The following is a 69,848-nucleotide window of genomic DNA, read 5'->3' as shown; positions in this document are numbered from 1 at the left end:
CAATTTTGCGTTTTCCGACATTCCGAAAAGCAACGCATCCCCAGTGCCAGTTCGGTTATGGTGAATGATATCACTGAGATAGGCATTGTTTTAATTATGAAACCACATCTTTTAATTATGAGCCCACCCCATGTCCCTGGGGGGTGGTGTGGGGTGGGGTGGGCGGGCTTTCTTATTTTATGTGTGGGGGGGTTGTTTGCGTTTGGGGGTTTCATTTTTTATTTATTTTTGCCTGTTTTACAATTTATTATGTTGAATTGTATGTCTCCTGAAATGGTGAAGAACACAAATCGTATGTCCTTCTTAGTTGTGAAAATGAAGGGGAATGAAGCGCCTCTCTCTCTCTCCCCCGTCCCCCCCTGCAGACCTTGTTCCACCTGTGCCACTACGCTACCAGCCACGACGACGCCCAGTTCCCGGAACCCGAGCGCTTTCTCCCAGACCGCTGGCTGCGGGGGAGCCCCGCCCGGTCCCAGCATCACCCCTTCAGCTCCATCCCTTTTGGGGTCGGGGTCCGGGCCTGTGTGGGCAAGAGGGTGGCCGAGCTGGAAATGCACTTCGCCCTGACCCGAGTGAGTGTGAGGGGCATTGTAATTGAATATCATTGGGGCATTTTGTTTTCAGAGTTGTACAATGGGTTGGATACCCTTGATCTGAATGCCTTCTTGGATGTGGCCTCCAAGTAGAATGCATGATCAATATTGTGAATTGTCCACATGCTTAACCCCCTGTTCCCTCTCTGTGTGTGACCCCCCCCCCCCCCCCCCAGCTGATACGGCAGTACCAGTTCCTGCCTGAGGACAATGCTGTTCCCATAGAACCCAAGACTCGAACCCTGATGATCCCCTCCAAGCCAGTCAACCTCCGCTGTCTCCCACGTGCCTGAGGGCTCAGTGCCTCTGAAATTTTAGCTTTTTGGATCTCTCTGGTGTCTCAAACAAAAAGTTAACTTTTATATGGATCATTCCATGAAAAAAGGGGTACCTGTTCACTTTTGAAAAGTTACATTATTATCATCTTTTTGGCCAGTTCTGCTAGTCTTTGGAAAAAAGATCACTTGAAGTGATAGGAAAGTGTCAGCTGCCAACTGTCTAAACCTTCTCTTTTATTCGTAATTTTCTTCAACATGTTATGCACATATGCATTAATATTTGAATGCAGTCTCTGTGCTGATTTCATTTTTAGATTCTTAATGTTTTATTCATGTTTATCTTTTTTGTAATTCTTTAGGACAATTATGCAAGGTTAACTGATTTATAACTGACACATCATGTATTTATAGAAAAACTGAAAAAGAGGATGCTTCCCAGCTTAGAATGGCTCATTATAGCCCTTTCCCACTGTAGAGCTGAACCAGGCTGGCTCATTATAGCCCTTTCCCACTGTAGAGCTGAACCAGGCTGGCTCATTATAGCCCTTTCCCACTGTAGAGCTGAACCAGGCTGGCTCATTATAGCCCTTTCCCAATGTAGAGCTGAACCAGGCTGGCTCATTATACCCCTTCCTTTCCCACTGTAGAGCTGAACCAGGCTGGCTCATTATACCCCATTCCCACTGTAGAGCTGAACCAGGCTGGCTCATTAAACCCCTTTCCCACTGTAGAGCTGAACCAGGCTTACCCACTCTCGAGCTGTGATCTGGAACGAGCCGAAACTGGATGACTTGCTACAACATAAACTATTGCTATTGCATTATTGCGTGATGCTAAACTGGTGAGGACAAGGGAGGCTTGAGTGAGGACGGGGATGACTTCAGCTGCCAGCCAAAGGAGCACACTGCAAAAAAAGTATGTTTTACCAAGTGTTTTACTCTTGTAATTAGACTTCAAATCTTTTTTATTATCAAGTTGAAAATATTGGCTTGTTTTGCTTGATAAAATAAATTGTCAATTTGGCGAACCTTGAGATGAGTCAAACTGCCTCACCTCTTTGGCAATCTCTTTGTCCTGTTTCTTCCTGCAAAAAAGTAAATAACATTTTTAAGTTTTAATATAAACACTAAGACTCTTAGCTGTTCCAATTTACAGCATTATTTTGATAAGCAGAGCCATTCCATGGGGTCCCATACACACGCGGACACGTATATTCCCACATCTCTGACATAGCTTGGTATCTGAATATATTGCAGAAAGCACAGGTTTCAAGGAGTCTTACTGTTTATAACTGGCGTGTCATCGTTCTCCTGGCCAACACGTGCCGCCTTTGCGCCCGATTCATCCTTCAGTCCCTCGCTCTCCCGCAGAATGGTACACTCCAAACCATGTGAGGCAATTCACATCATCACTGGGAGCTACTGGACTGAGACGCGTACGCTGACGTCCATGGATGCTGGCAGCAGGTTTAGGTTACATGCATGCTGGCAGAAGGTTGTGTAGGGGAAAATTCACAGAACGAAAGATCTCCCTCCTAAAAGCATGATAACCAATCACAAGTCAAAATCAGACTCCACCTTAGTGAGCAGGCTGGTTCCTCCAAAACTCTTGACGATGTGTGCTAAAAGTTTATCAATATATCTGTATTAAAGTATGATATGTACCCTGTATAGTTCCAAACTGATTAACTGCTAAATTGTGCTAGGATTACACAGTGAGCCCAGCCAGCTGGCAGGGGGGGGGGGGGCGTCTTGAACTGTGTAGACCAAACTGTCAAGGACACGGGCAGAGCAAGATATGACTGTACAGCTGATTTCTCCGGGACTCTCAATGTTTTATGCCAGAAGTGTATCTATTTGACCTTGAACATTAATTATAGCTGAGCTTATGAAAACGCAAGAAACCACAGTGAAAACTGTGAGCGCAAATGAGAGCAAAGAATAATTAATCAAATGTTTAGTATGTCTGTATATTTTCAATGATTACTGCTGCTTAGTTCGTCTTATAAAAGCGAAAGATACAGAGTGACGTGTATGGATGACGTGTTAGAGGGAGGGCATCTAGAACTTTATGAGGTCTGGTAGTTTGCCAAGAGCAGGTGCGGGGTGAAGTGAGGACACGTAGTTGGCAGAATGCCCTGAACTTTGTACAGAGTTGGCAGAGCATAAGGACCGTTGGCAATTTGCCACAATGACGTTGTGGGAGGAGCGTTGGGAGGAGTTACGATAAGAAGAGTGTGGGTGATTTGCCAGAATGAGGTTTGAGGAGGAGTTGTAGGTGGAGTAACTGTGTATAAAATGGGTGTACAAATGCCAGTCGGGGTTCAGTTCTGGAGAGCTGATCCGGCTTTATGCACGTGTGCTAATAAAGTCTGATTTTCCTGAAGATCTTGCTGCCTGGTGTCGTCTTTTCCCTCGCGAAGATGTTTTTCGACAAATTGAAGATTTGGACTCTGTCGTTTCCTAGACACGACATTTGGGGGCTCGTCCGGGATACGAAAGAGAAAGAGCTCCTGGCGACTGGAGACCAGGGCGGAGAGTACTTTTTGATAGGCTGCAGCTTATCAGGGAATGAAAGTATTCAAGGACTCTGATCTCCTCTCCCGGACGCCGGAGGGAACATTCTCTCGTATAACTAACCCGGCAACTAAATTAAGGGGAAAAACGTAGCAAACTTTTCAGGAAACGTGCGCGCGGCGAACTGTGAGTAAACGGTGTGGGAATTTATTAATTGTGTTGGAAAATGTTTTCTTAGCAGAACTTGTATTGGGTCTAAAAAGTATATTGATACTGCGGACTGAAGTTATATTGTTGCTAACGGTTTTAAGTTGTTATGTGATAAGAGGTGCCAGAGACTTGGAAGGAAAGAAACCCAAGAAGGGGATCCTGCAAGATATATCTAGGTAGTTACCTCAAGGTGTGATGTAAGAGAAAAATAGCTGATAAGAGAAAATACTGTTACGCTGTGCTGATGCTTCGAAGGCTTGTGCGAATATAATGTTGTATTGAGGCAACAAAGGTAAAAATAACGCTGTGCTGAGGCTTAGAATGCTTATGCGTGTGCGAATATAACGTTGTATTGAGACAACGGAGGTAAAAATCGTTATTTATGTATGTGTAAGATAAGAAACGCAAAGGGTGAATAAAAGTATTAACGGGAGAAAATACAGAAAAATAAAGATAAAATATATAATAATATAGATAATAATAGGGAAAATAAAGGTTAAAGACATAATAATATAGATAATAATAGGTGGAAAAAAATATAAATAAATAGATAATAATATAAAAGTATTATGGGCAGTGTATGAAAATGAAAAAGGGAAAGAAAATGGCGATTGAGATAATAGCGGGGGTGTATCTTAAATGTATACAGGAGATAGAAACTATCGCCGATAAGTGGAAACAAAAAAAGAACTAAGAAAATGGTGGCAAAATGGCCGTTTGATAAGAAAAATATGCGGAGGAGAAGGAGAGCATAATGGCGGCGGGTAGAAACTGAAGCGAAGAGGCGACTCCGCCTCCGTATGATGTGTGGCCTTGGGAAGGAGGAGTGTGGAGAAGGGGGGTCAAAACAGGTGCAGAGGGACTTAGCTGGGTGATACAGAACTATAATTTTTTAAAAATACAACAAGAACAACACAGAAACCCATACGGTTTCGCGATAAGGAGGAGCTCCCCAAAATAGTAGGGCCATTATTAATTAGGGCTGCTGTACCTCGATACATTCCCTGGTCCACTCAAGACATGCAACATATAATAACAAATCTCCCTGAGTTACAGAATGGAGTGAGCCACTGGTTCAAGATGCTGGAGGAGGAGATGACGGGCCGAATCTTGGCTGTGGGGGGCCTGAAGGCTCTCCTGGGGAAGGTTGTGGGGATGGGAACAATGCTGGACATATTCGAGCAGGCTGGCGTTTTCAGAGCCCAGATGCAAACCTACAGCAGTGGACAGTGGGCCATTTGACAATGTACGTGCTGCGCAGGTGGAGGCTGATAACCGAAAGGGACGCACAAACCAATCCCATAATGCCATAAAGCTATACGGGAGGGGATGTCACCAGGAGTGGGGTGCCGCCTCGATGAGGTGGTGGGACTGAACACCATGACACACAGGGAGTTTGTGGATCATGTGGCGCACGCTGTAGAGTCAGCGAGAAGAGGAAAAAAAGCTGGAAGATCAAGCTAAAGACATTCAAAGAAAACTACTGTGCAGCTGAAGGAGCTGGAAGCCAAAGAACAAAAGCACCCCCCACACCTGAACCATGGAGCAGCCCAATGGCGCCCCGCCCAGCGGTGGTCTACAACTTCTCCGGCATCCCTCACCCAGTGGCCATGCAAGGTAATATACAAGGGGGGGAACTACAAATGGGTGGGAACCAAATGAAGGGAGGGCCAGGGAATGGTGGGCAAACCAATCAGTGGAAAGGGCAGCAGAGTCAGCGCAATTTTGATGATGCTGGTAGGGGTAGTATTTATGATAGCTGGTATTTATCTGATTCTAATTGGAGTAGATAATCAAAGTAAAAATAAAAGTAAACTTGGTGAACTTAGACAGAGTAGTAACACATAGAGCCAGACGCCTTCCTAAAGGTTCTTTGTCTCTTTTTATTTTCTTGCTCGGGTGAGGGACGTTGTCCCCGGTATTTGTATTTTGGTTTGTGTTTTTTCCTGAGCTGCGTCTCATGGTTCTTTATTTCCGTGCCTAGTGTTTTTTCTGGGTTGTATGTTGTTATTTTGGTTGGGGTGTTCGCCCTGTTTTTTAGGGTCACTTTATTCCAGCTTACAGCTGGGAGTGCCAGAAGCACCAACAGTGCCCCAGCGGACCCAGTACGAGAATTGCAAGCCGGCTCACCAGTGGAGGGACGTGCAGACCACATCCACTGGTTGGAAGATCAAGCCAGCTCACCAGTGGAGGGACGTGCAGACCACATCCACTGGTTGGATCCAGGAGCCCACCTGTTACATGGACTATGGCAATTCCTCGTGCTACGAATCAACATGTTAACAAAATTAAAAGAAGTGTGTGATAATTTTAATAGTTGAGTCACTTAGGATAATACATACAGCTGTGATACGGCTATGGCCAGTCAAATTACGCGGGATGCACTTGTGCAGAGAGTGTTGGAGGAACCATGGAAACGCTGTTATATTGAGTCTGAGGCAATTGGATGCTGCTATAGCAGCAGGGGATGCGCAGGAACCCAACTTAGTATGGTGCATTGGCCAAGGGAGATATTCGGGGCCCTAGGTTTTGACCCCGAAAGGGGGGAATGTAGGGGAAAATTCACAGAACGAAAGATCTCCCTCCTAAAAGCATGATAACCAATCACAAGTCAAAATCTCCACCTTAGTGAGCAGGCTGGTTCCTCCGAAACTCTCGACGATGTGTGCTAAAAGTTTATCAATATATCTGTATTAAAGTATGATATGTACCCTGTATAGTTCCAAACTGATTAACTGCTAAATTGTGCTAGGATTACACAGTGAGCCCAGCCAGCTGGCAGGGGGGGGGGGCCGTCTTGAACTGTGTAGACCAAACTGTCAAGGACACGGGCAGAGCAAGATATGACTGTACAGCTGATTTCTCCGGGACTCTCAATGTTTTATGCCAGAAGTGTATCTATTTGACCTTGAACATTAATTATAGCTGAGCTTATGAAAACGCAAGAAACCACAGTGAAAACTGTTGAAATGAGAGCAAAGAATAATTAATCAAATGTTTAGTATGTCTGTATATTAGAAAAGTATATTAGAAGTGAATATTAATGAAATGTTTAGTTTGTCTGTATATTTTCAATGATTACTGCTGCTTAGTTCGTCTTATAAAAGCGAAAGATAGAGTGACGTGTATGGATGACGTGTTAGAGGGAGGGCATCCAGAACTTTATGAGGTCTGGTAGTTTGCCAAGAGCAGGTGCGGGGTGAAGTGAGACACGTAGTTGGCAGAATGCCCTGAACTTTGTACAGAGTTGGCAGAGCATAAGGACCGTTGGCAATTTGCCACAATGACGTTGTCGGAGGAGCGTTGGGAGGAGTTACGATAAGAAGAGTGTGGGTGATTTGCCAGAATGAGGTTTGAGGAGGAGTTGTAGGTGGAGTAACTGTGTATAAAATGGGTGTACAAATGCCAGTCGGGGTTCAGTTCTGGAGAGCTGATCCGGCTTTATGCACGTGTCCTAATAAAGTCTGATTTTCCTGAAGATCTTGCTGCCTGGTGTCGTCTTTTCCCTCGCGAAGATGTTTTTCGACAAATTGAAGATTTGGACTCTGTCGTTTCCTAGACACGACAGTAGGCTATAAGTAGTCAACATAATTAGTCTATTAATTTATATTTCGAAGCAAATTATTAAATTTGCCCGTGTTTGCAGTGCACCGTCTAATGGCTAGTTATGGCTCAGTAGTTCGAGGACAGTCACCCCGTGCGGGAGCGTCAGTAGACTACAATAATAATAGTCAGGGTCGTTTTTATGCTTTGCGCTGGGGAAAGCGCACCGTACGGAGCCAATGACGGCTCTGTAGGATGGGGAGCGGGCCTTGGGTAGAGCGACGATATCTGATCCAGCTGGCAGGCGTGGAGGATCTCTCGGATGCTGAGTCGTAGCGTGGGTGAGTAGCCGAGCTGTGCGAATCTGTTCGGAGGCTCCTACTTCACTGGAAACATACGATGTAGAATTTAGGGAATGGAATTGAGTTAATCGACTACTGACCGTTGTCCGCGTAACGGTAATTGACTTCACATAGGTGCCCATACAATAACCAGGCAATGACAGTAAACAAAACAATGTAATAGAACGGCTGGTCTTATAAATACACCAGTGACTAGGCTATCAGCTATTTAAATTATTTGAGATAGTGACGTATAGCTACATCAAGAAGCTAGTTAGTCGCACAGCGCTTCCCTAGATAAATCGATTTTATAATATAATGTACGCCCCCATTATCCAGTGTCACTTTGATGGAGACGTTTTCGGCAAAATAGCCGAGCCCCATGCACTGTATGTGTACCCTCTATAACCTAGGCCTGTTTGTTCGTTACAAGTTCCATAGCTTAGGTTTGAGGACATTTTTCCACTATCTGGTATTTTTATTTTTTTGTGATTAAATATTTATTGTCATTTACTTAAAAATAACATTTTATTATATCGTAGGATATTTTGACTTTTTTATCTGACTGTTTCCATGTGCGTGTTAGCTATATGACAGTGTGTTACTGTCAGGGCATAACGCAGTGTACAGGTCAGGCATTTTGAGCGAAACTAGAGGCGGCGTTTATTCCCCCATCATCTCTTGTCTCTCCAATCAGGGTTCGAATTTGGGGGGAGCCATGCAGAGCTTAGACCCCCAAAACAGACCTGAGCACCCCCCCCCCACCCAAAAAAGAAAAAACGAAATGCACCTGTGCAGAATTACAAACCTCCTCAACTACACCCCACCCCCACCTGGAGGTCAGCAACCTGACAGATCCCAAAAGCCAGAATGTAATTTGACCACTGCACTTTTTTGGGGAGAGGGGTATATCTTCCTTGCCATTTATTTCTGAACTTCAATAAACTGTTCTGCCGGAATTGAATGAAAACATTGTAACAAACAAAACAAGCTCTGCTTGCCAGCTGACAGAAGGCACAAACACAAATAGTTTCAGTCTGGAAATATCGCTGTTTCATGCGCACAGCCTCCTCAACATATTGAACATCTTGTCTTCACGAATGCATGACGTCACAATCCCACCAACCATCAGTTTACAATATTTATCCTAACAACAAGTACTGGCCTGCATTGTCTGTCGGTCTATCAGACAAGAGGGTCTCTGTGCGCTTGTGCGTTTCTCTGTTGGAGTGCACTCTGGTTAAACACTGCACGGTGTGAGGGTTAGGGGCTGAAATCTGTGATGGAACCGGGAAAGGAGAATTGGCGTTGCGGGGTTCTGAGAATAGGGGTTGTACTCTAGAGCGCTAACCTTCCTGTTATTTTAGGAAGGAAGTCTGCCCAGCCGCATTGGCTTGGCGCCTTTTTTTATTTACCTCTGGGGCAGATAAAAAAGGCCCTGGTCCTTATCTTTGTTGTAACAGTTGAAATTGTACTTCCCTCTAGGGTCTTTCAGCGCACCTATCCCTGGTTATGGGTATGCACTTTGTTGTACGTCGCTCTGGATAAGAGCGTCTGCCAAATGCCATTAATGTAATGTCATGTAATAAGTCACTTACGTAATTTACACAATGTGTGTGTTGCACACCGTGTGTCTGGGTTTGGGTCACAAGCACAGGCATGTCTGCCTGGGTTTATCCTGGGTCACAGGCACAGTCATGTCTGACTGGGTTTATCCTGGGTCACAGGCACAGGACAGGTGCCAGATAAGATCTAAGAGCCGACGGCATGCACTCACTTTATTAGGTATTTATTAGACTTCTTTTTGAGACTTGTACTGCTGTAACCTATCCTCTTAGACTTATGATGTGTTCTGTGTTCAGATGCTCTTCTGCTTACCACTCTTGTAATGTGTGGTTATTTGCATTACTGTCACCTTCCTGTCAGCTTTGACCAGTCTGGCCATTCTCCTCTGATGTCCCTCATTAACAAGATGTTTCTGTCTGTCTGTCATTCTTTGCAAACTCTGGAGACTAGTGTGCGTGAAAATCCCAGGAACTCAGAAGTTTGTGAGATACTCGAACCACCCTGTCTGCCACCAACAATCATTCCATGGTCAAAGTCACTTAGATAAAATTTTTTCCACATTTTGGTGGTTGATGTGAAGCCTCCTGACCTGTCTAGATGATTGTATGCATTGCACTGCTACCACACAGTTGGCTGATTAGATAATCACATGAATAAGTAGGTCTAATAAAGTAAAAATGTTCCTAATAAAGTGCTCGATGAGTGTATGTCACACTGAATGTTTTTGTATCTTTAGACAAAATGTAATATGATAGAGGGAGCACATTTCACTTATTTAATGAAAAATGTTTTCAGACACCCATATCACCCCCGTGTGTCCCCTTAACTGGCTGCACCACCTTTAACAGGAATACCTACAATTGAACACTTCCTATGATTTGATATCAAGCTTTCACATCACATCATTTTAGCCCACTTTTCCTGGCAGAACTGCTTTAATTCAGACAAACACAAGTTTGGGGTGCCATGAACAAAATAAGTTTTTTCGACACCACATCGACACCAACCCCACCCTCTCCGTCATGGACATCAGCCCGCCCAGCCGCTGTGTGTGTGTGTGAGTGTGTGCAAGAGTGTGTGTGTGTGTGTGTTTGTGTGCGAGAGTGAGTGTGTGTGTGTGTGTGACTGTGTGTGTGTGTGTGCAAGAGTGTGTGAGTGTGTGTGAGTGTGTGTGTGTGTGCAAGAGTGTGTGTGTGTGCGTGTCTGCGCATGAAGCACGCACGCGTGTGTGTGTGTGTGTGTGTGTGTGCGCATGAAGCACACACGGTGTGTGTGTGTGTGTGTGCGCAAGTGTGTGTGTGTGTGTGTTTGTGTGCGAGAGTGTGTGTGTGTGTGACTGTGTGTGTGTGTGCAAGAGTGTGTGTGTGTGTGCGCATGAAGCACGCACACGTGTGTGTCTTGTGTGTGCAAGAGTGTGTGCGAGAGTGTGCGAGTGTGTGTGAGTGTATGTGTGTGTGCAAGAGTGTGTGTGTGTGTGTGCGTGTGTGCGCATGAAGCACGCACGCACGCATGTGTGTGTGTGTGTGAGTGTGCGAGAGTGTGTGTGTGTGTGTATGCGCATGTAGCACGCACGTGTGTGCGTGTGTGCGTGTGTGCGTGAGTGTGAGTGAGTGTGAGTGTGAGTGAGTGAGTGTGAGTGTCAGTGAGTGTCAGTGAGTGTCAGTGAGTGTGAGCGAGCGAGCGAGTGCGCGCGTGTGGGGGGTTAATGGCTGTGTGCTCCTTCAGCTCCGCGGGCTCCCACTAACTGGCGCCTGGGCAAGCTGCTGGGTCAGGGTGCGTTCGGGCGCGTGTATCTGTGCTACGACGCCGACACGGGGCGCGAGCTGGCCGTCAAACAGGTGCAGTTCGACCCGGAGAGCCCCGAGACCAGCAAGGTGAGGCCAGCACCTGACACCCAGGGGGCGGAGGGGTGTTAGGGGGCGCTGTTGTGCTGATGTGTGTGTGCATGCGTGTGTGCGCAGGAGGTCAGCGCTCTGGAGTGTGAGATCCAGCTACTGAAGAACCTTTTCCACGAGCGTATCGTTCAGTACTACGGCTGCCTGCGTGACACACAGGAGAGAACACTCTCCATCTTTATCGAGTACATGCCTGGGGTTAGTGTGCGAACACACACACACACACACACACACACACACACACACAAATACTCTCACACATACTCACGCACACACACACATATGCCATACATGCGCACTAAAGCCATTAAAGACATCTTGCTCTCTCAGGGCTCCATTAAGGACCAGCTGAAGTCGTACGGTGCTCTGACGGAAAACGTCACGCGCAAATACACCCGTCAGATCCTGGAGGGCGTGTCCTACCTGCACAGCAACATGATCGTGCACAGAGACATCAAAGGTGAGCGTCTCCATAGCGACGTGTGTGCCACAGCGGGCCGGATGGGCGGGGCATGGGGGTACGGAGCCCAATCACACAACTCTCTGCGCTCAATATTCTAGGGGCCAATATTCTGCGAGACTCGGCCGGGAATGTGAAGCTGGGCGACTTTGGGGCCAGCCGGCGCCTGCAGACCATCTGTCTGTCCGGGACCGGCATCAAGTCTGTGACCGGCACCCCCTACTGGATGAGTCCGGAAGTCATCAGTGGAGAGGGCTATGGCCGGAAGGCAGACATCTGGTGAGAGAGGACCCCTGGCTCAGATAATCATTTTAAATACCATCGAATCATTTTATTTCATTGTTTAAATCAGTCTTTATATTTATTCTGTAATTCATACCAGTTTGCTTTTGCCGTTTTGACCGAGTTAAAGTTAGCTGTCTTGCTAACAGTACCTGCTATCCACAGAGCGAGTGTACCGTTAGCTAGTGATGGTGCCCGGCAGGGGCTATGCTTCTGTGGCTTGTAACTTTGAGGCACCAGAGGGAGGGGGTGAGCAGTGTATATTCCAGTTGGTAGTTTAGGGTTTGTATTTTTAATTGGTATCGATATGAAACCCTGAAATTTGCATTGTGATTCGGTCCGGTCATATGGGAACTGGTTCTGAAGTGGCACATGGAATGTCTCCCCTTCTGGGCACCGTCCTCTTCCTGCTGTCCCCAGTCTTATATCAATGAAATAAATGGGCTGTAGTCATTTCACCTGCATCACTCGATTAGTGGTGACCTTTAAAGCCACAATACCCTGTGTGCTTTCACTGTGGGGTCCTGAATGCACTGTTGGATGTCTCTGCTGTAATTGTGTGTGTGTGTGTGTGTGTGTGTGTGTGTGTGTGGGGTGCGTGCGTGCGCCTGAGAATTTTCATGTATGTGTGCATTTGTAAGTGTGTGTGTGCATTTGTGCGCTTGGGTGTACATGGTGAGTGCATGTGTGCGTGCATGTATGTGCATGTATGTGCATGCATTGGCACTGAGTGCATGTGATGTGTGTGTCTGTGCGTACGTGTCTGTGCGTGTGTGGTGTGTGTGTCTGTGCATACGTGTCTGTGCGTGTGTGGTGTGTGTGTGCGTACGTGTCTGTGCGTGTCTGTGCATACGTGTGTGTGCGTGTGTGGTGTGTGTGTCTGCGTACGCGTCTGTGCGTGTGTGGTGTGTGTGTGTGTCTGTGCGTGTGTGGTGTCCACCATACTGCCTGCTCCTCGGACACTGCGCCCTAACATAATGCGCATTCTGACTGTAAGACTTTTATGTAAAAAAAATGTAAAAAAAAGAAAAAGAAAAATTTGGGGGAAAACAGATGTACAAATATAAAATAATTAAGATCTAAATTTTTTTAAAGAACTAAACGACAATTAACTGGTACAGAACACACCCCACACCGCTGTTCTGTTTATCTATTGTAAAAGAAGCCATGTTTATATATTTGGTTTGTGACCAATAAGCCTGTTTATATCAAATCTGTATATCGGTGGTACGCATATTTTTTAAAATATATATACTTTATTTTTTGTTCTGTTTTTTAAGACGTAAGATTTTATGCATGAGGAGAGGGCTGTGAGAAAAGACTGGACTCTTATTGGCTGCAGCTGGTTGCTCCAGCAACAGTAGTGTCCCTATCTCACTGTTTGGATGAGGGACTGCCCTGAATTAGTGACAATACCTTTGTGTTACCACTAGATGGCAAAGATTAGAAGCACGAATAAGGGGATCCACCAAAGCAGTCCACGGACGGTACTTGTCGTTGTTTATTAATAAAGACTCCCGATCCCTTCTCCGTCGCTGAGAGGATGGTGACAGTCAGTGAGCTTTATTCTGGAGACGAGAGAGAGTCTGAGACAGATGGCACTTTGCATAGTGTTAATAATAATGATAATAATGATAATAAAAGATATTTATTTCAACTGTTGTGTTTTTATTGCACTGTTATGGTGACATTAAGACTGTCACAGAGCACTTATCATTCATGGTTGAGGACAATATCAGGTAAATGAAATGCCCAGGAACACCCACCCACAATGCTGAGCATGTCTACTTGGCAAGGGGCGAGTATGAATTGAATTTCCAAACAAGGGTGTATCCATACTAATCTTTGGTCCACTACGCTGCTACAAGAGGTCGAAGGCTTGGAATTGAATTCATTTCCCCACTGCGACTTCATGGCAGATGAGAATGTACGCGGCTGGAATGTCTGCTGTCTCTGCATTGAAACCGGCCTTGCGCCCCGCGCGATTCTGCCGGTGGTACGGCCTTACTTTGCCGAGGTTTAAGTCTGGAGCCAGTGAATTGAACTTGCCAGCAGGCTCCTCCAATTCTGTGACATTAAGAACCATTGATGACTTGCCTGGGCCAAGTCTAGCCACTACTATCTACTGGCTTTTCGTAAAGGGCTACGCGGACAAGAATCACGCAATGCAGGTAAAATAAAATATATATTTGAAATATATGAGACATTACGGTGTCACAGAGAAAAAAAAACGTATCTGTTTATCACATGTAACATACAGAAAGATTGGTTCACTCTTTTACCGAAAAGTAAGAAACTAAGAAAGATTAGACAGCTTGAGACCACTCCCATATCCATTATAAGCGATATAAATATTTGTTAACTCATGTTAACGTTGCTTTTCAGAATATTTTGGAATGGAATGTTTTGTAAGAAATGTAGGCTATTACAATGCGTTTTTGAAAGTAAAATCTGGCGAAACTTGTAACTTAATATTTAATATTGTAGCCGATGTGCAAGCTAATGAAACTTTAGTTGCACTGCGTGTTTATCAGTTTTAATGTATTATCTTTTGCAACATGCGGCACATTTTCAGAAATGAAGGCTGCCTATTTAAAGTAATTAAAACGGCACGTGGAGACATCTTTAGGTCAATTTAATTTCACACTTCGCGTTAACGTAGACGTGCCTACGAAATTCGTAAGCTTTTAACAAAACAAAAACCTGTTTTGTTTCTCCAATTGAATGGTTATTAAAGGAATCTGTTTTATTTGCAAAGCACAATGTTGTCATAAAATGTATCTTCTCCAAGCCCTGACTTTAGATTCTGGGAAGTGTTTACATTCTCGAAAGTGAACCTACCGCCGTTTTCGTCCCAGCACTTTCAACGCAACCATTGCTGGAAGCGCCTTCCTATTTTCTTCTTCCTTTTTTATTTTTTATTTATTTACTAAAAAGTAAAAAAATGACCTGTAATGTATCATGACCATTGTGTCAATGCAAATTTATCAAGGTCTGAAAACCTCTATCATAATTGTTGGTGAATTGGCTGCGGGATAAAGTGAGCCAAGAGCTAAAATTTATTTTGAATTAAATAGTTTTTCTGAATATTCTATACAACTGGTAGGCTATTATTATTTTAATTTTTATTATTTTTAGTGTGTGTGGTGTTATTGGTGCCCTTGGAAACCTCACACTGGCAACCTCACTCTCTTAGGATTCCCTTCCGCTTTGTCACAAGGCTTGATCTATTATCTCCACTAACAATAATTGCCAAAGCTGCTTCTGCCAAAGATATCTCAAAATACTTAGGAATTAAGTGACCATAATTCTCACCAGGACAGGGTTAATTAACTTAAAAAGATACAGTGTTGTACACTGTCCTGTCCTGAACCAATAGTAATAACACAGAAGGGAAGAGAACATATTGCTGGGAACGTTTTTAATTTTTTTTTTTACCATCAAGAGTTCTCGCAAGTAGCACTCAAATTTCCGAGATAAAAACTGCTTTTCTGCTTTTTTTTGGGAGGAGGTCAACGTCAGCGTGTTCACTGAGACGGGGGAGGGATAAACAGAGTGGTGGTTTGTTCCTCCCACCGCCCAACCACCTGTCCTCTTGACCCCATCCCCTCTCCCTTCCTACAATCTATATCTGAGGACATTCCCCCCTTTCTCTCCTCTCTAATCAACACCTCCCTCTCTTCCGGCACCATGCCCTCTTCCCTGAAGAGGGCCAGAGTCACTCCCCTCCTCAAAAAACCTACTCTCGATCCCTCTGCCCTGAACAACTACCGGCCTGTCTCTCTTCTTCCCTTTCTCGCTAAAACCCTGGAACGGGCGGTCTGCTCCCAACTGTCCACTTATCTTCTCCACAACAATCTCCATGACCCCAACCAGTCTGGCTTCAAGAGTGGCCACTCCACTGAAACCGCCCTGCTCGCGGTCACTGAGGCACTCCACTCTGCTAAAGCAAAATCCCTCTCCTCTGTCCTCATCTTCCTCGACCTGTCGGCCGCCTTCGATACAGTCAACCATGAGATTCTGCTCTCATCGCTGTCTGGGATGGGTGTCACAGGTTCTGCACTCGCTTGGTTTTCCTCCTACCTCTCTGGTCGCTCCTACCAGGTGACTTGGAGGGGCGCACTCTCCGACCCTCAACCCCTACGAACTGGAGTCCCGCAGGGCTCGGTTCTTGGGCCTCTCCTCTTCTCGCTATACACCATGTCTCTTGGTTCTGTTATCTCTTCCCACGGCTTCTCTTATCACTCCTACGCTGATGACACCCAACTCTTCATTTCCTTCCCCCCTGACACCCAAATCACCACACAGATCTCTGCCTGCTTGGCTGATATCTCTGCATGGATGACTTCCCATCACCTGAAGCTCAACCTTGCCAAAACTGAGCTTCTCTACATCCCTGCTAAGTCCTCTCCGTCAATCGACCTCTCACTGACTGTGGAGGACTTTGTAGTTTCCTCCTCCCGTACGGCAAAGAATCTTGGGGTGACTCTTGATAACTGCCTCTCCCTGGCTCCACAAGTATCCTCCACTGCCAGAACCTGCAGGTTCTTTCTGTTTAATATACGCCGCATCCGTCATCTCCTGACGGAGAAAGCCACCCAGCTCCTAGTCCAGGCGCTCGTCATTTCCCGCCTGGATTACTGCAACTCCCTCCTAGCCGGTCTCCCAGCGTGCGCCATCAAGCCCCTCCAGCTGGTCCAGAATGCTGCAGCCCGCTTGATCACCAGTCAGCCCAGGTCGGCTCATGTCACCCCGCTTCTCATTGGCCTCCACTGGCTTCCTATTGCCGCACGCATCCGATTCAAGGCCCTAGTGTTGGCATTTCAGGCTGCTAAGGGGACTGCCCCACATTACATACAATCCCTGATCACTCCCTACTCCCCAGCTAGACCACTCCGGTCTGCCAGCTCTGGTCGCCTTACGATTCCCTCTCTACGGGCACCTGGCGGTCGAGCTGCACGTTCACGCCTGTTTTCCGTTCTGGTTCCTCAGTGGTGGAATGACTTGCCTACCACTGTCAGGACAGCAGAATCCCTCCCCCTATTTCGACGCAGACTCAAAACACACCTCTTCAAACTCTACCTTAGTCCCCCCTCCTGATTTACCCCGCCCCCCCCTTCTGATACCCCTATCCCTGTCTAACCCCCCCCCCCCCCCCCCCAAAAAAAAAAAAAAAAAAAAAAAAAAAAAAAAAAAATATATTGCACTTATATGACGACTATATGTTTAGAACAGCAGTCCAGGTGTATTTTTCTAGTTCTGGATGTGATGCTTTGACTTGTGGTAGAACCTATGCACTTGTAAGTCGCTTTGGATTAAAAGCGTCTGCCAAATGAATAAAATGTAAATGTAAATGTTGCTACCTATTGTAACTTTAATGCCTCTAAAACATTCACCTGGACTGTTTAGTTTAGTTTAGTTTAGTTTAGTGACTTAGTCTGGACTACCCCAAACTTCAGGTGGTTTTAGCAGTAAAATGCTTTGTAAATTAGTCTGACCAAAAAATTGGGATCACTAAAGTTATTTTTAAGAGTTACTCCTAAATCAGTGAGTTAAGAAATGTTTTCTGAATATGGCCCCAGTTTTTCTTGTATTCTGCCCTGATCATTCATTAGGTATGCATGGGCCAGGGGACAAAGACTTGTTCCTCTGCCTCTTTCAACTACAAAACATAAATACGTTAAATAAAACCTGGGCCTGAGTTTGCATCTGCAAGGCATCTCGACCTGGCTTCTGCGTTTAATCTATGGGGCTCTTAAATGTTAAAATTCTTTATCATTTTTTCTTGCGGAGGAGAAAACTTCAGTTAAAACTCGCTCCTCTTACCCCTGTAGGTCAGACAGTCTTCATGGTAAGAAGACATTTTAGGACCACGCTTCCAGTAGTAGCTATTACTTGTGTAGAAAGAGCTGCGGAAACAGCCATAGATTCACTTTGCAGTCACAGAATGTCTGTCCGTCCAGAATGTAAACCAATCAGGGGTTCTTTGCAGTAAGAAGAAATTGTACGACAATGTAATTTTCAGTGTCCCAGTGGTGCATTTGAATCTTGGCGAGGCACTTCAAGGTGACAGCTCCTGGACTATTATCAGGCCTATAACAACGGCTGTAAGCCTTGGATATGCTACAGCCACTTTTGTGGCGTTGGCCTATGGTTAATAAAATGGTAAAAAGAAATAAGGCAGCATGTGGAAAGCATTGTTTGATTGAGCTGTCGACGTATGTAGCGCCTCATCTAAATCGTACTGCATCCCCAGGTTGAACACCGGCGACTGTATGGTCCGATCTGGCGCTCACGATTTGGCCCTTTTGACATGGTGAATGTTGCGACTTCAGAACTTATTGCTCAGGTGACCCAGCAAGAGGGACGCTACCCAGTCCGGACGTTATTACCACACTGGAAGGAGTACAGGGACCTGAGGGGCCAGGACTACGGCCTTCATGTCCAGTAAGTGGTGAACAAAATGTCTCTGGTGTTCCTGCCTGCTTCCTATCCTAATTATCGAATGATGCCAATCATATGATCTGATTTCTCAGCAAATGTATTGTTCGAAATAAAGTCACTACTGGCAACTTGTAAACGTGGTTTAGACGGCTGTGCCTGTGAACTGATGCTACTGTATTCGGCTAATGGGCTAACTGATCTAGGGCACCCGGAGAAACGAAAACCTATCCTCTGGCCTTCCAGGTAACTGTCCACCCGTTATCCAATGCAGCTCATTAACGCAGGCGAATGCAGGTTGTGTGCTTAAAGCTTTAACGCGGCGTTCTCGTCCTCGTCGTGTCTGAGTCTGCACACAGTTGTCCGACGTTACTCCCCCCTTCCCGCCCGCCCCCAGCACAGGTCCAGACTGGTACCGTATCCGCAGCGCCCTGAACCCTAGGATGCTGAAGCTGCAGGAGGTGTCCGAGTACGCCCCTGTGGTCCACCACGTGGTGACTGACCTGCTGCGGCGCGTGGAGAGGCTGCGTCTGCGCAGCCCGGACCAGGCCACTGTCTGCGACTTCACCGCTGAGCTCTACAAGTTCGGCTTCGAAGGTCGGTTGCCCTGGGGTTGGCCTCGGCCAGGCCAGGACCGGACGGCCAATGCCCAGTTTCTCTCTCCCTCTCTTTATTTGGACATAAATGCTGAGTAAAGGTTTTCAGTGTAAAAAACAAACAAAAAAAAAAAAATCCTGCATAGATGAACAAACTTCACATAAGCGAACATTGATGACATGGGATATATAGCGCATGTTCTTGCTTGCTTCCACCATGATTAGCCTTAGACTGTAATGGCACTTATGTATAGATTGTATAGATTGTTGTTGTATATTGTTGTTTTTTTTTGTTGGCTGTTGTATTGTTGTATTCAGGGTATTCTAGCTGCCAACTGTGGTATGCTAGTTTGGCAGTTGACTGTACTCTTCGAGGGTTCTGATTATCTGTATGTTTACACTAGGACTTGGAACTGTACTGTCCTCTCAGGTCCTCTTAGCACTCATACTTGTGTTTGATCTGCACTTCATTGTACGTCGCTCTGGATAAGAGCGTCTGCTAAATGCCATGTCATGTAATGTTATGTAAAATGCTTCACACACTGCCCGCTGCAGGTCTTGGTGGCCGTCACATTAGCGCTAGTTTGCTGTGCCGCGGTGGTTGAAGTCCCCCGTCAGCCTGAACTCCTCTGTCGCCGGAGGGCCTGTGCTCTCTTCTCTCTCAGGGGTCTCCTCCATCTTGTTTGAGACCCGGCTGGGCTGCCTGGAGGACGACGTCCCCCCTGACACGCAGCGCTTCATCGCCGCAGTGAATGACTTGTTCACAGTGTCCGACATCGTCCTCTTATTACCCCGCTGGACCCGCCGTGTCCTGCCTTTCTGGGATCGTTTTGTCCGTGCCTGGGACGACCTCACCGGCGTGGGTAGGGCTCCCTTTTCGGGTGGGAGGGGGCCAGGCAGTGACGTCACAACGGTCCTTTAAGTTTCAGATCAAACAATTTGATTCAGTTTGTGGGTTGAAAAATTAAAATTTCGGATGATTTTTAACTAAGCAGCTGAATTTTAGTGCATTTTCTGAATTCACTGAATTGAAATTATGTAATTGCCCCCCAAACGTGTTGTTGGCTTTATATCTGTAAGACAAAGCGAGGTCAAAGTGACGTGTGTAATCCTGGAGCAACAAAAAGTGGGAACTCAGCAGACAAAACAGAGCATGCTCAGATTTTCTTGGGCTCATGCCATGAAAAACATCCATCCATCCATCCATTATCTTAACCCGCTTATCCTGAACAGGGTCGCAGGGGGGCTGGAGCCTATCCCAGCATACATTGGGCGAAAGGCAGGAATACACCCTGGACAGGTCGCCAGTCCATCACAGGGCACACACACCATTCGAACCCAGGACCTCCTTGCTGTGAGGCGGCAGTGCTACCCACTGCACCATCCGTGCCGCCCATGAAAAACATGCCATCAGTAAATTATTTACAGTTGGGTCTTTACTGAAATGGAGATAATTTTGTGTGTGTGAGGTTGAGGAAAGCCACATAAAATAACACGAAAAGAAAGTGTATGGGGAAATCCAAAGGTTTTAACAGTAATCCCTGGGTAGCAGGTGCATAATACTTGTACTATTGTGTGACCACAACCGGTTTTTAATCGCATTAACTGTGTGTATGGTCTGGTGTGTGCTTGTGGTTTTGTTTGCATGCATCTATTTGCCTTTATCCTTGTGTGTGTTTGTGTGCATGCTTGTGTGCCTGTCTGCCTGTGCAAGCTTATGTTTGTTTGTTTGTGCAGCTCAGCGTCTGGTTGACAAAAGAGTTGAAGAAATCACAGGGAAGTTGAAGCAGGGGGAGCAGGTAAAGGGCATGTACCTGACATACCTGCTGTCCAGTAACAAGCTGTCTCTGGAAGAGTTGTACACAAGCATCACAGAGCTACTGCTTGGAGGAGTGGACACGGTGAGCTACACCTACTTAGCTAATGTTAGCCCTCCTGGTTATTCTGGGTGCATAACTGGAATGACCTCGCTAACATTAGCCTTTCTGGTTATTCTGGGTGTATTACTGGAACAACCTTGCTAATGTTATCTTTTTGGCAGCCCTGCAATCCAGAGCAATTCACCATCTCACCAGTCTCACTGTTTTAGAGTTTGAATGGTTTCCAGGACTGGAAGCCTGGGCCTTTAGCTTGACACGATTAGATTAGATTAGATTAGATGGTGCCTATTTTGGTGGAAAGTTTCCTTTGGCCTCACCAGGACAACATATGTTCAAGGTGTTAATAATATATAATTAATGAACACATTTGTAAAATCCATTACAACGATGTGCAACACCCCACATTTTATCACAACCTCGAGAAAAGCAGATCAGTGGTGTAACCAGTGGAAGAAAACAAGAGATGATGGTGGGGTTAAAGTTCAAAGGCACAAAGGCTGTGAGGTTGAACTGAATTCAGATGGGTTATGTTATTTCGGTCAACTGGCTGGTGTGAGAATTTTATGACATGACACGTACACTACAACTAAAGTGGGTTCCAGAATTATTTCCAAAAGTGAAGAAGCAAGACTGTATTTAGTAAACAACACAGATAAAAATATACTATTGTGGCGCCCCGTGGGGAGAGAGAGGCAGAGAGAGCAAGAGTAGTTCATCAAACTGGTATTTTAATGAGGTTCTGGTGTGCCTTCAGGGCACTTTTACAACGTCCCAAAAATAAAACTTTCTTTCTCAGAAAAACGGGAAAAAAAAACACCGGCCAAAAAATTAGGTCTCCCGGTCCGTCGGTGGTTCTGGGTGGTCCGTACCGGCCGCGCCTTTCGGTAGGGCCTCCGAAGACCCGCTTCCACCGTGGTGTCGTCACTTGCTTCCAAATGGCTGTTTCCCACTCACTGGGCTTCGCCTCCGTCTCCCTCCGTACTCAGCCCCGCTCTGTGGTTGCGCCTCGTCTTTTGTAAGGCTCCTCTCTCTCTCGGAGTCGGTACGGCTGCGCCTGTCCAATGAGAAGGGTTAATCGTTTCTTCCTCACATTCCCCACGCGTCTTTCCCCGTGTCGCTGGCCATGGTTCTGACTCTCCTCGCCGGCTCTCTCTCCGGTGCGGTTCTGTTAGATACGACCTGGGGAAATACACATGGTTAATAATTTTTCCTAGCACTTGGCGCCGGCGCACGGGCCGTTCCACTCCAGTGGTGTACCGATTTCCGATCGGGCCACCACATTTCCTCCCCCTCAGCTCCATGCCCTCGGCGGGAGCGTCACCAAAGAGGCCCTCGTTCATCCGGGACAGGGCATCCGCGTTCCCTTGGAGTCTCCCGGCTCGGTGTTCCACCGTGAATTTAAAACTTTGTAGTTCTAAAAACCATCGGGTCACCCGGGCGTTAGTGTCCTTACACCGATACATCCATTGCAATGGGGCATGGTCGGTTATAAGGATAAATTCCCTTCCTACCAGATAGTATTTGAGCTTTCCGACTGCCCACCTTATGGCCAGGCACTCCTTCTCCACCGTGCTATAATTCCTTTCATGCTTCAGCAATTTCCTGCTGATATAGGTGATCGGGTGCTCCGTGGCGTCCTGGATTTGGGATAGGACAGCACCAAGTCCGGTTTCGGAGGCGTCGGTCTGCAAAACAAACTTTTGTGAGAAGTTAGGGGTGGTCAGTACTGGTTCATTCCCCAGGGCGGCTCTCAGGTCTAGGAAGGCGTGGTCGGCGGCTTCGGTCCATATTACCGTGTGCCGGTGGTCCTTCTTGGTCAGCTCGTGCAAGGGGGCCGCTCTGGTGGCAAAGTCAGGTATAAACTGCCTATAGTACCCCACTAGGCCCAGGAATGTGCGCACTTGCCTTTTGGTGGTGGGTCGTGGCCAGTTGGTGATCCCATCCACCTTTTGGCTCTGGGGTCGGACGCACCCTCATCCCACGGTGTGGCCCAGGTAGTCGGCCTCCTCCAGGCCCAGGCGACACTTAGCCGGGTTAGCTGTCAGGCCGGCTTCCCGGAGCGCCCCGAGCACCGCCTCCAGCCTCCTGAGGTGGCTTTCCCAATCAGCGCTGTGAATGACGATATCGTCGAGGTAGGCAGCAGCATACTCCCTGTGGGGCCTCAGCAGGTTGTCCATGAGCCTCTGGAAGGTGGCGGGGGCTCCATGCACTCCGAAGGGTAAGACGCGGTACTGGAACAGGCCATCCGGGGTGGCGAAAGCCGTCTTCTCCCTCGCCTGTGGGGTCAGCGGTACCTGCCAGTACCCCCGGGTGAGGTCCAGGGTGCTGAGGTAGCGAGCGGGTCCCAGCCGCTCGATCAGCTCGTCCACCCGGGGCATGGGGTAGGCGTCGTACCGGGAGATTTCGTTCAACCTCCGGAAGTCGTTGCAGAACCTCCAACTGCCGTCCGGTTTTGGGACCAACACTATCCGGCTGGACCAGGCGCTTTGGGATTCTTCTATGACCCCCAGGTCCAGCATCCTCGCCACCTCCTCCCGGATGGTCTGCCTTCTCGCCTCCGGGATCCGGTAGGGCCGCAGTCGAACCCTCCTTCCTGGCTCCGTGACGATGTCGTGGTGGACCTTTGTAGTCCGGCCCGGGAGGTGGGAGAGCACATCCCGGTGTAGACTCACCAGCTCGCGGAGGTCTTGTCGTTGCCGGTCGGTCAGCAGGTCTCCAGTGGCCACTTCTGGGGTTCCGGTGGCGCCGCCTGTGGTTAAGCAGAGGGGAGCAGGGTCGTGCACGGGTTCGTGCCACCTCTTTAGCAGGTTAATATGGTACTTTTGGAGCTGGTGTCTCCGGCCCACCTGTCTTACCATGTAGTTCACTGGCCCCACCTTGGCTACTACTTCGTAGGGCCCATGCCATTTGGCCAGAAATTTGCACTCATTGGTGGGGATCAGCACCATGACCTTATCCCCCGGTTGAAATTCCCTCACCTGGGCTGTTCGGTTGTACAGTCGAGCCTGCTCCTTCTGGGCCTGTTGCATGTGCTCCCGGACCATGGGCCAGATTCTTGCCATCCGCTGGTCCATAGCCTCCACATGTTCCAGGAGGGTGCGTTGTCGGGACGGCTGCTGCTCCCAGGCCTCCTTCGCGAGGTCCAGTAGCCCTCGGGGACGTCTCCCATACAGCAACTCGAAGGGCGCGTACCCCGTGGATGCCTGTGGGACCTCACGTATCGAAAATAATAGGTACGGTAATAAATGATCCCAGTCCTTACCGTCCGTTGTGATCATTTTCCTCAGCATTGACTTGAGGGTTTTGTTAAACCGCTCTACCAGCCCGTCGGTCTGGGGGTGGTAGACGGACGTCCTCACTTGCCGGACCCGGAGCAGGCGGCACATCTCCCTCATCACGCCCGACATGAAACATGTCCCCTGGTCTGTCAGGACCTCTTCCGCGATCCCCACCCGGCTGAAGAGGAGGAACAGCTCCCTCGCGATGCTCTTCCCCGTCGCAGCCCGTAAGGGTACGGCCTCCGGGTAACGGGTGGCGTAATCAACGATTACCAGGATGTAACGGTGACCCCGGCTGGACTTGGGCAGGGGTCCCACTATGTCCATAGCAATTCGGCGGAAGGGCACATCTATAATGGGGAGAGGGATTAGTGGATTGCGATACGTCACCCGGGGGCTGTGAAGTTGACACTCCGCGCACTGTCGGCAGTAGTCCTCCACTGCCCGTTTGATGCCAGGCCAGTAAAAGCGAGATAGGATTCGCTCATACGTCTTCTCCCTTCCCAGGTGGGCCCCCAACAGGTGGGTGTGGGCGAGGTAGAGCACCTTGGAGGTGTGGCTCTGGGGTACCAGAAGTTGGTCCAGCTCTCCCGGGTCACTGTTGCAGGTTCGATACAGCAAGTTATTCTGGATTTTAAAATACGGGTAGGCCGGTCTACTCACCCCGCCTTGTGGGACGCCCTCAATGTACGCAGCGGCTCTCCAGGCCTGGGCGAGGAGGGGATCTTGCAGCTGGGCGGAGCCGAAGTCCGTTGGGGCCCTCTCTAGTTCGGGTTGAAACTCCGAAAACCCCCCCGCGCTACCCCCTTCCGCCTCCAGGGGTGGTGGTGGGTCCGGTCGCTCCGGGGCTGTATCCGTGCTCTCTGTAGGGGGTTGCGTGGTCGGTCCTCTCCCCCCTTGGGGCGGGATCTCCTCCTCCTCACTATCCCCGGCAGGGGCCACCCAAACCGGGTGTGGTTCCCGGCGGCCCTTCCGGCGGGGTCGGGGTGTGTGCCTTGGCCTCTCCGGGGTCGCCCTCTCATTCCAGTAGCTGAGAAAGAGGGGGCAGTCTCTTCCTAGCAGCACCTCCACTGGGAGGCTCTCGACTACCCCCACCCTTCCCGTGAATTGGCCTCTAGGGGTGATGATGGTCACCTCGGCGGTGGGGTAGCTTCGTACGTCGCCGTGGATGCAGGTGACGGCGATGTCCTCTCCCCTTCTCCCCCCTGCTAGGGTTGGTCTCACCAGGGTAATAGCACTCCCCGAGTCCAGCAAGGCCTCCGCGTCTTGACCCCCGATCCGGACGGGTAGCCTAGGGGCGGCAGTGCCCTTGTGGGCCCAGCACGTGGTGAGGTAGTGGCAGGGTCGGCCCGTCTCAGGTGCAGTGGCCATGGACTCCTCCCTCCCTGGGCAATCCCGGCTCAGGTGGCCCTCCCGGCCACAGGCGAAGCACCGTCTGGTCTCCCTCCGTCGGAGTCCCTCGTCCCTGTCGTCCGCTCTCCACCGGCCTGGTTTGTGGCTCCGGTCGGACCGCGCTTGGGGTTCTTCGTGGGCTTTCCGTTTTGGTTCCCCTGACCATCTCTTGGGCCACCTGGTGGTTCTCCAGGAGGTTGACCAGGGCATCAATGGAGCGGGGCCCCTGCTGGGCCACATATTTCTTGACGTCCGGGGCCAGGGCTCGGACACAGCGGTCCAACACCACCCGGTCGAGCAGGGGCGGCCCGTCGCCCTCGACTAGCCAACTTTTGGTTAGCCTCCCCAGGCTCATCACCTGTCCTCGCGCCGGGAGGGCGGGGTCATAGGCCCATTGGTGGAACCGCTGTGCCCTGGCTGGGAGGCTGTAGCCATACTGGGCTAAGATGGTAGCTTTTAGGGTGGGGTAGTCGTGGGCTTCGGCCGGAGGCAGTCCCCGGTAAGCCTTCTGGGCCTCCCCGCTGAGGAATGGGGCCAGGAGGGAGCCCCAGGCGCCTTGAGGCCACTTCTCCAGGTAAGCCGCCCGTTCGAAGGTCTCGAGGTAGGCCTCAATTTCATCATCCGGGGTCTGCTTCAGCAGTACGTCTTTGGGTGTCCGGTGGCTTGTCGCCGGGCTGGACTTTTGGCACAGTTCCGCCACGGCTTTCTGCAGGGCGCCTTGTGATCGTAGTAGAGCGTTGATGGCGTCCTCCATTTTTTTTTATTTATTTTTTTTTTTTTATTGCTCTCTCTCTCTATAGCTGGGGTCTCTATGCCCGCATTCTCCACCATATGTGGCGCCCCGTGGGGAGAGAGAGGCAGAGAGAGCAAGAGTAGTTCATCAAACTGGTATTTTAATGAGGTTCTGGTGTGCCTTCAGCGCACTTTTACAACGTCCCAAAAATAAAACTTTCTTTCTCAGAAAAACGGGAAAAAAAAACACCGGCCAAAAAATTATGTCTCCCGGTCCGTCGGTGGTTCTGGGTGGTCCATACCGGCCGCGCCTTTCGGTAGGGCCTCCGAAGACCCGCTTCCACCGTGGTGTCGTCACTTGCTTCCAAATGGCTGTTTCCCACTCACTGGGCTTCGCCTCCGTCTCCCTCCGTACTCCCTCCCCCCGCTCTGTGGTTGCGCCTCGTCTTTTGTAAGGCTCCTCTCTCTCTCGGAGTCGGTACGGCTGCGCCTGTCCAATGAGAAGGGTTAATTGTTTCTTCCTAACATTCCCCACGCGTCTTTCCCCGTGTCGCTGGCCATGGTTCTGACTCTCCTCGCCGGCTCTCTCTCCGGTGCGGCTCTGTTAGATACGACCTGGGGAAATACACGTGGTTAATAATTTTTCCTAGCACTTGGCGCCGGCGCACGGGCCGTTCCACTCCAGTGGTGTACCGATTTCCGATCGGGCCACCACACTATATACTTTTATTTAAATAAATTTACTCTCATGTTTCAATGTTTTTTTATTAGGCTAAGTATTGTATTTTTTTCTGAGAACCAAAATTATTGGCACCCCTGGTTTGATACTTTGTGCAAACGCCCCTTGGCAATGCTGACAGCCATCAGTATTTTCCTATAATTTGTGATAAGATAGCAAGTTTAGAGAGATCTTTTAACCTTCCTGCATGCAAAACTTGCAGAATTTCTGATATCCCTGGGGACCCCCCTCTTCGATTAAGACCACAGGCCTCATCTTTAATAACAGAACCTGTGTGTAAAGCTGGGTGTGGTGTTTTATGAATGTACATCTACAGCTGGTCTGAAATGTCAGTCTCTGATAAGAGAAACCTTTTCTGCAATATTCCATGTTTGTTTGTCCTTTCCTTTCAAATCTGCTTTGCTAACATGAAATATGGGCATATGTAGGAATAACTGCATATATTAAAAACACATATATATACTGCTCTGATAACTCCTCATTATATATTCAGCAGTACGTTGCAGTAAATTCTATTTCCGTAAGGGAAATGAAAGCTCTCTGGATGAACTCATGGCTCTTTCTTCAGACATCCAACACCCTGTCCTGGACTCTGTACCACTTGGCCCAGGACGAGGCCATTCAGAAGCGGCTCCACCAGGAGGTCACTTCTGTCTGCCCGGGGGAGCAGCTGCCCACCACGGAGCACCTGAGCAGGATGCCTCTCCTGAAGGCTGTCATCAAGGAGATACTCAGGTTTGTCCAGTTATGAAGGAGTGGCATTCCACATACTGGGTGTATTTATGACTGCTGTTGTTGAGATACAGTGTGCTCCTAATGTGAGACACTGCCTTTGTCCCAAACCATGTCGAAATTACAGCACTTTACATACATTTCAGGGCACCATAATATTTTGGACATATTAATGTTGTGTAAATGAAGTATACACACTTCATTTAAATTTTTTATTTTTCGTATATCTTTTGCATGCAATGACTGCTTGGTGTCTGTGACCCAAAGACATATCTTTTGCATGCAATGACTGCTCGGAGTCTGTGACCCAAAGACATATCTTTTGCATGCAATGACTGCTTGGTGTCTGTGACCCAAAGACATATCTTTTGCATGCAATGACTGCTTGGTGTCTGTGACCCAAAGACATATCTTTTGCATGCAATGACTGCTCGGAGTCATCACCAGGTACTACGTCTCTCCTCTGGTGATGCTCAGCAGCCATCTTCAGCTACTGCCTGTTTTGGTGGCTAGTTTGCTGAAGTTTTCTTGTCAGCCAGTGAAACGCATGTTCAGTTGGATTCAAATCAGGCAAATTTTGGGATTTGAAAAAACTATTTTGTTCCTTTAGCTGTATGTTTGGGATAGTCTTGCTGGAGGAGGAAAAGCTTGTCTGTTGAATGTTATCTTGCATCTTACTCAACCCTCCTGATAACTTAATAAAAAGATAAATACAATATCGCTATGTGGGACATGTTAATTACTGACCAGCGGAACATAATGAATGGTTTTGGGAGAATTCTAATTGCATGCCAACAGTGTCTTCTTTCACCATGTTCTGTCTTGCCCAGAAATTACATTTCTCCCTGGAGACTACATTAGTAGGTGTGTTCTAGCATAATTTGAGCCAAGCTGTCGGATTACTGAAGGTTGTCCTCATATGGAACGGTTAGGAATGCAGTCTTTCCTCTGTGTGTTCAGCTTGTTTTATATAAATAAAAATCACCTGCCTGGAATTACTAAAGTGATTTCCAGTTCAGAAAGAACCAGTTCTTCTGGTTTTTTTTTTATTTAAGTGCTGAAATAATCCCTTTTTCTCCACACCCCTTGGTTCCAAGGCCTGGATTGACTGCTGATTGCAGCGTGAGCGCAGAAACCTGCAGACACTGCAGCACGCTCAGCCTGGGGTTTGAGGTCCCTGCTGTGAGCCAGATGAATCTGCAGCAGGGATAAGCCTCCAGCAGCTCTGCCTATTTATTTGTGTGGTCTTTCTCTGTGTCTATGGACCCTACATGGTGTATCTGTGTCTCTTAGCTCTCAAGGTTTTCTGTGTCTCTTCAGATTGTACCCCGTTGTTCCTGGGAATGCCCGTTACTTTGTGGATAATGAGGTCATCATAGGCAACTACTGGTTCCCAAAGAAGGTATGTTTGTTTTGACAAATGCCATTTATTTTTCATAAAATTGTATTTTCTGTTTAATTTCACTCTTTCTTGGATTTTGGGCTTGAGCCCCTGCCATTTAGCCCTCGCTAAATTGCTTTTTTTGGCTGGTGTTAATAGTATTTTATTTTTTCTTTATTTGTTATTGAGATTCTATCAAATATAAAGAGGGAAAGGTTTAGTATCTATGAAAAAAAGCCCTTCATTTTCATTTCATGTCCCCCGTTCTCTAACCCCCCGTTCCAAATGATTTTGTCCCTATCAATCAATCAATCAATCAATCAATCAATGTTGCGTTTTCCGACATTCCGAAAAGCAACGCATCCCCAGTGCCAGTTCGGTTATGGTGAATGATATCACTGAGATAGGCATTGTTTTAATTATGAAACCACATCTTTTAATTATGAGCCCACCCCATGTCCCTGGGGGGTGGTGTGGGGTGGGGTGGGCGGGCTTTCTTATTTTATGTGTGGGGGGGTTGTTTGCGTTTGGGGGTTTCATTTTTTATTTATTTTTGCCTGTTTTACAATTTATTATGTTGAATTGTATGTCTCCTGAGATGGTGAAGAACACAAATCGTATGTCCTTCTTAGTTGTGAAAATGAAGGGGAATGAAGCGCCTCTCTCTCTCTCCCCCGTCCCCCCCTGCAGACCATGTTCCACCTGTGCCACTATGCTACCAGCCACGACGACGCCCAGTTCCCGGAACCCGAGCGCTTTCTCCCAGACCGCTGGCTGCGGGGGAGCCCCGCCCGGTCCCAGCATCACCCCTTCAGCTCCATCCCTTTTGGGGTGGGGGTCCGGGCCTGTGTGGGCAAGAGGGTGGCCGAGCTGGAAATGCATTTGGCCCTGACCCGAGTGAGTGTGAGGGGCATTGTAATTGAATATCATTGGGGCATTATGTTTTCAGAATTGTACAATGGGTTGGATACCCTTGATCTGAATGCCTTCTTGGATGTGGCCTCCAAGTAGAATGCATGATCAATATTGTGAATTGTCCACATGCTTAACCCCCTGTTCCCACTCTGTGTGACCCCCCCCCCCCCCCCCCCCCCCAGCTGATACGGCAGTACCAGTTCCTGCCTGAGGACAATGCTGTTCCCATAGAACCCAAGACTCGAACCCTGATGATCCCCTCCAAGCCAGTCAACCTCCGCTGTCTCCCACGTGCCTGAGGGCTCAGTGCCTCTGAAATTTTAGCTTTTTGGATCTCTCTGGAGTCTCAAACAAAAAGTTAACTTTTATATGGATCATTCCATGAAAAAAGGGGTACCTGTTCACTTTTGAAAAGTTACATTATTATCATCTTTTTGGCCAGTTCTGCTAGTCTTTGGAAAAAAGATCACTTGAAGTGATAGGAAAGTGTCAGCTGCCAACTGTCTAAACCTTCTCTTTTATTCGTAATTTTCTTCAACATGTTATGCACATATGCATTAATATTTGAATGCAGTCTCTGTGCTGATTTCATTTTTAGATTCTTAATGTTTTATTCATGTTTATCTTTTTTGTAATTCTTTAGGACAATTATGCAAGGTTAACTGATTTATAACTGACACATCATGTATTTATAGAAAAACTGAAAAAGAGGATGCTTCCCAGCTTAGAATGGCTCATTATAGCCCTTTCCCACTGTAGAGCTGAACCAGGCTGGCTCATTATAGCCCTTTCCCACTGTAGAGCTGAACCAGGCTGGCTCATTATAGCCCTTTCCCACTGTAGAGCTGAACCAGGCTGGCTCATTATACCCCTTTCCCAATGTAGAGCTGAACCAGGCTGGCTCATTATACCCCTTTCCCAATGTAGAGCTGAACCAGGCTGGCTCATTATAGCCCTTTCCCACTGTAGAGCTGAACCAGGCTGGCTCATTATACCCCTTTCCCACTGTAGAGCTGAACCAGGCTGGCTCATTATACCCCTTTCCCACTGTAGAGCTGAACCAGGCTGGCTCATTATACCCCTTTCCCGCTGTAGAGCTGAACCAGGCTGGCTCATTATACCCCTTTCCCGCTGTAGAGCTGAACCAGGCTGGCGCATTATACCCCTTTCCCACTGTAGAGCTGAACCAGGCTTACCCACTCTCGAGCTGTGATCTAGAACGAGCCGAAACTGGATGACTTGCTACAACATAAACTATTGCTATTGCACTATTGCGTGATGCTAAACTGGTGAGGACAAGGGAGGCTTGAGTGAGGACGGGGATGACTTCAGCTGCCAGCCAAAGGAGCACACTGCAAAAAAAGTATGTTTTACCAAGTGTTTACTCTTGTAATTAGACTTCAAATTTTTATTATTATCAAGTTGAAAATATTGGCTTGTTTTGCTTGATAAAATAAATAGTCAATTTGGCAAACCTTGAGATGAGTCAAACTGCCTCACCTCTTTGGCAATCTCTTTGTCCTGTTTTTTCCTGCAAAAAAGTAAATAATATTTTTAAGTTTTAATATAAACACTAAGACTCTTAGTCTGTTCCAATTTACAGCATTATTTTGATAAGCCATTCCATGGGGTCCCATACACACGCGGACACGTATATTCCCACATCTCTGACATAGCTTGGTATCTGAATATATTGCAGAAAGCACAGGTTTCAAGGAGTCTTACTGTTTATAACTGGCGTGTCATCGTTCTCCTGGCCAACACGTGCCGCCTTTGCGCCCGATTCATCCTTCAGTCCCTCGCTCTCCCGCAGAATGGTACACTCCAAACCATGTGAGGCAATTCACATCATCACTGGGAGCTACTGGACTGAGACGCGTACGCTGACGTCCATGGATGCTGGCAGCAGGTTTAGGTTACATGCATGCTGGCAGAAGGTAGGCTATAAGTAGTCAACATAATTAGTCTATTAATTTATATTTCGAAGCAAATTATTAAATTTGCCCGTGTTTGCAGTGCACCGTCTAATGGCTAGTTATGGCTCAGTAGTTCGAGGACAGTCACCCCGTGCGGGAGCGTCAGTATACTACAATAATAATAGTCAGGGTCGTTTTTATGCTTTGCGCTGGGGAAAGCGCACCGTACGGAGCCAATGACGGCTCTGTAGGATGGGGAGCGGGCCTTGGGTAGAGCGACGATATCTGATCCAGCTGGCAGGCGTGGAGGATCTCTCGGATGCTGAGTCGTAGCGCGGGTGAGTAGCCGAGCTGTGCGAATCTGTTCGGAGGCTCCTACTTCACTGGAAAAATACGATGTAGAATTTAGGGAATGGAATTGAGTTAATCGACTACTGACCGTTGTCCGCGTAACGGTAATTGACTTCACATAGGTGCCCATACAATAACCAGGCAATGGCAGTCAACAAAACAATTTAATAGAACGGCTGGTCTTATAAATACAGCAGTGACTAGGCTATCAGCTATTTAAATTATTTGAGATAGTGACGTATAGCTACATCAAGAAGCTAGTTAGTCGCACAGCGCTTCCCCAGATAAATCGATTTTATAATATAATGTACGCCCCCATTATCCAGTGTCACTTTGATGGAGACGTTTTCGGCAAAATAGCCGAGCCCCATGCACTGTATGTGTACAGTGTGTTACTGTCAGGGCATAACGCAGCGTACAGGTCAGGCATTTTGAGCGAAACTAGAGGCGGCGTTTATTCCCCCATCATCTCTTGTCTCTCCAATCAGGGTTCGAATTTGGGGGGAGCCATGCAGAGCTTAGACCCCCAAAACAGACCTGAGCACCCCCCCCCCCCACCCAAAAAAGAAAAAACGAAATGCACCTGTGCAGAATTACAAACCTCCTCAACTACACCCCACCCCCACCTGGAGGTCAGCAACCTGACAGATCCCAAAAGCCAGAGTGTAATTTGACCACTGCACTTTTTTGGGGAGAGGGGTATATCTTCCTTGCCATTCATTTCTGAACTTCAATAAACTGTTCTGGGGCGGCACGGATGGTGCAGTGGGTAGCACTGCTGCCTCACAGCAAGGAGGTCCTGGGTTCGAAGCCCTGTCGGCCGGGGCCTCTCTGTGCGGAGTTTGCATGTTCTCCCCGTGTCTGCGTGGGTTTCCTCCGGGTACTCCGGTTTCCTCCCACAGTCCAAAGACATGCATGTTAGGCTGATTGTCTAAATTGCCCGTAGGTATGAGTGTGTGAGTGAATGGTGTGTGTGCCCTGCGATGGACTGGCGACCCGTCCAGGGTGTATTCCTGCCTTTCGCAGGATAATATGATAGAGGGAGCACATTTCACTTATTTAATGAAAAATGTTTTCAGACACCCATATCACCCCCGTGTGTCCCCTTAACTGGCTGCACCACCTTTAACAGGAATACCTACAATTGAACACTTCCTATGATTTGATATCAAGCTTTCACATCACATCATTTTAGCCCACTTTTCCTGGCAGAACTGCTTTAATTCAGACAAACACAAGTTTGGGGTGCCATGAACAAAATAAGTTCTTCAAATATATCAGTCTGGAAAGGGTTACAAAATCATTTCTAAGGTTCCACCACTCTGCTAAACCACAGTGGTGAATTTTCTCAGGAGTGGCAAGCCTGCCTAAATGCCTCCAAGGGTGCAGTATCAACACATCAAGGAAATCTCAAATAATCCCAGAAGAACCTCTGAACACCTGCAGGTCTTTCTAGCCTCAGCTAAGCTCAGTGTACATGACTCTGCAATAAGGAAGAGACTGGGAAAAGAAGGGATTCATGAGAGTTCCAAGATGTAATCCGCTGCTAACCAAGAAAAACATCAATGCTTGTCTCTCAATTGCAAAAAAGCACCTGGTTGATCCATAAGCCTCTTGCGATAATGTTCTCTGGGCAGATGAGTCAAAAGTGGAACTTTTGCAGAAAATTCTCAAGGAGAATGTCTGGTCATATATCCAGGCATGAGCTGAAGTTACAGTGTGATTTGATTCTGCAGCAAGACAATGATCCCAAACACCAAAGCAGGTCCACAACTGATTGATTGAAAATCATCTAAATTAAAGTTTTGGAGTAGTCACACAAAGCCCTGACTTGAATCCAATAGTGATACTGTAGCAGATTTAGTCTTAATTTAAAGACTCGTAACTGACTGTTACATTTATTCCAATGGTAACTCTCCTGTTTTTTGTGTGGGCCAGGAGAGACTGATATTTTTGCGGGCTTGCTCTCTCGTGCCGCCCGGATCCCATGGTTTACTGGGTGAGTGGTCTGGATGTCAACAGATATCAGAGCATTAGTTTAAATGTTAATGGCTGTATAACTGTTAATGCTTAGCTGTAAAACCATGAAACAACCTCATTTATCAAAGCTGGGGAGACCGTGGGCTGTGTGATGTGGGACTGGAGCAGGAAAAGGCCTCGTGGTGGAGGGGCTGATGATGAATGGCGCAGTTGTGTGTGAAACGGAGTGTGCAGCCATGTCAGTTATGTAATGGCGGTTTGAAGGGAGCAAGTGCGGCAGCTGTCCTGAGGTGCCAGAGCCAAATTCACTGAGGAAGGAGGATATTCATCATTTTACATGTGAGAGATAGAGAGAGAGAGTGAGAGATAGATAGAGAGAGGGAGAGAGAGAGAGATAAACTGGGTCGGGGTGGCAGTGAGGCAGAGGGAGGGGGAAAGGAAGTCAATTATAATGCCATTAATCCGCTGCACTGCTGTTTTTTTACCCAGCAATAGATACTCCAGATTGTGTCCGACCCTCCCGTCACTCACTCACTTCCTGATTCACTCCGTCCCCTGCTCAGTCCCTTACTTATTGACCTGATCACTGACTCACCTATTCACTCACTCATTTGCTTATTTACTCTCTCGCTCACTCGCTCATTAACTGACTGACTGACTGAGTGACTCCCAAAGAGTAAGAGTAAGTAACAGTCCACTTAGTGAAGGCACCTAATCCGCCATTGAGCCAGCGGTCTCTGGCCTGTTGTCTTTCTTTATTTTCTTGATGCCTGTGACAGCAGTTTAAGAGAAACGGTGCTTCACCGCTAAATCCCTGAGAGTCTCAATCGGTGCTCTTGCTTTTATTTCTTGTGTATGTGTGGCTTGCTGTCGAGTGGTTTGGTGTGGGTGTCAGTGTGGCTTGCTATGGCTGTGTGGTTATACCTCAGGCAGACCCCCACAGCACTCACTGCTTCTGACAGAGGGAGGGGTGGTCTGAGGAAAGCCCCTTTGCGTTCCTGTAACCGGTACACCCCTGCTTTCTGTGTGAGAGTGTGTTTTCTGTCGTGTACTGTAGTGTGTGTGATTCTGCTGTGTACTGTAGTGTGTGTGTAGTTTGTGGGAATCACTAAAGCCAGAGAATATTCTGGCAGGCTAATGATGAGCGAGTTTCCAAAAAGTTATATAACCAGCATCTGTGTCCCATTCCAAGATAAGCACTATAGGAAATAGACTGATGGGGCCAGCAGGAGCTTTTCCCTCCCAGTAATAACAGGAAATGGTGCGGGGAGATGGGAGTGATTACATGGAGAATCAATCCATGCTCGGCCATACTTCAGCCCACAATTTGAGGGTATTTACATCCAAATCAGGTGAACGGTGTAGGAATTACAACAGTTTGTATATGTGCCTCCCACTTTTTAAGGGACCAAAAGTAATGGGACAAACTAACAATCATAAATCAAACTTTCACTTTTTAATACTTGGTTGCAAATCCTTTGCAGTCAATTACATCTGCACTGTGAAGTGCCGTCCAATGAGTTCTGAAGCATTTGGCTGAATATGAGCAGATAATATTGCCCAAAACACTTCAGAATTCATCCTGCTGCTTTTGTCAGCAGTCACATCATCAATAAATACAAGGGAACCAGTTCCATTGGCAGCCATACATGTCCACGTCATGACACTACCACCACCATGCTTCACTGATGAGGTGGTATGTTTTGGATCATGAGCAGTTCCTTTCCTTCTCCACACTCTTCTCTTCATTCTGCTACAAGTTGATCTTTGTCTCATCTGTCCATAGGATGTTGTTCCAGAACTGTAAAGGCTTTTTAGATGTTGTTTGGCAAACTCTAATCTGGTCTTCCTGTTTTTGAGGCTCACCAATGGTTTACATCTTGTGGTGAACCCTCTGTATTCACTCTGGTGAAGTCTTCTCTTGATTGTTGACTTTGACACACATACACCTACCTCCTGGAGAGTGTTCTTGATCTGGCCAACTGTTGTGAAGGGGTTTTTCTTCACCAGGGAAAGAATTCTTCTGTCATCCACCACAGTTGTTTTCCGTGGTCTTCTGGGTCTTTTGGTGTTGCTGAGCTCACCGGTGCGTTCTTTCTTTTTAAGAATGTTCCAAACAGTTGATTTGGCCACACCTAATGTTTTTGCTATCTCTCTGATGGGTTTGTTTTGATTTTTCAGCCTAATGATGGCTTGCTTCACTGATAGTGACAGCTCTTTGGATCTCATATTGAGAGTTGACAGCAACAGATTCCAAATGCAAATAGCACACTTGAAATGAACTCTAGACCTTTTATCTGCTCCTTGCAAATGAGATAATGAGGGAATAACACACACCTGGCCATGGAACAGCTGAGCAGCCAATTGTCCCATTACTTTTGGTCCCTTAAAAAGTGGGAGGCACATATAGAAACTGTTGTAATTCCTACACCGTTCACCTGATTTGGATGTAAATACCCTCAAATTAAAGCTGAAAGTCTGCAGTTAAAGCGTATCTTGTTTCTTTCAAGTCCATTGTGGTGGTGTATAGAGCCAAAAAGATGAGAATTGTGTCGATGTCCCAATATTTATGGACCTGACTGTATATCAACCCCTGTGCATACACCTTCTCTCTCTCACACATGATTCTGTTTTCTGGAGATTACATTACATTATTGACATTTGGCAGACGCATCTTATCCAGAGTGACGTACAGTTGAGTAGACTAAGCAGGAGACAATCCCCTGGAGCAATGCAGGGTTAAGGGCCTTGCTCAAGGGCCCTATGGCTGTGCAGATCTTATTGTGGCTACACCGGCATTCAAACCACTGAGCTTGTGTGTGTATAAATACTCTCTCTCTGTGGGTCAGAGATGTCGTGGAGGGGCTGGATGGCCGGTCCTGGTTTCGGGAGCGTGGGCTCTGTGGAGCAGCAGGCCGTGGGCAGGCATGGCAGGCTGCAGGGGGACAGAGCGCGGGTCCGGGGCCTGACTCAGCGCTGACGCTGGTCTTCACGCCATCACCACGCGCATTCCCATGTGCCTGTGGTGTCTGTCACGGTGACAAGTGACAAGCGTGCAGCCCGCTGATGTCACTCCGTATCCGTGGCAGCGAGACGTGGACCTGGCCTATGGCTGTGGAGGACTCCACCCACCCTGTCGTTGTGGGAGGGTTTAGGAGTTCAGACTTTTTTCAGTGTCGTGCTGCGGAAGCTTGCGAGTCGTGATTTGTAAATCTTTAATTATTATTTGTTTGTACATTCCAGTGGACGCTAGGTCCGAACAGTTGTAAAATGTAACATGGAAAATTCAGTGCACTTCAGTGCAAAATGGCAAACAAGTTATGTACATTGTAATGCGCACAGGGTGTGAAACGGCGAAATGAATATTTTGGGTTTCATGATTTCTTTTTTTAAAGAAATTCTTGGCAATGTAGACATTTGTCTTATGTACACAATATATCCATAAAAATGCCCGTGGGTTCCAAAACATTGCTTGGGAATACTGGCGATGGAATGTTGGATGGAGTGCAGCAGGAATGCTGGCTTGGAATGCTCTCGGGTGTTTTTTGAGGTCAGCACAGCGCCACTGGAACCCGGACATTCGCAGCGCCCCTCCCCCCTCCCCTCCCCCGGCACTTTCACACCCTCTCTGAGAGGCTTTGGGGCGGGTGAGAGCAGGGCAGTGTAGTGCAGTTTAAGCCAGAAGCACTCAGGATTAACCAAGTTTACCCCAGGATTCATTCCCCCCCCCCTTCCTCCCACAGCAGTCAGTCACTCATTCTGTCAATCAGTCATTCTGCTCTCACTGCACTCGATAAAAACATCCAGGCTGTCTCTGCCTGGGCTAATGTTAATGCTCGTACTGCTTCTGACGGCTCCAGTATCCGTTCCTCTGTCCTGAGGATCCCAGGGAAATCAGGAATAAAAATAATAATAAGAATACATTCTCAGTGCTTTAATTTCATTTTCCTTTTTTGTTTTCCTTTTTATTTTATTTTTTATATTAGGAATATGAAGTAAATAACAATACTATAAATATGCTTATATAATGTTGTTTTTATTGCATCACTCCTCTTACAGCAGCCCTGATGAATCTAGGGCAGGGAGATAATTACAACTAAAGTATTATTGGAATGTACATCAGGCTGGTCGTTTCGCCCTTGGGCTTATCTGTGGTATGTGAAACAGGTTATTCTTGGGTTAGTGACGTGACCCACCATCTGCTATGGAATCCATGGACTGATATGGACTGTGCCAGTGCCAGTGCCAACTGTAGATGGGAGTTCTTCGGAGCGGTGCATGATTGGCCACAAAGTTGCTATTTCAGTCCGCTGCCATGCCCTGCCTCATTGGTTAATGGTCTTGTGTGATTGGTTTGCTGCCTGCAGTCTCCCTGCGTCAGCTGCACATGCAGTGTTCTCTTCTGACTGCCGCTGCGCAGCTCAACTGTTGGACTGCGTCTCAGGTTTTTTGTGTTCTTGTTTGTAAGCAGAAATCCTTATCTGCTGAGACCATTTTCTGTTGAAAAATGCCTTTCAGGGCAAACACAAGGCCTATAGAATGGGAGCCCTTTGTTTACTGGCCAACAAGGTCTAAGGCACTGTATGGAGGGTGATGGTGTCCTCCTCTTACCTCTATCCATCTCCCTCTCCCATTTCATCTATCTCTCTTTTCTTGTTCTTCCCCAAATTATGTGAACGTGAACGAGTCTGATGGCTGAGTTGTGATGTCGTCGATACTCGGAGTAGCCTAACGACCCGACATCACTTGAAAGCAGGGTACAATTAATTGTTGACATGTGCTGTCTCTTGTCATTGGAGGAAAAGTCGGCTCTTGGAACTGCAATAGAAAAAAAGAAAAAAAGAAAAGCTGAGCGGTATTGGCAGGGTCACTGATTGGCTCTTTGGCTGTTGCTATGGGGGTAACACAGCTCTGTCATTGGCCACTGCCCATAATCCAGCATTTCTCTGTCGTTATGACAACAGACAGGAAGTTGGAGGTTCCGATAATAGTAACATAACAGGTTGTTTTTTATTTTATTTACATCTCATGATTTTCATTCTCGCTTTCTTTTCCCTCCATTAGCACCTGCTGGGAATCTGATCTCTGGCGGAAGCTGTTAGGCCATTGTGTTCTCTTAACTGCTGCTGATTCACAGTGACAGCTACACGCTGAAACTACACACTGTCAATGTCAACAGCACTGAAAATACACACTGTCAATGTCAACAGCACTGAAACTACACACTGCACTGCTCTGATACTGCATCACGCTGTCATCTACAACGCTGTCACTGCTCACTGCACTGTGATAGCAAGCTGTGGTGCCTCTGTCTCGTACAGAAAGAAGGAGAACCGCCCGGAGCCCTTTCCCTACGGATTGGCGCCCTCATTCTCCGGTCCCGTCTCCGAGCAGCACTCTGGAGTGAGTAGACATCCCTGCTCTGACTCATCTTAAAGCACGTCCACTTCACGAGTGTGCTTCATCTTTATTCAAAAGCCCATTTGTATGGATGCGGATGTTTATTTCTGGTTGTTTGCTCAGACTGTTGTATCCAGGTTGACTTAGCGCACGTAGAGTATTTTAAAAGAGATCCATCGGTACAGCTGCTGTCAGGCTGCCATGTTGGTGCCGTGCTCATAGGAGCAGTAGCAGAGACAGTCGAGCGGTAGTGTGGGTGTCCTGCATTGTAGCCGGGCGTTGGAGTTCATCTTTAGATGACTCCACTGCTACTCTCGCTGCTGTGGGCTGAAGTATGGCCGAGCATGGACTGATTCTCCGTATAATCGTACATCTCCCCGCAACATTTCCTGTTATTGCTGGGAGGGAAAAGCTCCTCCTGGCCCCATCCGTCTATTTCCTATTGTGCTTTTCTTGGAATTCTGGTTCAGGGTTACTGCAGCTCACTCATTTCCATGTGAGGGAGAATGGGACACAGATGCTAGAAACTCGCTCATCATTAGCCTGCCAGAATATTCTCTGGCTTTAGTGATTCCCACAAATACCATTATTATTATATCATTTATTTGCAGATGGTCATACTTCAGTACTAAGTAGTCGACAGACCCTTCAGCCTATAATATCTCAGACACTACGGACATTAGCTGTAAGTTGAATGAGTTGAAGTTTGGGTTTGGGTTTGAATGAGATGAAGTTTGGGTTCAGTTCTGGAGAAAGGCCTCACATCGCTTCCCTCCCGTTCTGTTCAGGTGGATCACTTTGGCTGGGAAGCGCCTCCTAATCTTCCCAGCCCTGCCCCACCTCCACCCTGTCCATCTCCCCCTTCTCCCTGAGTGCCCGTCCACTCTGTCACCATGACGACGATGCTGCACACCCCGCCCTTCAAGCTGGCCCTTCTGCCCTCCCCCTGGAGTCCGGAGCACCTGTACAGCTGCCAGGACAAGATCGAACGCCGCTACGACATCGTGCCCTCCGTCATCTGCTCCATGTGCTGCGTCTTCGGCATCATCTACTGTTTCTTTGGTAAGACAGAAGAGCATTATGGGGCACAGTAGAGCCAAAGATTTTATTGGATAGGAAGATACCAAATGGTAGCTATAACTAGTTGGCTAAGGCTGCACGCCTAATCTAGCTTGGCTAACTGACTAGCGTTAGCTTAGCTGCTAACATCACGTAACGTTAAGCATGCTGGGACAGTAGACTGTGGGCACTGAGCAGGAGAACGCATCCCGTATGAGGTGGATGGAACAGGTACCTCCTCACTTTTACTGTTTTAGTTTATCTTTTCCAGTGAAAGTAGAAAGTAGTAGTTTTCTCTCTTCCTCCTTCTCCCCTCTCTTCTCTCATCCTCCTCTCTTCCCTCTCGTGTTTTTCTTGGTCCTCCCTCCCCTCCCGTTCTCCCTCTCTCCTCCCCCAGGCTACCGCTGCTTCAAGGCGGTGATGTTCCTGACGGGGCTGATGTTCGGCTCGGTCATCATCTTCGTGCTGTGCTACAAGGAGCGCGTGATGGAGACCCAGCTGAGCGTGGAGGCCAGCGCGGGCATCGGGCTGGGCATCGGGGTGCTGTGCGGCCTGGTGACCATGCTGGTGCGCAGCGTGGGCCTGTTCATGGTGGGCCTGCTCCTGGGGCTGCTGCTGGCCGTGGCCGGGCTGGTGGTGGCGGAGGAGTTCTACCACCCGCGCACGGCGTGGGTGCCCCTGGGCGCGCTGCTGGGCTCCGGCATGCTGTTCGCCGTGCTGACGCTGCAGTGGCAGCGCTGCTTCACCACGCTGTCCACCGCCGTGTTCGGCTCGGCCGTCATCGCCGTCACGCTGGACTACTTCACCGAGATGCTGCTGGCCGTGCGCTACCTGTACGAGCGCGTGATCGCGGCGCGCCGCAGGCCCGTGTGCTGGTTCAGCTGGGCCGTCATGGGCGTGTGGCCCCTGCTCGCCCTGCTGGGGGTCATCATCCAGTGGAAGGTGACGGCCGAGGGCTACTCGCACACCGAGGGTGAGTGTGGCAGACCCCCCCCCCGCCCTGAGGGCTGCAGTGTCTGCCGGTTTCTCTGGGTACCTTTCGATCAGCGGCCATTTAAGGCCTTGAGAAGGCGGTCTGTGGATTCCTCAGCCAATCGATGATTAGATGAATCACCGATGCTGAAAGATGCCACAAACCAGCAGACACTGCGATGTTCCAGGACACCCCCCCCCCACACCCCAAATGACTTTTGGCACCCCCCCCCCATGGGGGCCCCAGACCACAGGTTGGGAACCCCTGGTCTAGATGGAAATAGGACTAGTCTCATTCATTTTTCCTCAATTAACTCAAGCTTGCTGATTTTCAGTCTTGTCTAACTCTGTCGTGTACTCTGTTCAGAGTATGTTCAGAGCGAATGACCTTGCTTGGTTAAGGTCACTGGCTCTGAGCCAGACTGTGAAATTCCAACTTCCCTCTCCGTGCAAGAGAGAGGGCAAACCGTGAGAGTACAGGAAATTTAAGTAACTATTGTCCTGCATATCTATCTCTATCGGTCTCTCACTATCTCTTTGTCTCTCTCTCGTGCATTTTCGCTCTCTCTCTGTTTCTCTCATGTCTCTCGCCCTTTCTCCCTCTAAAATGGAGACATGAGATATACTCGCACGTCGTTGTGTTTACAGAGAGCCGTAAACGTACTGCTGTTCTGACGGTGTGCGTCGCGGTTGTTGATGAGACTGATTTCTCTCTCAGTGATAATCAGCCGCCAGCAGCGGCGGGTGCAGCTCATGCGGATCCGTCAGAAGGAGGAGAGGAGGGAGGGAAGAAAGAAGAAGAAGAAACAGCCGCGGCACCACCACTCCCACCACACGCACGCCCCCAAGCTGCACCCCGAACCCCCGTACCGCCGGAAACCAACCCCCATCCGCCGCTTCGACGGGGACGTGCTCTCCCCCGTAAGACCCCCCTCTCCGCCTCCGTCTCTCTCTCTGCGTCTCTCGCTCCTCTGTCCTTTCGTCTTTCAGCTTCTTGCTCACTCCCCTCTTCCCTCTCTCTCTCTTCTGTTGTCTCTCGCACTGTTTCACTCTGGTATGAGCCAGCTCTACAGTGGGAAAGGGGTGTAATGAGCCAGCCTGATTCAGCTCTACAGTGGGAAAGGGGTGTAATGAGCCAGCCTGGTTCAGCTCTACAGTGGGAAAGGGGTTTAATGAGCCAGCCTAGTTCAGCTCTACAGTGGGAAAGGGGTTTAATGAGCCAGCCTAGTTCAGCTCTACAGTGGGAAAGGGATATAATGAGCCAGCCTGGTTCAGCTCTACAGTGGGAAAGGGGTATAATGAGCCAGCCTGGTTCAGCTCTACAGTGGGAAAGGGGTATAATGAGCCAGCCTGGTTCAGCTCTACAGTGGGGAACTGGTATAATGAGCCAGCCTGGTTCAGCTCTACAGTGGGAAAGGGGCATAATGAGCCAGCCTGGTTCAGCTCTACAGTGGGAAAGAGGTATAATGAGCCAGCCTGGTTCAGCTCTACAGTGGGAAAGGGGTTTAATGAGCCAGCCTGGTTCAGCTCTACAGTGGGAAAGGGGTTTAATGAGCCAGCCTGGTTCAGCTCTACAGTGGGAAAGGGGTTTAATGAGCCAGCCTGGTTCAGCTATACAGTGGGAAAGGGGTATAATGAACCAGTCTGGTTCAGCTCTACAGTGGGAAAGGGGTATAATGAGCCAGCCAACCACCTTTGGCTTACACTTACAGTAATAGCTTGTGTTTCTGTTCTCACTCCCCTCTTTCTCCTCCGCTCTCTTTCAGAGTTATATCCAGAGTTTTCGGGAGAGAGAGGGGGGCCGGCGGGGGTACCCTCAGGGCCGGCTGGTCAGCGGAACCCACACCATAGTGGACTTGGACTACGACTGTGGCTCCACCGTGCCACTGACAGGCCAGGCAGGGCCTGCCATGCGGGTGTAAGGACGCCCCCTGGTGGTCCGGTGGTGCTATCACAGGCCACTGAGCTGTGTTCCTGTTCAGGAAGACTGCAGGTTCCTCTCCCACACTGGGTCCACAGCTGGGGTCACTTGACCACTATCCCTCGTTAGGACATCATAAACAAAGGCCCATACCCCCCTGCCCGGCGTTTAGCCTGTGGACTCCATTTCGACACTTTAGATGATTCCACGCCCCTGGCTCACTGGCGGTCCTGGTGTCCATGGCACTGGAGTTCTTTCCAGGTTTCGCAGAACGCCCTGGGGTTCATGCGCAGGAGCCTTGGAAACACAAAAACAGCACGACTGTGTCAGAGAAAAGAAAGAAAGAAAAAATATTTCCTCTAATGCAAACACGCCATGCCATTCCTTAAAGAGGTTGTTGGTTTGTTAATTTCATGCACTTTTTCTTCATTGTACCACAGTGCTTTACATGTGTGTATAGGACCAGGCAAAGGCAGTGAAATGTAAAGACTTTTAGGTGAAAGTAACAGAAAGTATGGCTGCTGGCTCATCCTGTTCAAGCACGCCTCTATCGGGCCCTATCGTCTGGCGTCAGGCCCAGACTGCACCAGTGCTGACTGCGTGTGCCTGCAAGTTTGTCTGTTGAGGGGCGTTTAAAGTTATTTCTCCAACATGTTTGTGTGAGCCCGACTTGCTAAATAATCTGCTTTCCCCAATCAAATTGGAGGTTGCTTTGAGCGTTTCAACGAACGCATGACTGAGCATTCAAAGTATTTGTAATCGCTTTAGAAATACTTCCTGTGGAATTCAGGGAATTTCCCATCACATGACCTTTTCCCCGTGATGGGGAGAGGTGCCCCATTGGCAGTATTCATATCTGCACGTTCATCACATGGACTGAGTTTTTGAGTGTCCCAGTATGACTCTTCAGACTGCACTGTAGAAGAGTAGGGGCCTGTGTCACAAACCTGGATCACTGAGTTAGCTGCACAACTGCACTCAGTAAACCTGGAGCTCTCCCTAATCTGGAGCATGGACTAAAAGAGCTCTGGGCTCTCCCTAGAATTTTGGTGGAGCTTTTGCCTTCAAAGCGGACAAGCGAGGGGAGGGTGGTTGGTTTTAAAGGTTATGGAGGAGGGGAATGGAGTAATTTCCTTTTTTTTTTCTTTTTTTTTCATTATGGGGCTTTAAAGCCAGCCACAAAAAAGCCTTCAGACAATGGTTAACAACCAGAAATCATCTAGGCCAGTGATGAAACTAATCTTATTTAATATTATATTGAGTAGTATTATCTGAGGGCGGCACGGATGGTGCAGTGGCAGTGGTTAGCACTGCCACCTCACAGCAAGGAGGTCCTGGGTTTGAATCCCCGTCGGATAGGGCCTCTCTGTGTGGAGTTCTCCCTGTGTCTGCGTGGGTTAGTTAGGGTGGGTACGCAATATCTTGGTTTGGTAGACCTACATACCTCTGTTTTGACTGATCATTTCAGTAGCCTGCGTTTTCGGTACAGCAGAAAAGAGGGTGAAATATAAAACAGATTTTTATTTATTATGAAAATGTGGCTAAGTGGCCATTATTTCTTGCTGAACAAAATGTGCCACATTAACACCAAGTCATCAGGATGAACTTGCAGTTCCGCACTGAATTTAACCACACATTAAAGTAAGACTGTGTTTGGTTTGCAACGTATGTCGAACCGAAAGTCTGGTTCTGAAGGAAAGATCCAGCCAAGTTCCAGTTTCAGAAGCCAGATCTTTCCCCTGATTGCGATTCGGTCGAGTAAAGTGGCAACTATACAGGTGACACACTGCCATTGCTATTTTTTTCGGGGAGAACCGAGTTTTACTCAGTGCATTTATCTAGCTAACGCTGCAATTATGCTTTCTGACACTTGCCCCAGGTAAACAAGTTGCTTTGCAAATAATCTCTGCTGGAGTCTCACCTCAGGAATTTTGTCCAGCTCAGAAACTCAGGAGGTCGAAGGCCTTTTGCTGATGGGGTTGGAGGAGTATCATGGACAGTAATTAAGGAGCCTTTGTATCTATGGATACAGAAGAGAGAAATAAATGGAACCAGGAATACTGTAGCTTGTTTGTGTGTGCATGCATGTGTTTGCGTGCATGTGGGTGTGTATGTGTGTTCAGACATTAAGACACATTGAAGGAACAGGAAATTGAGGTGTTGAGTTGAGAAGTTGGCCAGTTGGGATGTTTTTTTTTTTACTGTCAAAAGACCCCGTAGTGTCAGCGGAGTACAAAATACCCAGGTTCCTCCCATGTGCTGGTCCAGTAACAGTTCACATGCTCAGTCTCCTCTGCCCTTCTGCACATGCTCAGTCTCATCTGCACATCTGCACATGCTCAGTTTCCTCTGCCCTTCTGCTCATGCTCAGTCTCGTCTGCCCATCTGCACATGCTCAGTCTCATCTGCCCTTCTGCACATGCTCAGTCTCATCCGTTCTTCTGCACATGCTCAGACTCCTCTGCCCATCTACATATGCTCAGTCTTCTCTGCCCTTCTGCACATGCTCAGTTAGTCTTCTCTGTGGTTTTGCACATGCTCAGTCTTGTCTGTCGTTTTGCACATGCTCAGTCTGGCCCCCTCTGTGTAGTTTTGTTTCAGTTGAACATACTGTATGCACAGTTCTGTGTTATTGTTCTTGTGGTTTCTATCATTCTTCATATTTATATTTCTAATGGACTGATCTGTTCATTTCATTTGTATAATATATGTAAAGCATTGTGTCCCTCTAAGTGCAATGTACAGTATTTATTTATTTGTCTGTTTATTTAAGTTTGATTCAGTGGCACCAGTTGCACTGTTTTGCTTCAGATAAGCTCCTATGTGGGCTTCAACATTTTCAACTTTATTATTACCTTTTTGCATTATTATTCATTGTATTTATTATATTAATGCATGTTGTTGTATGGGCCTGGATATGATAAAATGTGATTTTAAAGCCCTTGACTATTCAGTTCTGTGCTTACATTTTATTTCTTGATTTCCTGTTGCTGTATGTGTGTGTGTGTGTGTGTATATTCATGTGTGAATATGTGTGTCTGTTTGTTCGTGGATATGTGTGCTTTGTGGGTAACAGAGGAAGATTGTAAGAATGGTGTATGTATAAGTGCGTTTACATTTGAGCAGTATGTATATATGTATGTAGGTATGTATGTATATTGAAAATTTTTTATTTTGACAACTGCCATGTATTGTTTCAAAATATGTTTATAAATTAATAAATGGCTGACAATGGGCAACAAAATGTTGTTGTCAAGGGTGTAGTGGATGCTCTTTGTGTGTAACCATCCCCAGGAACACAATACACTATTCTGTAAGTTCACAATATCCTGAAGAGAGAGCTGGTGTCTTCTTTACTGTGATGTCATCACTGTGCGACATGAAGAAGCAGCAGGGAAAGATGTGCGACTGTGCCTGCTTACTGGGGAGAAGGAGTTCAGTTTGAAATGAGGTAACGGTAGGTGAGTTCCCCCGGTCTCAAATCCCCAAATCACACCCCTCCCGTTCGAACAGGAGAGCATTTCTCAGGCCCAGACACAAACCTTCTCACTGAACAAATGGCAACTAAAAGTAGTGTAGAATAATTATCCTAATTATCTTTGCAGATATCCTCACAGCGATGGCTTTCTTTTCACATTTCAACTTTAGATTTTAGATAACATTTTTATTGTATCCTTGAAATTGAGATAAAAATATGACCATCAATAAAAACTGCACTGGGTTTCTTTTTTCTTTAAAAAGACAATATTCCTCCACATAGATATTCATGGTGTGTCGAAGATGTCAAATATTGCCCTGGGGTTAGCTACCTGTTAGCTCCTTGGATATATGAAGACATGAAAACGCATAGACTGAGTCAGATGTTATTAGTTTTTAATTTATTATGGGTCATTTAATTACATATGACCTTGCATTTAATCCAGTTATCCATACAAAACTCAAATTAGTCCAGGACTAAGGTTAATCTGTGTCTGTGGTACTGGCGCTCAATCTTTAGGAGCTATTATATTTTGATACCATTAAGCTGCAGATGAAGTGTCCCTTTGCCTCATATCTGCTGGAGCTTCTTGCTTGTGAACTGCAGCGTGGTAATGCACATGCTGTTCCCGCACTACCCTGAATCCACAACAGATCATTTCAGCATGAGCATGATTGGGCATTGAAAATTAGGGAGAAAAGGGGGGCGGCGGTTGAGTGGTAATAATGAATGACACCAGTAACAAATCCCCCATGTCTGCACATGGAGGGTGCAATTGTCGAGAAGCAGCCGGGAAAAAGCTTTTGTGACCACATGTTTTACACTCCTTTCTCTCTAGAACTAGCTGCTGAAAGTTCCTCTATATCAATGCAAGAGAGGGCAGACAAGCATGGGCTCTCCTCCAGGTTACTCCGTTATGTGTTAAATACGCTTCTGATGCTGCTGCTTGAAAGTTTGCCTTGCTCAGTGTCAGTCTTGCAGTTGCCCGATCGATCAGTGGAGGTCGCTGTTGCACAATGGAATGCTGTTATACCAGCTGACGGTCTGCCTCCCACCCCTGAACAATGCTCGTGTCTGTAGTAACCCGCCCTCTAGTGGTAGTTGTAAAGTAAGGTTTGGTGTTGGGAATTTTTGGTGCTTTCCAATTGCTCATTCTCCTGTTATGTTCAAATTTAAGGAACAGCAATAATGTTCCCGGGTCAAATTGACCCGGTGCATGTTTCACCATCTGAAAGTAGTTTAAAAAGATATTTTTCTCCATAAACATTATCTTTAGCTCAATTAATAGCAATTTAATTAATATTTAGTGTAATCAAGTTTTTCACCTCTTACAGATCCTGGTTTACTGATGAGAATCAATTCGTTTTCCATTTAAAAAAAAATTTCTGTACACTGGCAAAAATTTGTCATTCACCACTTTTGCTTCAACACATTCTTATTTTACTTTGGTTTTTTTCCATCATTTTTGAAATAGTTTCTGTTATAGGGGCATGTTGATTAATTCAAACAATACATCTCTTCTGTTAGGTGTCAAACTGTCCCTTTAAATTCAAATATACATGTTGAAACTACATTGAATTTTTGACAATGTTTACAATGTTAGGCGGTATGGATGGTGCAGTGGGTAGCACTGCCGCCTCACAGCAAGGAGGTCCTGGGTTCGAATCCCCGTCGGCCGGGGCCCTCTCTGTGCGGAGTTTGCATGTTCTCCCCATGTCTGCGTGGGTTTCCTCCGGGTACTCCAGTTTCCTCCCACAGTCCAAAGACATGCATGTTAGGCTGATTGGAGAGTCTAAATTGCCCGTAGGTATGAGTGTGTGAGTGAATGGTGTGTGTGCCCTGAGATAGACTGGCGACCTGTCCAGGGTGTGGATGAGAAGCCCCAAATAAGCATGTAAGTGCTTATTGTCCAGTTCTCTCCACTCCTGCCCCAAAACAGGCCTCCCTTCTAAATTAGTCATTTCTGGAACAACTTTCCAGATTGAATCAGGAATGACCAACTCAAAAGCAGATTTTATATCCGTGACAAGTCACTGCCATCCTAGTGGGCCCTGGCGCTGCCTTGATTATTTTTGCAGCTGATGTTGTTCCCTGACGCCTGTTCGGGGGTGAGAACCATTCTATTTGACCATTTTTTTTATATGAATGACTTTCTTGGAGTTGATGGGTGTGAGACATTACCCTCATCATCTGAAAATTCATCTTCATGATCAGAATTGATCTCAAGATAATCTTCACTTTCAGAAACTTCCTCCTCTACTTCACCATCCTGACCAAAGATGTATTCCAGAGCCTCCTGGGCTGTCATTCTTCTGCTCATATTGCTCATCTTTTCAACCTCTGAGAGAGTACAGATGCATAATGTTGGTAGGACTACATGCAGGGGCCCTTTTATATGTTGCCCATCCTACCTGAGTGTGGGCGGAGTTTTCCCAATCTTATCTTAGGTAGAATGATATTTGATACATTTCACATTTTCCCTGCAGAAAGTGAGGGAAGGGGTGTAGTTGGGGTCCAGGAACAAATTATGTGCGTGTGTGTGTGTGTGTGTGTGTGTGTGTGTGTGTGTGTGTGTTTGTCTGTCTCTCTGTCTGTCTGTCTGTCTATATATGTGTGCGCGCTTCTGTGTGTGTGCGTGTGCAGGTGTGTGTGTGTTGGTGTGTGTGTGCATGTGTTTGTGTGTGTGGTTGGGTTGTCTCTGATATTGGAAAAGAAAACAAATCAGTTTTGGTCTAAATTTGATAATTTTAGCCTTTGTATCCTCCATTATCACTGCCGGGTCAAATTGACCCGAAGAGTATGTGTGTTATATAAACATGCAGGGGGGGTTGCAAACACGTAAAATTTGTAATTTTTCATTTACATGTTCATTACAGTATTAAGCCCAGCAGAAAAGGTTTCATGCTCCAAACATTTGTTTTCAATTTGTTTGGATTTTTAAACTTTGAAACGGGTCAATTTGACCCGCAACATAACAGGAGGGTTAAACCTGAAGAAGATGGGGAAATCCAGAAAATGTGAATTAGGCAAATGGAATGTCCTTGCTCCGTCCTATTGTCAGTTTGAAGCAGCATCAGTTACAAACATGACAGACGCGTGGCAGATGGGGAGAGGTGGATAATTTACGCATCACACGTTCTGAAAAAATACCTCTGCAAAGGATGTTTTCTTGCTCAAGAAATTTGTAGGGACCTCCTAGCTTCTGGCCTCTAGCTCCTTGAAGGAACATTTAATGGATTGGAATTTCCTTAAATATGGTTCAGGCAAGGAACAAGGAATTGTTCCTTTTTTTGTTGAATGAGCCCCTTGTGTCTCAGAGAACACAAACTGCTGTTGTTCTCCTGATCTGGATGCCAAAGGGTGCTGAGATGAGTCCTTTGTCCCAGCAGTCGAAGTTGTTGAATATTATTGAAGATCGAGTGACGATAAAGAGTAAGTCAGTTAAATGATATGGCCCATTGCATCCATAGCAGAATGGCAGTTCATACTGTACCTAGAGAGCAAAGAAACATTCTCTCTGCCATCTTCATATTTACCTGAGAAAAAGTCTCTCCTGATCACATTATGTTATGCTATCAGATACACACAAAACATCATGTAATTCATTGTTTTGTATTCAAATACATTTCTACATTTTATAGATCTAGTTTGCTGTATCTGAAACCTGTGAAATACTCTCAAAAAGTGTAAAAGTGTCCTCTTGGTTGGCTCAATTACAACAGGCTAGATCAATCAAGTGCAGAAACGTATTTGAATCCAAAACAATTCTGTATCTGCTTGAGATTTTCACAGCGACCCTAGCGCACCTCATTCAAACGCTAGAGATCTAGTTCAGCTGCTTCATTCAATCAGATTTTAAAAAAATTTGGGTTGATATGGAAATCTACAGGATGTTACATTAGATCTCCAGGAACAGGGTTGGGCAGCCCTGATTTACAATAAATACACACTTGATGTGACATGATGGCTATTTCTGAAACCAATCCATTTGCAGTGTTTGACTGGTAATTTTGTAAATTTTGTATCAATGATGACAAACCATGAATTTCCAAAGGGTGTGTATTTATTAAGAGCTCGCTGATTTTCCATTACATCTTTATCTTGTGGATAGATGACATTAGCTAGCATGTTAGCTAGCTAGCTCCAAACTGGAGCCAACAACATCAACCTTATTAGCATTTAGCTAGAAATTGCAAAAGAGAAGACTGGTGTCTGTGAAAACATGTCATTTATAACTGAATTAGATAGATTATTAGATAAATAATTAGATGCACAATTATTTTCTGACAGATTATGAAATTATGAACTACTAGTGTCAGTTGCTTGTGACAGGTGTAAATATATTGCAGTGACTTGGGCAGTAGAAACAGTGACAACATCGTCATGCTCCATAGGTCTCCAGAAGCATGTTGGTCACATTTGAATCTTTTCTCAATGCCGCAAAAGATTTGTTGGATGCAGATGATGTGAATGTGAATGTAGAAGACACAGCCAGAACATTGGCTCTCTCTGAATAGTCTGAAGTAGCTTCCTCCTTGCATTTATCTGAAGTAACTACTGATTCAAGCCATATTGTTCCACCTGGAAACATGGGAATATGGGAAAACAATTATGGAGCAAGGAATGCGGATTTCAAGTCTAACTGGGTCAGCAGTCCTTGTGAAAAGCCAGAAAGCCAATATTACTCTTCAATGAGACCACAGACCATATACCCCTTATGATTGGACCAACTTGCTTAGCCAGGCCCAGCTCCTCCCTGCCCTGCCCAGCAGTGTGCATGTGCAAAGCAGACGGCCAGAATGACTGAAACTCTACAACTCAAACTGAGATCTTCTTCACAAGATCATCAGATGAGTGTAGATCTCTATTACAAACTTCTGCTGCAATGAATGGCGTTCTTTAAACTGGGAGATAAACACCCATACGCACACACATGCGCATGGATACACACACAATATAAACCCAGCTATAATTACTATTCGTCCCTTACGGAAACGAAATATATCTGAAAATGTATTGCAGTATAATATCAATATACTGTAATACTTCACAATATGTTGATAAATACATCCATTACTGCTTCTTTAAGATATTGCAATATATTAGACTTATGTGAAATATATTTTCACAGTCCAGATATTCGCAATATATTGCAGTATATTCCATTTCTCTATGGGCAGCACTGTCGCATTTTGATTACTCACTTTCTCCTGTCCTCATTTCTCATTACTTTTATTTTCTACCTTTTTTCTTTTTTCCATTTCTTTCATGCTTATTAGGCCTTTGTGTCATTAGTGAGCAGTTTAATTGCGTGTATAAAAAATTGTGTCTGTCCTTAAACAAATTGGGGGGGGGGGGGGTCATCATTTGGATACAAATGTCTATTTTTTTGCACATAATTTTATTTCTTTCTTTTTTTTTTCTTTTTTTCCTCTTTTCTGTGTCCTACATGACCTCCTCCTGGTGTTGACTGGATTCACTGACGACCTGAAGGTCAGAAACAGGGGGTTATTCAGGATTCACAGACATACAGATATACAGACAGGCCAGGGTACATTCACAGTCAGAGAGAGAGCGGATAAGAGGCTGCTCATGCTGTTGTGTGCTCTGCTATCTCTCTGCAGTTTCACTCTTACAGGGTCACACTTACAGTACAGTAAGGTCGTCATATCTATAGTGGTACTCACAATAGCAGTTCAATGTCTGATTGGTCCCAGGAATGAAACAGAAACACTGTCTTTGTCATCATATTTGTGTCAATTGCTCTTTTTTCTTCAGGTGAGGAACCCCATTTGAGGTCAACTGTGTGACATAGTCTTCAAATCGTGATCAGAGACAGTTTGAGCTAGCCTCTAGCCAAGGCAGCGGAGGTGCGGGAGGGGCATTAAACAGGCAAAGAATACGTGTGGAGGCTGTCCGCAGTGACAGGCAGAGGAGACGTGAGACGCGTGTGCGTGCCGTCTGGTGTGAGAGACGCAGCCGTGCCCTTCGACAGTTCTCAGATCAGCGGACAGGATTTTGGGCAGTAGTATCAGCTGAGGGGGTGGGGGGTGGTGGGGAGGGGTTCTCAGTGGCAGTGGAGTATTTGAGGGGGGGATACTTTGGCAGAATCTAACAGGACTTACACAGTGAGCTCAAGTGGCCCCCCTTGACTAGTCGTAGCTGGCCTAAACAAACCAGTGGAGAACACATTCACTCAAAAGGTAAGATTTACTTTATTAAATGTGAGCATGTTTTATGGTTTTCTCTCCTGACAATATGTGATTGGTGGTAGTCATTAGAGATTAGGACATAAATGAGCGCAATTCTGACAGCTTTAGCAGTCTGGGCTATGACAACATGGCACGATCTTGGGTATTCAACAGAGGTGGAAAGTCCAGGGGTCAGAATATAAAAGCCCTCTCGTGTTTCTTTGACACGTGAACTTGAGCTGATTTCACTAATTTCTTGATTCCTTGATTCCACTGCCTCCTGGTCAAAGACCTGTGCTAATTAGCAAATCCAGGTGATCAGAACAAAATACTTTCTGAGCTTGGATTTTCCACCTCCGGTGTGTAATAAACATAGCGCAGTGTGTCTGGAGGATGGGCAGAAGTGGAGCAGAGATCGGATTAGAGCTGTATCTGTGATCAGACTTCCTGTCGAGAGGAATCAGTGGAACTGCCTGACTCTGAGATCCCATCTCACCCTGTGGGAAAGCTGCCGTACTACCTGTTCAACTTCTATTCTGTCCTTGTCTTATTATAGTGTGTGTGTGTGTGTGTGTGTGTGTGTGTTTGTGTGTGTGGGCGTGTGCACAGACACCTCACCTCTCCATCACGAGTCTCGATGGTCTTGATCAGGACTGTTTTTTTGGAGTGCATTTCAGAAGAACGCTGCTGCTCCGGACTTGTTTCTTTGGAGACAAAGTTTCAGCCAGGTGTTTAGTCACCTCAACACCAAGTGATGAAACCTGTGTGTGTTTCTATTTAACAACGTAACAGTGAGACCTGCATGTGATCATGAGTCAACAGTGATTTGTTATCAAGATGCAGGACTGTACAATATTTATATAACACTGTCATCTGTGGCCAGCATTCCGACTACAGTTACAGACAAGTCTGCTCTCAGTAAGTCAAAGAACATCAAAATAAAAGAATGTTTGATGAATTACAGCTCCTTCAGTGCGTCTAGGCTTGTCATTTGTCTGCGGGGTGCTTAGTAAGTAGCTGGTGCTGTATCAGTCCTGGTTTCAAACACCCAGCGGGTCTGTGCTAGCTGTGGTATTTTTTGGCCAATGCTTACTAGTGGCAACAATGCCACTGTGTTCTAAGTTTAGAACTTAATTGCGGAGGAGAACATGAATCAGGCAACAGCTGCTGAGTCTAAGGAGCATTGTCTCCCTCTGGTGGCAAAGCGTTTGAAATCGTAACAGCAAATGGCCAGCATATAATTAATGTGCGTTACATTTTATTTTTGCATACAGTATACCTTCGGCATGGAGAAAAGTACCGTCTTCGGTATGCTCCGTTTACTGCTGAATTTTGTTAAAGCCAAGCAAAGTTTTGTCAAAAACTGGTTTCTCGAAAACAATTATATAGCACTCATAGCCTGTAAAAATGCCGAAGGTAATGGAATTGAATAATCTCTCGTTTTTGCATTCATTTTACATTTAGGAAGCTAAACATTGTGTATGAGCGCAATGTGAGTTACTTTACCTCGAAAGCTGATGGAGGAGTATGCCTGCACAGGAATTGCGATTCTAGAAAAGAGAGAGAAGCGTTTAGCAGGGAGCAGTAGCAAGGCCGATACACTCACGCTCACACAATCATCTCACTGGCACAAATACGAATAACCTTGGACATCGCCTGACATTCGAGACTAGTGCCTGATGGAAAGGTCAATTTTCCTCACAATGGTGTCACTTTCTCTTTTATTTTTCAATTTTCTTTTAGATTTTATATGTGGGGTGGGGATTTGTTTGTGCTTTTGCTTTTGTGGTTTCTGGTTTTGTTTTTGGCTGTCTCCCAGTTTTTATGTTTACATGTTTGGGAAACAAAAATTGTATATCTCCTTTTTAGTTGTAAATAAAGGGGAATCAAAGGTCTCTCTCTCTCTCTCTCTCTCTCTCACTCTCTCTCTCTCTTTCTCTCTCTCTCTTTGTGTGTCTTTGTGTGTCTCTCTTGCTCTCTCTCTCTCCTTCCTTTACCGGCTCTCCTCTCCTTCCAGCAGCTTCCTGTAGGTGGCGATCTCTACATCCAGGGCCATCTTGATGTTGAGCAGGTCCTGGTACTCGCGCAGGTGCCTGGCCATCTCGTCCTTCATGTTGGCGATCTCGGCCTCCATACGGGCGATGGTGTCCTGGAAACCACTGGCCTCGCGGCTGTGCTGGTCCTCCATCTCCCTCATCTGCCTCATCAGAGACTCGTTCTGCAGAGAGAGGGAGCCAGGGAGGGAGGGAGACAGAGAAAGAGTGAAAAAGAGGGAGAGAAGGGGAAAGAGAGGTGGGAGAATTTAGATGTAGAGTTTGAGTGAAGTGGACGAGTCATGTAGGGTGGGGGGAAGAGGAGAAGGATGGGGGCATGATATGTAGATGGACTGAGAAATGAAGAGAGGATAGATGTTGTGCAGGAGATGGAATGAGAGAAATGAAGAGGATAGATGTTGTGCAGGAGATGGAATGAGAGAAATGAAGAGAGGATAGATGTGCAGGAGATGGACTGAGAGAAATGAAGAGAGGATAGATGTGCAGGAGATGGACTGAGAGAAATGAAGAGAGGATAGATTGTTGTGCTGGAGATGGACTGAGAGAAATGAAGAGAGGATAGATGTTGTGCAGGAGAGGTGCAGGTCTGGGATACTCACGGTGCCCTTGAGGGAGTCGACCTCGCAGGTGTAGGACTGGATCTGGTGGCGGAACTCCATGGTCTCCTGCTTGGACTGGCGCAGAGCATCGTTGTTCTTCGCCACGGCCTGGTTTAGGTCTGTCACCTGTGGAGAAGACGGAAGGGTTCACACCCTACGCCCCAACACCCGGAGACCGGTTTTCTACTCCATACCTGAGAGACCAGTTCACAACCAACACCTGGAGACTGGTATAAAAGCCCTATTTACTGTGTTGCTGTACCTTGGACTTGTACCACTCCTCGGCCTCGGAGATGTTCTTGGCGGCGATGCCCTCGTACTGGGCGCGGATGTCCCGCAGCGCTGCGGTCAGGTCGGGTTTGGACATGTCCATCTGCACCTGCACCTGCGTCTCCTGCATCTGGGCCTGCAGCTCACGGATCTCCTGCAGCCCGGGCCGGGGAGCACACAGAACACTGCTCTCATGCGCCCCTTCCATTTCAGCCAGTTTACTCACTTACTTTTACTTTGCGATGACACCATGGCTTTAGTAAAATAGTGAATCAATAGATAGCAATTATAAGGTAAAAAATGTGGTTCTTGGTAATACTTTTCTCTCAGGAAGATACTAATTTTTATTTAACCTGACGGAATGAAAATTCGGAGCAACATGACTCTTTCCTTATTTCTGTATTTATAGCTCTGTATGGCTGTCATAAGATGGCATAACCCCAGTGATCATAACTCACAGACACTGTTCTCATTCCACTCTCTCACCGAAATCAAAAGCCAGGAAGGTCAGAAAGAGGGGCAGGTATGTGAAACATTTGTGTGTGTGTGCACACATATGCTCTTGTATGTATATATATATGTATGTGTGCACATACAATACACGGGTATTCATGTTCATCAACGTTTATGTGTAAGTATGAGTGTGTGTGTGTGTGTGTGGACTGACCTCCTCGTGAATCCTCTTGAGGAAGCCGATCTCCTCCTGCAGTGTCTCGATGCGTCTCTCCAGGTCCAGCCGAGCCAGTGTGGCAGCATCCACGTCCTGTGGGGCAAAGAGAATCATGAAATACGCAACATGCTAAATGCTACACCTGACTTGGTGAAGATTGGAAATTGCAAGATGTGAATTGCCGGTTGACAAGCGAGCGGCACTGATATTGGTAAAGCATTTTGAATCATATTTAAATTAAGAGAGGGCGAAAACTCACAGCTCTGAAGGCACCTAGGTTATTCTCAGCCTCCTCCTTTTGATGGATTTCCTCCTGCAATCTGAGAGAGAGACAGAGAGTTTGGCTCAGAGTCCTTGGCGTTCTCTGTCCGAGACCTTGATACTGAGCTTGGGCCTGTTTTTAAAAGCGCATATCACAGAATATGTGGCTCCTCTTTTTATTCCCTATCAGTGCTGCCTATATTAATCTGCTCTTATTCTGACAACATGATTGAGAATTATTGTTTGCAGATGTTGAAGTATTTCACTGTGCAAAAGGATGGAGGGGGAGCGGGGTAGAACTGTAGAGCAGTAGATGATGCATCTCATCACCACTGAAATCCAGTTCAGTTGCTTCCTTTTATAGACTAACAATGGGTCCTCCAGCGCAGACATCTTCCAGAAGCAGGGGGAAGACTTCGGCTGGGATAGCAGCCAGAGAAGCAGTCCATTCCCAAATAGGCAGCGCCTTGGACTCTCTAAACAACCTGGAGGGCTGAAGTACCTCTTCCATGCCCTCTGCTTCTTTCACATTCCCATAGCTCAATATTTTTTCTACATAAGCACTACGTAATTCTTCATAAATGTTGATGGCGTATAGTGTATGTCAGCTTTGTCATAATAATGTCACTAGCTGCATCGGTAGGGACATGGCTAACACGCCGTGTACCTACTTGCAGTTGTATGCATAAGTGCTTATGATTGTTTATGTTGCACCTATGAAGGTGATGTATACTGCGTATGATGGGGTCATGTAGGTCCTACTCAGGACCATTTAAAGAAAGTGTTTCTGGGTTTTCTCATTGGAGCCCAAAGTGGTTATGGCCTGTCAGAATTGGGTGTGAATCTGATATGTGGGAGCAGGGAACAGTCTGTGCTCTGACAGCCCCTGCTCTCTGCACTCTTTTGACTCTGGGTTCAGGAACAGCTAGTCCCTCTCCAGCCTCACGTGCCATGGGCACATGCACCTGAGCGCTGCAGCTGCTCCGAGGTCAGGAAGCAGAAAGGTCAAAAACACAGGACAGCAAGGGAGTCACTGAGCATGTGCAGCGAGACAAGAGCCTACTGAGCATGTGCAAGTTCTAAATGAGCATTTCTAGTAAGTGGGGCTCTAACTGAGCATGTGCAGTGACAGGGGCTCTAACTGAGCATGTGCAGTGAGAGGGGCTCTAACTGAGCATGTGCAGTGAGAGGGGCTCTAACTGAGCATGTGCAGAGAGAGGGGCTCTAACTGAGCATGTGCAGAGAGAGGCTCATACTCAGGCCTAAATGCTTATTATCCTCCATTCCATTTGTTGGGCAGATCTGATTGTTTTAGAAATGACACATAATTATGACATCTTAGCATTTCATTTGGGGAGGAAGGGCATTCCCCGCAAACACTAGCATACTGAATGCATGCGTGGACTGAACAATGCTGATTTTAGCATCCTCACACAAGTCACATGCAAGCTGCATGGCTATCTATCAATACACATGGCACAATTCAGAACTGAAAAGATATGAATCAATGGGTTTTTGCACACTGAAAACATCCAAACTGTGTCATAAAATTGGATTTGGGCAACTTGGGCTGCAGGTTGAACATAACTATACTCATATGAATGTTATTTCTTTGAGAACTACTTTTGTTAATATTTCAGTCATTGTATTCAGTAATTTGTAGTGTGTAGTGTGTAGTATTTTTGCATGTTATTCTAACATTCAGCATCAAAGTTAAATATTTTGTTGCTGTCAATGTGTTGATGTGTGCAATCTTTATGTGACTATTGTAGGCATTGTGGGGCTGGGAATTATGTGATGCTTTGATGGTGGGTCTAATGGCAACAGTTGGAGCCTTGAGAGGTCTACAGAGAGAGGGTAAATTTGGGCTGGGGCAGCTGCTTCACTTCAGGACTCCTCCCACACGACAGGTGCGTACACCTGTCCCTTCTCGCAACCCATTACTCCTCTTTCTCACTCTTGCTCTTCCTCTTGAGAGTCAACAGGGAAATTATAAATTATGCTGTCAACCGAGCATTAAACTACGTTGCCCTCATCTGAGTGAATGGCCACTGCTGTTCTCAGTATTGCTCCCATGACCTCAGTGAAGCACTGATCTATTAATATGAACAGGAGGAACATTAGTGCTGCTGAGAATCATGGACTGCTCACGTACACAGACACACACATAGGGTGAGTGTGTATTTTTAGGATAATTGGGAATGTTGAGAACAGAGACAGCAAGATAAGAATAGCTCTCTAATCTGGCGACAGCCCTACATGAGTCTGCCTGTCTGATACTCTGAGCTTGTGGAGATAGTATAAAACTCTGAATGTGGCTGATCCCAGACCAGCCACAATGTGTGCACTAGTATTGTCCTGCGAATAGGTCTCTGAGTGCAGCTGATCCCAGATAAGCCACCAAACATGTTTTGGTGTCATCCTGTGCAGGGCCCTCTGCCTCCCCTACATGTGACTGATGGCTTCCTGCTATCACATTGCTTTAGTGATTCAGCAGCTGAAACTTGGTTTGCCCTGAGCTATTGTTAAATCACATTTCTTTCTTTAGAGTGTGACCCCTATCATCCTCCAGCCCTCCACTGAATTCCTCAAGAGTTTCCATCCTGGTAATATGAGTAGTTAATGGGTGTCACATCTTGCACACAGTTTACTCCAAGAGTCTTATCGGTGACACCGTGTGACTGACTCTATGTCATGATCCCCCACATCACATTTCAGAACCAAGAATGACACACACGAACAATTTCAACATCGCATAACCAAGCGGTTTTTACAGAACAGTGATCTTTCACATTATGCCCGAGAGTAGTCAGTATCTTGCTCAGCTCTAACCTTCAGCTCTACCCTTAGCACCAGTCATTCAACAGTAACCTTCACAACACAAATTCACAAATTCAGTATTCACTAAACATAGTACAAAGACAACAATAACAACAACAACAACAAACAGCAATACTAGTGACAATAATAATAATCAGCACACAAAATGAGCAATCATTCATTATTAAAATTTGGTGACCACTGAGTGTCCCTCAGGTTATGGCAGACAGCACTACTTTGTTCAACAACCAAAGTTTAAATGGATATTAGTTTAGAATAACAAGGATTAGTTGATAATGAAAAGGCAGAAAGAGAATGATATGACCAAGCAATTTGGTTCTTTTTCACCCTCACCCTCATCTTTCACCCTCTTTCCCCTTCTCCCTCTCTCTCTCTACCTCTCTCTCTCCTCACGGAGTGTCCCGTCTCCGGCCTCACCTGATTTTGAGTTTCTGCAGGTCGTCGGCCAGGTTGTCCCTCTCCACCTCCACGCGGGCCCTCTGGTTGGTCAGGACCTCCACCTGGCGGCGCAGGTCCCTCATCTCGTCCTCGTACATCTCGGCCACGCGCGTGGGCTCCCGGGCGCGCAGGCGCTCGATCTCCACCACCAGCGTCTGGTTCTGCTGCTCCAGGAAGCGCACCTTCTCGATGTAGCTGGCGAAGCGGTCATTCAGGTGCTGCAGCTCGGCCTTCTCGTTGGTGCGCGTCTGCAGGAAGTCCTGGTTCATGGCGTCGGCCAGGTTGAAGTCCAGCGTCTCGCCCAGCCCGGCGTAGGAGCGGGACGATATGGGGGCGCCATAGCCGGAGGAGGAGGCGCGGTAGCTGGAGTAGCTCGGGTACGAGGAGGTCTTTCTCATCTCGTAGGTGCGCGAGGCCGTTTGGGAGGAGCCGCGTCCGGAGAGCATGGAGCGGGACAGCGAGGCGGGGATGCCTGTGCCCGAGCCGAAGGTCCGCCGGTAGGAGGAGGCAGACTCAGCGGAGGAGGCGTACGAGCGACTCATGGCGGTAGGGCTTCTGTGGGACGTGGCGCGGTGAGAGGAAGGTAGACCAGGCTGGAGGTGCAAACACAATGAGGGGTGCTCGTCCCCAAATCTGCTTATTTGTAGCTGCCCCCACCCCCTTTCTCTCTCCCCCCCCCCTCACAGAGCCTCTTTTGTTCCCTCCCACCTCACCCCACCTCCCTCTATTTCTCTCTCTCTCTCTCTCATTCCCTTTTTCTGTGATATCAGCTGTCACACTCCTGGATGCCAGTTGCCATTTGGGGCCACTGTCAGAGTGAGTGTGTGTGTGGGGGGCGGGGGGGCTGTTTGTCAGGCCTCTAGGCTGTTCTTCAAAAGAAACATCATGATTGAGACAGAAAACCTCTCTGGCACTTTTTTCAAATCTATAAACTGTACTCCCTGAGAGATCTTTTCAGACTAAAAAGATCTTCTTAAAAAGATGTTGATAGAAGCCAGTGTGGAGTGATGATAAGATACCGGAACTGAGGCGTGTGTGTGAGTCATATGACAGGTCTGTTCTTATTTATATAGCAAGTGACTTTACCCAGAATCTTTTTGGGGAAATGACATGAATCCATAAACAGGGCTCAGGATAGCCATAGCCATAACCATAGCCAACCAAATGCCAACCCTTATTAGTATATGCATATAATGTGTAATATTGTAACTATAGAAGGAGAATCCAAAAACCGAAGGTAGGGGTACACAGAACAGGTCAGAACAGCAGTGAATCAGACAGCATAAATACTGGAGAGAATGGCAGGAGCCTTTACTATCCTGTCTGTTTCACTGACTATGAGGTTAACCAGTTACTTACAGTGGCAGACAATGGTAGGTGAAAAGAGGAATTTAATCTTCATATGAAAAAATAAATCTGATTTTCAATCCAGCATATACAGGGTGTAACCAGCTCCTTTGCCATTGTAGTTTGTCAATACATCTACTTTATTCCACACTTAGTTTTAGAAAGATGTCTGTTTTTAAAATGTGATGACACGCTCTATTGAGATCATCATAGCATAATAATGTGAGGAGACTGGGTCGGCCTGCTCCCTTGGGGGCAGTGCACAGTGCTAACGCACATCTCGCAGCAAATGGGAGCACTGGACCAATCTGCCTCTATAAGGAAAGGCATCCCTTGACCAGAGGTGTGCACTTACAGCACTTCCCAATGCACTGAGTAAATCATGATTCTGTGTCTCAGAACATAAACACAGGGTGCCTTTAACAGTTATGTCATAAACATCTGCCCCAGCCAGCTCTCTGAGGGGACGGAACGCTGTGCATTCGGGGAACTAGGGGGTAGGGAGATGGGCACTGCCCTGCGCTCCAAAGTTCCTCCTGACATCCCGAGCTGGATGCTGTTCCTGAGCGGCATGCTCGGAGTCTGGGGTCCTCGTGCGTGTGTGTGCAGATGGGGTCAGACCAATCACTGATTCGAATGGGGGATGCTGAATTTATCCTGTCGTTAAATAACTGTGCATGCCCAGTTTCATACATACAGAGAGTGAACCATGGCAGAGCCCCCAGGTCAGACACACTGAAAGGTCAGAAGAATCATGTACAAACATGGGGGAGGGAGAGAGGAATGAGTGCCTGCCTCTATTTTGTGATATGGTCCCTGGAGAGTGCAGACTGAGTAATTGTGTGTTTTTTATGTGCTGCCTCTTGATTACCATGAAAGGAAAATGTGTAACTCATACCAGACTTGTGTGCTACAAAGTTTTAGATACTTATGTTTGTGTTAGCCAGTTCGACAAATCCATCTTCAAATATTCTACTCTGTACTGTTAATCTTTGCTATTAGAAAGATGCCAACGTTGATCTCTGCTTTCAAGGACTGTAATTATTCATATTTATGTGCCTTGTGGTGTTTGGTATTAAAACTATACAAAATAAAAGTTATGTATCCTAGCAAGTGGAAATAATCGATCATGATGTCATATGTAGACAACAACTTTTAAAACATGAGTTAATTTGTTATTTGTTTGAGGCGAGAAGAATAAATAGTCATGTCATATTTATTTATAAAGCACATTTAAAATAACTACCATGCTTTACAATTTCTAATTATATTAATACAGGAAGAAATGTGCAATTTCATCTAATGTGTTAAATTGCAGTATACGGTGGTTAGCTGCGGCCAGATAGCATTTTCTCTGCTAGCCACACCCAGCCAATGCTCAGGCAACACTCAGGCAACGTTCAGGCAACACTCAGGCAATGTTCAGGCAGAGCTCAGGTGGCTGGAAGTGCGTACTGTGGAGGGGAAGTGAAGCTGAACTCATTACTCTGGAAACAGGGACGTGGTCTCATGATTAAAATGTCATCACGGAGGTATGCTACCAAATATGAGCCCGACACCCCCTCCCAAAAAACCAAACTTCCTCAGCCTGGGGTAACAGTTCTGCAGTCCACAGCTGCTGGTGTCACCGCTATCTTTAGACCTTCAGAAACAACACTGTCACCGTTTCAGACTCCCTGGGGCTCGTCAAAAAAGACAGGAACTGACAGTGGACTGTAAACATGCCCTCCAACTCTGTCTTTCCTTTTCTCTCTGCTCTGTCTCTCACTCTCCCGGGTTCTCTCTCTCTCCGTCTCTCACTCTGTCAACACTATATAAGGGCGAGGGATGGTGTCTGTGATGATGCCGTTTCATAAAGAATGCTGATGCTAATCAGAAATAACAAAGGGGAATCCTCTCTTCCACTCAGATCAAATGGTTGCCTTTCAATTTCAGTTTCAAAAACAAACTTTATAAACAACTCCGGAAAAAACATACTAAACATACTAAACCTGTGGAGTGAAGGAGGAGATGGAGAGAGATACACCCTTACTTTCTGCAGATATAAGAACCCACTCAGAAATGGCATGTGTGAGGGAGCTACTCACACATGGGGGGGGTGGGGGGGGCTCCATGTTCAAATGCCAGGACACAAGTACAGAGGGGATTTAAGGAACATGTGAGCGGTGACAGGTGCTCTCTCTCGACACACCACTGTTGCCAGGCATCATGTGCAAACACACAGTTTCAGATTCCTTTATGATTAGCCTTGAGGGGATGTATCACATTATTGTCCACACTGATTAAATATATATATATATAATATATATATATATATAAATATACATATATAACATAATAATAATAATAATAATAATAATAATAATAATAATAATAATAATAATATTATTATATAATAATAATAATAATAATAATAATAATAATAATAATAATAATGTTGGTGGCTTTTTACTAGGGTATAATTTGTTTCAATATGTTTTCAATCAATGTTTTCATTTGTTTATCAATCCCAGATTATCTTCGTAGTCCTGGGCTATTGTATGTAGCCTACATTAACAAACTAACAAGAAACACGTATGCCTAAAACAAAAAACAATCCTTGGGAGAATCCCGAGACAGAAGGTGAGCTATAACGTCATAAACATATAGAAATTATTATTTCTGTAGCGCTGCAAAGAGACCATCTGGCTGTCCTAAACCACCAAGCGAACAGGGGGCGCGATTCTTTCTAGACATACATCTTGACTTCAGTAACGTGATACAATCTGGACGGATATCTGCGACGCTGTCCGGTACTTCACTGCGTAAGATTCTGTACAGATTTGCGGATCTTGATCTTGTTTGGATAGACTAATGTGAACGGCACGGTAACCTGAGCCATCTCGATTATATAGTGATCAGTGCGATTGCGCACTTTGTTCAAGACTTGACACTCTCAAACATTGTGTACGTCGTGTACGTACGGTTTTTGATGGCGTAAACCATTGTAAACTGATTGCTGCCACTTTCATTCTTCAGATAGTGGGACTCATGTGCCTTGGATGCAGGTAAAACAACACAGTCCTATGGATTAAATTAAACCTACTCGGCATTTGCTAGCTAACGATATGTGTGTGGCCCCATATTGGTGCCACATATAATAACGCTAGCAAGCTGTAATTAATAAGTTTGCTGTCGCTCGCTAGTTTACGAACTGTAACACAGTGACAGCGAGTTTGACGTTGGCGTTTGACGTTTGCGAGCTCCAGATGATTTAGTTACAATTCTCTTGAGTTTGTATTTTAAATAGCTTATTATATAACGAGCTTCTGGTCAATAAACCGCATCCATATAACTTCGCTGTATATGTATATGTACGATGTCTATGGGTGTTCTGCAATTACCCAAAATGATCGACTCGTTTTATTTGTGCCGAATAATGCTTACTCGTTTCTACAAAGGTTCTTCAAAGTCAAAGTCAGTATAACAATATTGTTGTCGTTTTGTCATAAAGTAGGACGACTGTATGCTACTTTAGCTGCCTAACTACTTATGACAAGAATAGGCTCTGGCCTCTTATTCGCCGTCATAATAATTTCCTCAATTGCATCACCAGTCCATCATGAAAACCTCCAAGGAAGCCGTGCAAGCTGCCGCAAAAGAATTCCTGCACTTCGTGAATCGCGGGGTGTCGCCATACCACGGTAATGATCTAAACAAAGAATTTGCTTTGACATTTAGCTGCACACATTTCAGGCATGATATTAGTTGATTGTATATTGTCTTGGAAGAGGTAGTACATTTGGTCTGAGACTAGCTCTGGGTGCATCAGATGAATCATGTATTATCTTTTTGTAACTTGTAACTTTGATTAAACTTGCTTCTTTCCACTGGTAAGGCTGGCCAGAAGGAGACATTTCTCTGTGAGGTGAATGTACTTTGTCCCACCAATGTGGACATTGATCCTGAGATAAAACCAGACAGATTCTTGCTGGCACGGACAATCCTCTGCCGGCCTAGAAGTAGCTGACCTTTGACCTACCTCTGTGCTGGCAGTCTGCTCAATTGGCACGCGCTGGTAGCACATCACTCTTTCAACGTGTGTTTTTTGTGTCATTGTTTACTTATTATTTTACCAGCCTGTACTGTTCTCCTGCCTTTTGCCTTTGTAGTGGTGGAGGAGTGCAAGTCTCGGCTGTTGGGAGCTGGCTTCACAGAGCTGAAGGAGGCTGACAATTGGGATATCAAACCAGCCAATAAGGTGTGCGTGTGCATTTGTCTGTGTGCATGTTCAGCCTGTTCTTCCACTCAGGCACCCTGAAGTCACAAACTTAAAAAGAGAAAATGTGTCTCTAACCTTCTCCCTGTCTGATTGTGCGCAGTACTTTGTGACCAGGAACTACTCCACCATCGTGGCGTTTGCAGTGGGCGGTCTGTACCAGCCCGGAAATGGCTTCTCTCTGATCGGGGCTCACACGGACAGCCCGTGCCTGAGGGTGAGGCCTGGGGATGGAGGTGGTGTCTGAGGGAGGTGGGGTGAGGTATTGGCTCTGGGTAGCCTTGTGTGACAGGCTTAGACCTGTCTGCTTCAAGCCTGGTGAAAGCTGCGTTCAGAGCAACACATTCACCTGCTTTTTGGGACATAACCAACATTTTACAATCCAAACATATCAACTCAGTGAAGCGGGTCTTTGGTAGCCATGGTGATTCAAACAAAACTATGAGACACACAGAAATTAGGTTCAATAGAAAGTGGGGAGGTGAGCATAAAATTTGTCACACTTCCGGAAACTGCCCTATAATATATATAATATGACTGACCAACTACAGGTACTGCGGCAGTAAGTACTCTTCCCAGACAGAGAGGGTCTTTAGTTCTGGGAGGAGGGTCTGTGGGTGATGGGGAAGATTTGGGGTGTGAGATCCATGCAGAGTAAGATGTGGGTGTTGGCTCTGTGTGATGTGTGCAATGGCCTTTCTCTGTACTCGTGCAGGTGAAGCCGCGCTCCAAGAAGACACAGCAGGGCATCCTGCAGGTAGGGGTGGAGTGCTACGGAGGCGGCATCTGGAACACCTGGTTTGACCGGGACCTGACCATCGCTGGGCGCGTTATGGTTAAGGTAGGAAAACCCCTTGGTGCCCCCTATTATGTGTGCACTCATGCGTGTGCGTGGGAAGACATGTAGGCGTGTGTGCACATGCTTGTGTGTGAATTTCTAAAGCAGAGGTCACCAACCCTGGTCCTGGAGAGCTACTGGGTCTGCTGGTTTTTGTTTTCACCTTAAAATCAGCACCCTGTTGAGACCCAGGTGAGTTAGCTGTGTAATCATCTGCTCTAATTGATTAATTAAGTGCAGAGTAACAGCGAAAACCAGCAGACCCAGTAGCTCTCCAGCACCAGGGTTGGTGACCACTGCTCTAAAGCCTGTATGTTCATGGGATGCGTGTGGACCTCTCTAGAGTGGAGACCAGCTCGTGCATCGCCTGATTCATGTCCCCCGTCCCCTTCTGAGGATCCCTCACCTGGCCATTCACCTGCAGCGAGACATCAACGACTCCTTCGGGCCCAACAAGGAGAACCACCTGTGAGTGCGGCCGGGGCTTTGAGTGTGACTTTTCCCAAGGCTTCTGACTTCACCTCCTTCTATCTGTGTGTGTATGACCCTAACCCTGTCCTCCTCACCCCCACCCCAGCGTGCCTATCCTGGCCACTGCCGTTCAGGAGGAGTTGGAAACAGGCTGCACTCCGTCTGGAGATTCCTGCAACGCTAAGACCACGGTAACGCACGGCTACGAGCTTTATAATGCACACTGTATGCTGTGCGCGTCTGGTGTATAGGATTGTGTATTTGTATATTGATAGTAAACGGTGTGTGATGTGCTGTTTTTGGTAGGCGGAGAAGCACCACTCTGCTCTGATCCAGACTCTGTGCACTGAGCTGGGTGTGCAGCCTGAGGCTCTGCTGGACTTTGAGCTGTGTCTCGCCGACACTCAGCCCGCCGTGAGTCCTGTCCTGCCCGCACTGTTTCCGTACTGTCTCTGGATAACTCCCTGTGTCCTATTGCGGATTGAGTCAGCAGTTCGTCCATGCCCAATATACTGTGAGAGTGTGTTAATGAATAACTGTTGATGTTCCAGTGTACCCTTTCAACTCTTACTAGCTCATTTATTTAAATGGAGGCGTGCTTGTGTGTCGTTTATGTAAAAGCCCATGGAAGCCCTTGTGAATGAAAACACTACAGGGCGTAGCGGTTAAGGTACATGACTGGGACACGCAAGGTCGGTGGTTCGATCCCCGGTGTAGCCACAATAAGATCCGCACAGCCGTTGGGCCCTTGAGCAAGGCCCTTAACCCAGGGGAGTATTGTCTCCTGCTTAGTGTAATTACTGGCTCTCTGGATAAGAGCGTCTGCCAAATGCCATTAATGTAATGTAATGTAATGAGAACGAAGAGCTTCAGTATGCCCTGCTCACCACAGTGTGCGTGTGTGTGCTCACCACAGTGTGCGTGTGTGTGCGCACTCACAGGCGCTGGGTGGAGTGTATGAAGAGTTCATCTTCTCACCCCGTCTGGACAACCTGCACAGCTGCTACTGTGCCCTGCAGGTAGGGCTGCTCACTAACATACTCATACTACCCATCATGCATCTGCACTCTACACACGTCTATGGACACACACTGACTCACACATTTACGCTCCACTTTCTTCTACGGACACACATCCACTCTGGTGTTAATGCTCCACAATGCTGCACAGACACACTGACTCACACACTTGGACTGACACAACCCCCAACCCCTATTGTTTCACTCTCAAGTCGTGCTCATGCAGTTAAGCTCCACATGCTTCAGGTATTACCTGAAATTGTTTTCTGTCTGTCTGTCCATCCCAGGGTCTGATAGACTCCAGCAGCTCTGCTGACTCTCTGTCCAAAGAGCCCAACATCCGCATGGTGACTCTGTACGACAATGAAGAGGCAAGTGCACCCCTTTCAATGCACCGTAAACTCATTAAAATCCGTAATTGTGTGTTGTGGCATATTGAGAATTGTATTTTCAAAGCTATAATAGTGTGCGTTGTGGTAAACAGTATTGTGCCTATTGGATATTGATATCTGAATTATGTGCATTGTTGTGCAGTATTGAGCGTGTTGTATATTAATATCTGTAATTGTGTGCGTTGTTGTGCAGTATTGAGCTTGGTGTATATTAATATCTGTAATTGTGTGCGTTGTTGTGCAGTATTGAGCGTGTTGTATATTAATATCTGTAATTGTGTGTGTTGTTGTGCAGTATTGAGCGTGATGTATATTAATATCTGTAATTGTGTGCGGTGTTGTGCAGTATTGAGCATGGTGTATATTAATATCTGTAATTGTGTGCGTTGTTGTGCAGTATTGAGCATGGTGTATATTAATATCTGTAATTGTGTGCGTTGTTGTGCCATATTGAGCATGGTGTATATTAATATCTGTAATTGTGTGCGTTGTTGTGCAGTATTGAGCAAGGTTAATTGTGTGCGTTGTTGTGCAGTATTGAGCATGGTTAATTGTGTGCGTTGTTGTGCAGTATTGAGCATGGTTAAGTGTGTGCGTTGTTGTGCAGTATTGAACATGGTTAATTGTGTGCGTTGTTGTGCAGTATTGAACATGGTTAATTGTGTGTGTTGTTGTGCAGTATTGAACATGGTTGATTGTGTGCGTTGTTGTGAAGTATTGAACATGGTTAAGTGTGTGCACTCACACTGACAGCCCGTGCCTGAGGGTGAGGCCTGGGGATGGAGGTGGTCTCTGAGGGAGGTGGGGTGAGGTACCGACTCTGGGTAGCCTTGTGTGACAGGCTTAGACCTGTCTGCTTCAAGTCTGGTGAAAGCTGCTCCGTTCAGAGCAACACATTCACCTGCTTTTTGGGACATAACCAACATTTTACAATCCAAACATATCAACTCAGTGAAGCGGGTCTTTGGTAGCCATGGTGATTCAAACAAAGCTATGAGACACACAGAAATTAGGTTCAATAGAAAGTGGGGAGGTGAGCATAAAATTTGTCACACTTGCGGAAATTGCCCTATAATATATATAATATGACTGACCAACTACAGGTACTGCGGCAGTAAGTACTCTTCCCAGACAGAGAGGGTCTTTAGTTCTGGGAGGAGGGTCTGTATTGAGCATGGTTAATTGTGTGCGTTGTTGTGCAGTATTGAGCATGGTTAATTGTGTGCGTTGTTGTGCAGTATTGAGCATGGTTAATTGTGTGCGTTGTTGTGCACTATTGAGCATGGTTAATTGTGTGCGTTGTTGTGCAGTATTGAGCATGGTTAATTGTGTGCGTTGTTGTGCAGTATTGA

General features: G+C 46.7%; 5 protein-coding genes across 7 annotated transcripts in view; 4 read left to right on the top strand and 1 right to left on the bottom strand.

The window, feature by feature from the left end:
• Window positions 1-3,256, top strand: part of LOC133117010 (sterol 26-hydroxylase, mitochondrial-like) — an 11,730-nt gene extending 8,474 nt beyond the window's left edge. Inside the window, exons 8-9 of the mRNA XM_061227067.1 lie at window positions 366-572; window positions 770-3,256. Coding sequence (XP_061083051.1) covers window positions 366-572; window positions 770-886 — 324 coding nt within the window. The 3' untranslated portion in view covers window positions 887-3,256. The remainder of the gene's footprint in view (window positions 1-365; window positions 573-769) is intronic.
• A 10,260-nt stretch (window positions 3,257-13,516) lies between these two features.
• LOC133116501 (sterol 26-hydroxylase, mitochondrial-like) lies at window positions 13,517-31,281 on the top strand. The gene is made up of 9 exons (XM_061226128.1): window positions 13,517-13,855; window positions 17,941-18,131; window positions 18,523-18,722; window positions 19,387-19,584; window positions 20,459-20,622; window positions 27,311-27,477; window positions 28,795-28,876; window positions 29,546-29,752; window positions 29,953-31,281. The coding sequence occupies exons 1-9, from the start codon at window positions 13,604-13,606 to the stop codon at window positions 30,067-30,069; spliced, it is 1,578 nt and encodes a 525-aa protein (XP_061082112.1). The 5' UTR covers window positions 13,517-13,603; the 3' UTR covers window positions 30,070-31,281.
• Window positions 31,282-31,400: 119 nt separating this feature from the next.
• On the top strand, window positions 31,401-46,696 carry LOC133116670 (transmembrane protein 198-B-like). Of its 3 annotated transcripts, XM_061226507.1 has the most exons (6): window positions 31,401-32,024; window positions 39,339-39,420; window positions 40,206-40,479; window positions 40,874-41,449; window positions 42,167-42,369; window positions 43,215-46,696. In XM_061226507.1, exons 3-6 carry the CDS (start codon window positions 40,311-40,313, stop codon window positions 43,368-43,370), a joined length of 1,104 nt encoding a protein of 367 aa, XP_061082491.1. In that variant the 5' UTR covers window positions 31,401-32,024; window positions 39,339-39,420; window positions 40,206-40,310; the 3' UTR covers window positions 43,371-46,696. The 3 variants fall into 3 exon arrangements, with proteins under 3 accessions (XP_061082491.1, XP_061082492.1, XP_061082490.1); XM_061226508.1 differs by lacking the exon at window positions 39,339-39,420 and having other exon boundaries at window positions 31,401-31,707; XM_061226506.1 differs by lacking the exon at window positions 39,339-39,420.
• Window positions 46,697-50,892: 4,196 nt separating this feature from the next.
• On the bottom strand, window positions 50,893-60,797 carry LOC133116530 (desmin-like). Its single transcript, XM_061226177.1, has 9 exons — window positions 60,151-60,797; window positions 56,891-56,951; window positions 56,629-56,724; window positions 55,954-56,115; window positions 55,692-55,817; window positions 55,036-55,256; window positions 54,545-54,588; window positions 53,657-53,742; window positions 50,893-52,334 (listed from the first exon to the last, which is right to left on the bottom strand). The coding sequence occupies exons 1-9, from the start codon at window positions 60,711-60,713 to the stop codon at window positions 52,293-52,295; spliced, it is 1,401 nt and encodes a 466-aa protein (XP_061082161.1). The 5' UTR covers window positions 60,714-60,797; the 3' UTR covers window positions 50,893-52,292.
• Window positions 60,798-64,350: 3,553 nt separating this feature from the next.
• dnpep (aspartyl aminopeptidase) overlaps window positions 64,351-69,848 on the top strand; it is a 10,054-nt gene continuing 4,556 nt past the window's right edge. The window contains exons 1-10 of the mRNA XM_061226564.1: window positions 64,351-64,565; window positions 65,114-65,201; window positions 65,670-65,758; window positions 65,880-65,993; window positions 66,492-66,617; window positions 66,958-67,082; window positions 67,192-67,276; window positions 67,392-67,499; window positions 68,027-68,104; window positions 68,392-68,475. Coding sequence (XP_061082548.1) covers window positions 64,560-64,565; window positions 65,114-65,201; window positions 65,670-65,758; window positions 65,880-65,993; window positions 66,492-66,617; window positions 66,958-67,082; window positions 67,192-67,276; window positions 67,392-67,499; window positions 68,027-68,104; window positions 68,392-68,475 — 903 coding nt within the window. The 5' untranslated portion in view covers window positions 64,351-64,559. The remainder of the gene's footprint in view (window positions 64,566-65,113; window positions 65,202-65,669; window positions 65,759-65,879; window positions 65,994-66,491; window positions 66,618-66,957; window positions 67,083-67,191; window positions 67,277-67,391; window positions 67,500-68,026; window positions 68,105-68,391; window positions 68,476-69,848) is intronic.

The sequence above is a fragment of the Conger conger genome, chromosome 17, assembly GCF_963514075.1.
Source record: "Conger conger chromosome 17, fConCon1.1, whole genome shotgun sequence".
NCBI lineage: Eukaryota > Metazoa > Chordata > Actinopteri > Anguilliformes > Congridae > Conger > Conger conger.
The sequence above is the reverse complement of the archived record's forward strand: the minus strand, read 5'-3'. Positions and strand labels throughout refer to the sequence as shown.

Coding starts and splice junctions, on each gene's coding strand:
- LOC133116501 (XM_061226128.1), top strand. CDS start 13,604: ATGAGAATGTACGCGGCTGGAATGTCTGCTGTCTCTGCATTGAAACCG. Junction 13,856..17,940: donor ACAAGAATCACGCAATGCAG/GTAAAATAAAAT, acceptor CTGCATCCCCAG/GTTGAACACCGGCGACTGTA. Junction 18,132..18,522: donor GACTACGGCCTTCATGTCCA/GTAAGTGGTGAA, acceptor GCCCGCCCCCAG/CACAGGTCCAGACTGGTACC.
- LOC133116670 (XM_061226508.1), top strand. CDS start 40,311: ATGACGACGATGCTGCACACCCCGCCCTTCAAGCTGGCCCTTCTGCCC. Junction 40,480..40,873: donor CATCATCTACTGTTTCTTTG/GTAAGACAGAAG, acceptor CTCCTCCCCCAG/GCTACCGCTGCTTCAAGGCG. Junction 41,450..42,166: donor GGGCTACTCGCACACCGAGG/GTGAGTGTGGCA, acceptor TTTCTCTCTCAG/TGATAATCAGCCGCCAGCAG.
- LOC133116530 (XM_061226177.1), bottom strand. CDS start 60,713: ATGAGTCGCTCGTACGCCTCCTCCGCTGAGTCTGCCTCCTCCTACCGG. Junction 56,725..56,890: donor ACCTAGGTGCCTTCAGAGCT/GTGAGTTTTCGC, acceptor TTTGCCCCACAG/GACGTGGATGCTGCCACACT. Junction 55,818..55,953: donor AGGAGTGGTACAAGTCCAAG/GTACAGCAACAC, acceptor TCTTCTCCACAG/GTGACAGACCTAAACCAGGC.